The 63,232-nt window shown below is 52.4% G+C and overlaps 4 protein-coding genes and 1 pseudogene across 10 annotated transcripts; 3 read left to right on the top strand and 2 right to left on the bottom strand.

Annotated features, from left to right (window-relative positions):
• Positions 1–6,687: 6,687 nt before the first annotated feature.
• Positions 6,688–14,686, top strand: CA7 (carbonic anhydrase 7). The gene is made up of 7 exons (XM_061173402.1): positions 6,688–6,727; positions 9,271–9,468; positions 12,275–12,393; positions 13,119–13,214; positions 13,316–13,378; positions 13,906–14,061; positions 14,564–14,686. The coding sequence occupies exons 1-7, from the start codon at positions 6,688–6,690 to the stop codon at positions 14,684–14,686; spliced, it is 795 nt and encodes a 264-aa protein (XP_061029385.1).
• Positions 14,687–21,192: 6,506 nt separating this feature from the next.
• LOC133078310 (small ribosomal subunit protein eS17-like) lies at positions 21,193–21,667 on the top strand. Its single transcript, XM_061173312.1, has one exon. The coding sequence runs from the start codon at positions 21,209–21,211 to the stop codon at positions 21,614–21,616; it is 408 nt and encodes a 135-aa protein (XP_061029295.1). The 5' UTR covers positions 21,193–21,208; the 3' UTR covers positions 21,617–21,667.
• Positions 21,668–31,576: 9,909 nt separating this feature from the next.
• Positions 31,577–38,599, top strand: PDP2 (pyruvate dehydrogenase phosphatase catalytic subunit 2). Of its 5 annotated transcripts, none has more exons than XM_061173686.1 (2): positions 31,577–31,603; positions 33,676–38,599. In XM_061173686.1, exon 2 carries the CDS (start codon positions 33,730–33,732, stop codon positions 35,320–35,322), a length of 1,593 nt encoding a protein of 530 aa, XP_061029669.1. In that variant the 5' UTR covers positions 31,577–31,603; positions 33,676–33,729; the 3' UTR covers positions 35,323–38,599. The 5 variants fall into 5 exon arrangements, with proteins under 5 accessions (XP_061029669.1, XP_061029672.1, XP_061029671.1 ...); XM_061173689.1 differs by having other exon boundaries at positions 31,582–31,603; positions 33,703–38,599; XM_061173688.1 differs by having other exon boundaries at positions 31,586–31,685.
• LOC133078319 (large ribosomal subunit protein eL30-like) lies at positions 32,982–33,421 on the bottom strand (annotated as a pseudogene).
• Positions 38,600–52,067: 13,468 nt separating the features above from the next.
• CDH16 (cadherin 16) lies at positions 52,068–61,783 on the bottom strand. Of its 3 annotated transcripts, none has more exons than XM_061174265.1 (18): positions 61,637–61,782; positions 60,679–60,736; positions 60,310–60,393; positions 59,727–59,882; positions 59,518–59,656; positions 59,000–59,158; positions 58,012–58,208; positions 57,252–57,374; positions 56,907–57,057; positions 56,441–56,668; positions 56,282–56,358; positions 56,019–56,207; positions 55,676–55,917; positions 54,988–55,121; positions 53,925–54,167; positions 53,687–53,794; positions 53,244–53,360; positions 52,068–52,451 (listed from the first exon to the last, which is right to left on the bottom strand). In XM_061174265.1, exons 2-18 carry the CDS (start codon positions 60,721–60,723, stop codon positions 52,354–52,356), a joined length of 2,490 nt encoding a protein of 829 aa, XP_061030248.1. In that variant the 5' UTR covers positions 60,724–60,736; positions 61,637–61,782; the 3' UTR covers positions 52,068–52,353. The 3 variants fall into 3 exon arrangements, with proteins under 3 accessions (XP_061030248.1, XP_061030249.1, XP_061030250.1); XM_061174266.1 differs by lacking the exon at positions 61,637–61,782 and adding an exon at positions 61,554–61,578; XM_061174267.1 differs by lacking the exon at positions 53,687–53,794 and having other exon boundaries at positions 61,637–61,783.
• Between the last annotated feature and the right edge of the window lie 1,449 nt (positions 61,784–63,232).

The raw sequence follows: 63,232 nt of genomic DNA, 5'->3' as shown, positions 1-63,232 counted from the left end.
ATTTTAACCACTTACTGGTTGTGAGATCTGCTCTTTACCGCTCATATCCTCAGTTTGTTCCTCTGTGCAATGGGGATAAATGAGCCTCCTTCACAGAGTTCTATTAGTCTTAAATGAGATTTTGAATACACAGAACAAGACTCACAAAAAATCATGTCTGAATAATAACTTTCATTATTATGATCATTATTTTTCACCCATCTCTTCCATCCTGTCATTCAACAAGCTCACACTAGGGCAGGTTTCCAATCACAAAGCTAGCTGCTCCTGGATGCAGATGCAAAGAGGAATAAGTCCCGGGCTCTGTTCTAGGGGAGTTCATTGTCCCAAGACAGGAGAGGGACAGTAAACGAGTACTCACTAGACAATGTGAAGCTGGGGAGCTGAGAGGTGGGCAGAGGAACCCCACCCACTCCCCCTCTCCAGGAATGTTTCACGTGGTGTGGGCAAGGTAGAATGTTTTAAGCAGAAGGAATAGCAGGTGTCATCCCTGGGAGGCAGAGAAGGCATGACAGGCTGAGGCACTAAAGTTTGGTGTGGTGTGGAGTTAGGTGAAGGGTAGGGAGTGGTCAGGGGAAGTTTGAGGGACAGCAGGGGCCAGGTCACGAAGACTGAGAACATAAAAGCAAGGTGGAATTTAAAGCCCTCCACTTCCTGAAAAGAAACATCCCTTTGGGGATGGGTGCCAAGGAAGGGGATTACCCCATGAGGAAGGGGGGGAGAGAGAGGAGACTGGAGGGACATGAGGATTCCTTCCTCTCTATCTCCCAGACTCTACAGGCATCTTCAGGTTAATAATTACCTGAAATAAGGGGAAAATGGGCACAGATCTCCACCCCAACCCACCCTGGAATGGGAACAGGGAAGGGGCACAGTTTGAGAGTAATGATGCAGCGATGATGGATGTAATTCCCCCTAGGTGCTGTCTCCAGGATCAGGTGGGGGCACACCCACTCATGACTTCCCTGACCCCTACATAGCACCCATGGAACACAACTGATGGGAAACAGAGGCATGAGACTTTCCCAGTTTGTCATGTGCTTATGCTGTCACAAGTCCTCCAATTGGACAGGTGAAATATAAGGGATAATAAAATACACCCACGGAATGTGGGACGGTCAAAAGGTGACAGGTGCGAGTTCAGTGCAATCATGGACTGCATGAATGAAAACATCCCCAAATTTGGCAGAGGGGAGTCATACTGCCTATGAAGAAATATAAGATTTTGAAAAAGGTTTGTGTTGGTGGTGTCCCATAAAAAAGATACTTCAGTGTATTATTTTCCTAAAGCGGCTGTAACAAAGTACCACAGACTGGTACAAACTACAGAAATTCATTGTCTCACAGTTCTGAAAGCTGGAAGTCCAAAATTAAAGTGTGCGCAGTATGCTCCCTCTGAAGCTTAAAGGGAAGAATCTGTCCTGGCCTTCCTAGCTTCTGGTGGTTTGCTAGTAATCCTTGGTTTACAGCTGTATGTAGCACTTCAGTCTCTGCCTGCATCATCATAGATATTCTCCCCTCATGTCTCTGTATTTCTTCTCTTCTTATAAGTCACATTGGATCAGGGCCTGCCCTAATGACCTCATCTTAACTTGATTATATCTACAAAAACCGTATTTCCAAATAAGATTACATTCGAAGGTCCTGGGGGTTAGGACTTCAACAACTTCTGGGGGATCTAATTCAACCCATAACGGCATGTAAAGGTGCCTGTGATGGAGCCGTGGCGGTTGACCAGACACAAACCCTGCCATGTGGGAACTCAGGGCACCTCACAAGTTCTTCCTATTATAGAAGACAGGGAATCAAAGGTATCAGACCAGGAAACAAAGGCTGCATTCATTTAGACCATTGGTTTTCTAAGTGAGGTCCTGGACCAGAAGCATCAACATCACCTGGGAACTTGTTAGAAGTGCACATTCTCAGGCCCCATTCCAGACCTGCTGAATCAGAAACTCTGGAGTGAGGCCTGGGAAACTTTTAAGAAGCCCTCCTGGTGATTCTGATGCATGCTCAAGTTTGAGAACCACCAACCTAGGCCAATCTCCCACTGAACAGGTGGGAAAACTGAGCTCCCAAATCCCTATACTACCCCTGTTTACTGAGTACTCATATGCCAGGCAGGCCCTTGATATGCATCACCATTTTGTGCTCATTGTACTCACCCAATGCAATAGATACTACTGCTTACCCCATTTTATACCCAAGAGAGCAGAGACTTGGAGAGGTGAGTAAAATTCCAAATTCTCACAGCTATTAAAAGGTGGCACAGGGATTAGAAACAAACACAGCTACAGATCTAGCCAGACCCAGCTTAGGTCTATTATTTTACCCATCCTGGTTGGTCTCAGCTGGAGGAGACAGGATACTTGGGCTTCCAGGAAGTTTGGGGCTACCTCTGCCCTGGAAGAGGCTATAATCTGTGGGAAACCAGCCAGGAAGAATGAATCACAACCTAGGACACACTCCCAGGCCTTAGCCACTAGTCCTCCCTACCTGACCTTACCTATCCCAGCCCTTCTTATCCTAGTGCTCATTGGCCAATCTCTTGCCTCTTTCCCCCACCCCTCGCCTGAGAAAACTGTGGGTCTGTAATGTTCACAATTGTATCACCCATGCCTGGCTCAGCCCTTCGCATCTAATAAGTCTTCAACAAATGCTTTGAACGAAAGAATAAATTTCTAAAACTATTTCCACCATACCTTCTACATTTTAAAATGCCTTACCCACAATGTGTACCTCATCTTATTCGGTTATACCACTTTCCCAGGGAAATCATCAGACACATACACAAAGATTTATAAATAAGGATGTCCACTGCAGTGCATTTACAATAGTGAAAACTGGAAATAATCCACATACTAGAGCACTGTGCAATTATTAAGTGTCAAGTTCTCCAAGACTGATGACACAGGGAAATGCTTATCATAGGGCATGAAGTGAAAAAAAAAAAAAAACTGGTCACAAAGCTCCACATATGATTCCGATTGTCTTTTAAGTACTACTAATACATATTGAAAAAGCCTGGCAGTATGGTCACTACAATGTTAACAGTGGTGATTCTTGGGTGGTAATATGACCAGTGATTTTAATTTTCTTTACTATGCTTTTCTGATTCTCCCAAATTTTCTACAATAAATAGGTGCCACTACTGTAACTGGAAAAGGAATGTTTGGTTTAAATGTGCCCAAACAAGCTAAGGAGAAGGGGAAAGAACAGAGGTCAGAGAGTACCTACTTGGTTCCAGGACTCTCACAGATATCACCTCACCTGACCATCCTATTAGCCCTCTCGATTCTCTATTCCCATCTGATAGATCGGAAAACAGGCTCAGGACTTCCCTGGTGGTGCAGTGGTTGAGAATCCGCCTGCCAATGCAGGGGACACGGATTTGATCCCTAGTCCCGGAAGATCCCACATGCCGCGGAACAACTAAGCCTGTGCGCCACACACAACTACTGAGCCTGTGCTCTAGAGCCTGCGAGCCACAACTACTGAAGCCCGCGCACCTAGAGCCCGTGCTCCACAACAAGAGAAGCCACCGCAATGCGAAGCCCGTGCACCCCAATGAAGAGTAGCCCCTGCTCTCCACAGCTAGAGAAAGCCCACACGCAGCAATGAAGACCCAATGCAGCCAAAAATAAATTAATTAATTAATTAAAAAAAAAAACCCACAATAAGCTGTAATTTTGATCTTAGAGTCTCTAGGTCTTCGGTCTGGCCCGTTGGCCCTGTGCACAACACACAGTGAAGAGCAGGCATGATTCTGCCTGTTGGTGCAGCACTGGACAACTGTTGTCTCAACCAATGTTCACAGGGATCCCATGAGGTGGTCAGGGCTGGGATGATGCCCTAATCACCTCATTGTTATAGAGAAGAGAGACTTGTAACTTTGAGAGGGGAAGTGAGATCTGGTCAAGGTCGCATTGAATGAGGTGTGGCTGTGCAATCTGCTCCTGCCCTCCTTCCCCAGCCCTTCCTCATAGCTCACACATCCCTACCCTCCCTCTCCGCCAGAAACAGCAAAATCCAGGAGGCCACTGATGCCAGTGAGACCAAAGAGTAAACTCCAGAACAGTGAAATCAATTCAGCTTTAAAGACAGCACGTAATTGAGACAGGAGGTGCCTGAATGGGGGCACAGTCTTTCCCAAGTTGACCTGAGTGGGCTGCAGGGAAACTGGAGCTTCACCTGAGACAGGCAGACTCCATCGGCTCCTCTTACCTACCTGAGTTCCCAGTTTTCCAGCACCCAGAGAAAATTGCCAAAGACAGGATATAGGAAGGAAAGAACTGGATCAACTTTTATTTGGTTGTTAAAGAGGCAATACTTTAATTCTTTCAAAAGGAGTAGGCAGTAAAGAGTGTCCCTCCCACCCCCATTCCGCACCCTCCCCCACCCTTCCGGGCTCCCAGTCTCCACCCTGGAGGCAAACACTCTCCCTAGCTTCTCTTAAGTCATTGTGAAGAGAGTCTTGCATATATACACAAATGACAATCAAATTTAAAATCCACTTCCTCCCCTCTCCTGGTGATTTTAGACATGCTGAATAAGGGACTCAGCAGCCCTGGGTTTTCATTCTTGCTCAGTTGCTCACTGTACAGCCTAACTCAACTTCTCTGAGCCTTGCTTTCCTCATCTGTAAAGTGGGGTTGCTGTGTGGATGAAACTGGATTCAAAACTAAGTAATTCCAACTTTTTTAGCACTATAAATAAACATGGAAGTGTCTTCTGGGTCACAGTGAGGGGGAAGTAGGTCAATGAAGTAGACACATTTGGGCCCATCCCCAGGCCCTGAAAGTGTTGCAACTCCGCCAGGAGAAGAGTGGCTGGCTCTTCTGGGAGATGAACAGAGGCTGCAGTCCTCACTCTGAAGCTAGTCTTTGTCTTCTTGGTCTAAAGATGACATTTCTGGTTTGGAGACCTGGGACCTTGACAAGGTTGCATTCCCTGTCACATGCCAGTCTTGGGGGCCACCCCCTACATGTTTATTATGATGCCCTGCCCCACTGCCCTAGGGTCAGATTTCTATTAAGGGCCCCTTCCAGCTCTTGGGTCAGGGAGGAGCATCTAGGCAGTGCTGGGAAGTCACTGACTGACCTTGGCCCAGCCAACCAGTTGTCCCTTGATCTCCACAACTCTACTTGGGGACCTGAGGGGTTCAGGGCCTGGGAGAGGGAAACCAAGACAGCCACACAGATATAGGGGAGCCTGGCAGACAAGATGGCAGATTCCTTCACAAGGTCAGCCAACAACAGGGCCTGAAATAGTCTCCTCTGGTAGAGGTCAGACCAGCAGACAGTCCACAAATGGCCCTTCAACTCTGGTTGGGTACAAGCCCCTGGGTGGGATCAGTTGTCTATCCTTCTATCCACTCATCTGTTTGTCTTCCCAAAACTGCCTGCTGCGGCCTAGCCAGAGACAAGCCCTATCCTTGGCATAAGGCCACATCCTCAGATGAGTCGGATTGGGCCGGCTGGAGCCAGTGGGTGGAAGACAGAGGACGTCCCAGGTGGAGGGCACAGCAAGGACCAGGCCTTGTGGGTGGGAAAATGTTGGGCCAAGGCAGATACTGAGATTGAGTGCAGGGTGGAGGCCCTGAGCTCCCAGCAGGTGTGCCAAAGGTCATGGAGAGGCAAGGAAAGGCGGGACAAACAGCGGGCTGTAGAGGAATAGGCAAAGAGACCCGGACAGAGGAGGAAGCCAGGAAGAGAAGGAGAGGGTGGAGGCAAGGCCTCAGACTTAGTTCCATGGGAAAGCCAGCTGGTGTCTGTGGGTCTGTCTGTCTTAATGCCCAGTGGTTAAAGCCCAAACTCCCCACTCCCCCTTTGAGGCTCTGGTTCTGCCTGAGGCCTCCTCCTAGCCCAGAGCTCCCAAATCCCCACAACCACAGGACCCCTTTGCCCCCAGCACCAAGGGGAAGTAGTAAAGAGCACAAGAGCCTAGGAGTGAGACAAACTAAGAGTAAATCCCTCACTCTCTGGCTAGATGACCTCGGGCAAGTCACTTCACCTCTCTGGGCCTCAGTCTCCTGTTCTGTGAAATAGGGCTAATGGAAGGACCACCCTTTGTTGTAGGGAAGCTGAGAGGGTTAGATGACAGGAAGGACCCAAAGCTTAGCCCAGAACCTGCCAGTGTCTGGCAAACAGGGGAAGCTCCAGTTCTGGACACCTGAGGGTCAGTGCAATCTGCAGTTTAAAAGGGTCCCAGTCCAAGAGGACTCAGGGCCCAGAGCCCAGGTCTCCGGTGGTGGGATTTACTGCCCAGTGACAAGCCTGGGGAATAGACGGGACGTGGAGAAACAGAGGCCGCCCTCAGCATTGGCCGTTTCTCCTGCCCCAGAGCCTGTACACGTGCTGGAGGGAAGGAGGGAGAGTGCTCCGGCCAGGGCCAGGGTGGGGATGGGGCTGGGGTTTAGGTCCCCTTGACCGCCCCCCACCCACCCCCCGCATCTCGCATCTCAACTCGGGGCTCAACTGGCCTGAGGGCGGGTGGGCGAGGGCGGGGCAGGGCCGGCCCCTCTCGCCCTGCTGGGGGGGTGGGGGGCGGGTCGCCTGGGAACTGCTCCTCCCGCCTGCCGCCGCTTTAAGAGGCTGCTCCGCGGTAGCGAGCGGGGCCGGAGCCGCAGTCCGAGCGAGCAGAACTGAGCCGAGCCGGCAGGTGCACGGCTGCGGGGACTGCAACAGCATGACCGGCCACCACGGCTGGGGCTACGGCCACAACGACGGTAGGCGCAGACCCCGGCCGGCCCCCACCCGCTGGGACTCGCTCCTGACCCTCGCGCCCAGCCGGGTTTGCGGGACCCTCACGCCCCCTATCCTCTAGGCGGACCGGGATCCCTCTCCCATCCGTCCCCCAGAACCCGGCCCACCCGCCCGGCCCGAGCCCTGGCTCCCCCCGCACCTGGCGCAAAGTCCGCGCTGCACCCCGGCCGGCCCCGCCGCCAGCGAGCCACCCCGCGGCCGAGCGCGTCCAGCCGCCTCCTCCGCGCAGCCCCTGACGGCCCCGCTCACTCTGACCCGGGCCGGGACACTCACTCATCGCCGGAGTGCGCAGCGGGTGAAGGTAGCCCAGGGCAGCGGGGGGCGGTCCCGGCGGAGCGCTGTGCGCGGTGTCTGTGCGGGGAGCGCGCACGCGTGTGTGCCGGGACCTCCGGCGAGCTGGGCTCCCCGTGGGCAAGGGCGCGGTGTCCTGCGCAGAGTTTCCCCGTCGAAGCGCCCGAGCTTTCGAGTCGGCAGGTATGTGAAGGAAGGGAGCATCTGGGGGCTCACGGATGTGTCTGGGTGTCTGCCTTGGGCAGGGTGTTTGAGCAGGTCCAGGTGTGAGGCATGGGAGCCCGTGGCCCACACCAGCCTCCTGGTATGACCGGGAGAATAGCTCCTCGGTCCTAACTCAGTTTCCTTAAGATGCAGAGGAAGGGAGAAGAGGCAGACGGTGAGAGCCAGAAGGCTTGAGTGTGGGACTGGGGCAAGTCAGTTCCTGTTGGGCTATTTCTTACCAAACTGGGGTCGGGGTGTGGGATAAGGGTTTCTTGCTTTTCCCGAGATGAACAATGAGGAGCCAAGATCCAGGCTGCCAAAACGAAACCCAGGCAAGGCAGGTGGGGGTGGGGAGAAGGGGAAGTTCTGGTGGGAGGAGCACCCCCGTTCCCACTCATCTGAGGAGAGACAGGCACTCTGTGAGGGTGGGCGGGGGTCCTAGGCTACAAAGTCTGGGGGTTTGGAGGTTACAATGGGCCAGAAAGAGTTAGGGAGGTGCTGTGGTGTCTCTGGCCCCTCTGGGACCCCAAGCACACAGGAGAATATTTTGGAGGGGAGAACCCCAAATCTGGACATGCAAAAGCTAGAAAGAGACTTTCAGAAAAAGGCAACAGAGATCAGCAGAGATGTAGAGAGGCAGAGAAGGGGCAGGTTGACACGACCCATAGAAGATCCTCTTCCCCCAGAGCACCTGCTCCCAACCAGCTTCAGGGTGATTGCCCCTGACTCCAGCCTTCTTGCTGGTCCTGCCCACCAGCACTGTGTCCAGTATCCCAATAGGCCTGCCCCATAGCTGGCCACCCTGAAGCTGCTGCCCCTCGCCCAGTCCTGGGCCATCCAGTCTAGGTGCAATTAGGGAGGGAAAGACAGAGGATGGAGGTGCCGGCATGCAGCATGCTCACAGGACTTCAAAAATAACCCAGTGGGTCTGGGCCACGATTCTGAGTCATCCACTGGGGACACAGCTTTGTCAGCACCTGCTGCTGTTTTCTCAGGAAAACTTAAGAAGCCAAAAACGGGGAGAAGCACCAGCCGGCAATAGCTCTAAAAATAGGCTGCATCTCAGGATGTTCCCCGGGGAGATGCCGAGCCTCTCGGCTGCAGATGGAGTCTCTGGGAGGCAGGTGGTGGGTGCTCGTGGGTGTGCATGCAGGTGTGTGTGCGTGTGCACGAGCATGTGTTTTGCTGTAGTCTCTTAGTGCAGACCTGGGTTTGCAACAGGGGATGGCTGTGTGTGAGGGTGCATATGTGTGTATCAGAGGTAGTTGGCAGGGCTATGTGTTTGTACACATGTGTTACTGGGCCTGATGGCTCTGGGTGCAGTGAGCTCAGGTCACTGTGCATATATGTGTGCGCACGTGAAAATCTCTCCGGACCTGCACATGCCTGGGGAGGGCAGCTGGGGGCAATGCATGCACACACTGTGTATTTATACCAGTGCCCAAGTGTGTGCGCGCACATGTGCGAGTGGCCCTCAGTTCCTTCATCTGTGAAATGGGGATCATGCTCGTTTCTACTTCACGAGGCTGGTATGAGGAGCGAATTCATGTCACAGAGCCAAAGCGAGGTTGATGTGAACTTTTGTTATCATTATCACAAACACCAACTCGAACTTGGCCAAAGTGCAGGAAGAGGCCAGATACCTGGTAGGGTCAGGTCAGGGAGTTTGGGAGCCCGGGGACCTCTCTAAGCAATACTGCCTGTTGGGGAGGACCCACTACCCCAAACTGCCCCTGAGCCTGTAGCTTTTTTGTGCTCCCTTCCATGCATTACCTCTCTGGGCCTCCTATCAGCTCTGGGTGGAGAGTTTTAGTGAGGCCATTTCGCAGACAAGGAAATGGAGGCTGAGAGGGGAAGTGACAGAGCTGGGATTGGAGCTCCAGACTTCATGGCTCCAAAGCAGGGGCTAATCTCTGAAAGGATAGCATGGAGACCATCCCCTACAGGTGCCCTCAGTCTGCAGCCCAGAGATTCAGGCTGGCCTGAGTCCTTGCCCTCTCCCCGTCTGCAGGCCCCTCACACTGGCACAAGCTGTATCCCATTGCCCAGGGAGACCGCCAGTCACCAATCAATATTGTATCCAGCCAGGCTGTGTACTCGCCCAGCCTGAAGCCACTGGAGCTTTCCTATGAGTCCTGCACGTCCCTCAGCATCGCCAACAATGGCCACTCTGTCCAAGTGGACTTCAATGACAGTGATGACCGAACTGGTAAGTGGCCCTTCCGGACCCTGGTACCCTTCCCCCTGGGATCCTAACCTGTTTTGGGCAGGCTCAGGAGGGGCAGCATGCTGTGGTAGGGAAGGAAGGCTCCACTTCTCATCAGCTGTGAAGCCTTAGGCTGAGCCTCAGTCTCCTGATGCATATGATGGGAGCATTAAGACCCTATTTTCCTCCCTAGGGTCATAGAGAGGAGAAATGAAAAACTGAAGTGATGTTTGTAGTGCTGGCATATAGCAGATGCTCAAGAAATGCTAATTCTCTTTCTTCTCTTTCAGTTAGTGCTTTAGGTCAGGTTTGTTTTCACTCCCTGCCCCATCACTGAGCTGCTGTGTGGCCTAAGGCCAAACCCTCCTCTCTGGGTGATCTGGCCAAGCCCAGCAGAGAGAGAACGGAGCTAAAATGTTCTGCGTGCCAGACCCCTTGCTAAGGTCACAGGCAGTTCTTTCATTCTTCTCAAGAACCTACCTCTAAGATGGGCAAGTAGAGACTCACGGAGCTGGGGAGGGCCAGAACCAGCCTGGTCCCACTCCAAAGGTCTTTTCTCCAACCCACCTACAGCCTCAAGATCCCAACCATCCTGGGCCAAAGAGAGGCCAGTGGGAACTTGTAGCAGCTCCTTCCAAGGTCTCTTTGCCCTGGGATTAGAGTTCGGGTTCCTTCATGTTAAATTCTTGGACAGAAGCCTCGGGAGTGCTCCTTAGTAAAGGGATTTTTGTCCTTATGACCAGGCCTGTGAGGGATGAAGTGGGGTAAGGAGGGAACCTGCTAAAGTTTCTTATGTAAGGAAGTGACTGGTACTTTGCCCCTCTGTCGCCTCCCCCAACCCCCCATACGCACAATGAAAGCACTCAGGGAAACTTAAGTTTCAAATAGAAAATCAAAGGGCAGAGAAGAGGAGGAAAGCCAGATAGGAATGATCTTAGTTGCTTAACTCTGAGTTCCCTGGTAGGCTAGGGAAAAAGGGAAAGAGGATCAGTTATAGTTCTTGTTGCAGAAGGTAGGAAATCCAACAAATCCTCAGAAGCGAGACACAGCATTCTTGGTACTGAATTCTAAGAAAAGCCTCCCACCCAGAACTTTGGGGAGGGACATGGAGCTCTTGATGACCTTAGATCACAGTTTATGAAGGAGCAGTTTTCAAATGGTTGGATCTTCTAAACAGCCTTCAGAGGGCACTGAGGGCTCAATTCAGACATCAGTAGCTCAGTGAAGGCCACTCTTGGCAGGGAAAGGCCCAGGGGAACATTCCTCTGGACCACTGATCCAGGGGCTCACTTTCCGGCCTGGTTTGGGTTCCCTCCCCTATCAGAATGCCCAGGCCTGAGGGGTAGGGGACCAGTGGGAAGAAAGTAGGCTTGGGAGTGAGACAGTTGGGTCTCTGCCACTCCCCAGCTGTGACCTGGGGCAGGATACCTACCTTTCTGAGCCTCAGTCCCACGTCTGGCCAAGGGGGTAACAATGTGTCCCCCTCTAGGTCACTGTGGGGATTAATGTCTGCAGACTGCTGAACACATAGGAAGTACACAGTGAATGGCAGTGTGTTCTATGGTCAGGATGGAGAGAGGAGGCTAAGGGAGCCAAGCTCAAGGGTTAGGGAGGCAGTTCACTCCCTAAGAGACTGCACTGTGGAGTCCCAGGTGGGTCATGCTCAGAAGAGTGGGCCCTCCCAGCCCATATCAGGGAGCTCAGGCTGCAGGCCTGGCTACTCCTGCCTCCCCAGGATGGAGCAGCCTGACTGGGCCCTGGCCTACAGCCATCACCCCCAGGCTCAGTCAACCACCCAGCATTGCCATGGACAGGCCCTGCTTCTCAGATGAGGCAGGACAGCAAGAAGGGGCCTCTGGGCTGTCCCATGGTCCTCCTCCTTGAAGGGCCCACAGGGGGCAAGGCCCTGCCCTGGTTACCGGTCCTGGAGGGGCCTAGTGGAACTCTGAGCCTAGGGCCGTCACCTGATCCAGGAGCTCACATTCTGGCCTGGCTGGGGCTCCCTCCACTGCCAGATCTCTTTCAGCTGGAAATTCAATCAGTCCCAGGAGGCCTTGTGTGTGGCCCCAGCTTTCCAGGTATCAGAGTGGGAAATTCACAAAACCAGCATAAGTGGGGCCTGCTAAAGAGGGCATGAAGGAGGGACATTGGAGGTACCTGGGCCTGACCATCAGAGTGGGGACCCTTAGGAGCTAGCCTCAGACATCAGGTCCTGGGGAGCCTCCAGGTTCTGGGGAGGCAGCACGGCCTGGTGATTAGGGCTTTGGGCTCTGGACTTATATGAAGTAGATGCAGGCTTATATCCTAGCTCAGTGCCTTGCTGTGTGACCTTGGGCAAATGCCTTGCCCTCTCTGTGCCTCAGTTCCTCCTTTATAAAATAGAAATAATAATAGGTTTTGTCTTTCATGAGCTACTATGAGGACTAAAGAAAAGAATCTTTCTGACCCAGCTCTGGGTCAGGGCTCCTCCAGACATGGGAGGTCTATTGATAGTGATAATCGGGGCCTGAGAGGCAAAGTCCCAGCTTCCACTCGAAACTGGGCAAGAGTGGGGAGGATCCAGATGGAGAGATATACCCACTCCGTACCAGACTCCTCTGTCACATACAGGGCTCCAGGATTTCTGCTCTGGCCCAGCTAAGGGCATAGGGAACTGGGCGGGGACTGATCCAAGTCCACTTAGCGCAAGGAATGTTGCAAATGAAAAGTTTATCCCTCTCCTGAGCACTGCCCTGATATTGGCGCTGCTGCCTGCGGGCGGTGTGGGCTCTCTCACAGCAATTACTACACACCCCCCTTCTCCCCGCAGTGGTGACTGGGGGCCCCCTGGATGGGCCCTACCGGCTCAAGCAGCTCCATTTCCACTGGGGCAAGAAGCACAGTGAGGGCTCAGAGCACACGGTGGATGGCAAGTCATTCCCCAGCGAAGTAAGACCCTCCTCTACCTGAATCCCTTTACCACTTGGGGAAGGAGTTGGGGACTGGGGAGTCAGGGTCTTGACAGGTGCCTGGTGTGAGGCACTGGAGAGAGTGAGGTCACTCAGGGACCTTTGGGAGAGACGCCCTTCACCTGAAGTTCAGGTCTTCCACCTGAACTCTGCCTACTGTTGTCCCGATCTGTGTGTCCAGAAGGAATTTTATGACGGCCAAATCCAGTCCCACCACAGCCTTACTAACAACCCTTCAAGGATTAAGCCTGGCATTCAAGGCCCTGCATGAACTGGCCTTGCCTGGCCTCATCTCCCTTGACCTCTTCCCATACTGACCTGCATGTGATGAATCCCCTGCCCACACCTGGCTCTGTCAGATCTCCAGGCTGCTGTTCTCTCTGCCTGGAATACCTTGCCCCAAGAGTTCCATCCGATAACCCCCTTCTTATTCTTTGGACTCAGCTGCAGGCTTCACTTCCTCAGGGAGGTGTCACACCGGATAGTCATTTTCTGTTTCACAGTTCACGGAGGGCAGGGCCTGATCTCTTTGGTCCCTTGGGGCTCAGGAAAGGGTCAGGCCCAGAACAGGGTAAATGCTATCTGTGGCCCGCCCCTCCTGCAGAGGGGCCAGGAGTCCGGTGGGAGTGAGGGAAGCCTGGCTCTGAGCTCCCATGGCCCCTGGGAGGCACTAAGCACTGGCCTGGCCTGTCGTTGCCCCTGTAGCTGCACCTGGTTCATTGGAATGCCAAGAAATACAGCACCTTTGGGGAGGCGGCCTCAGCACCCGATGGCCTGGCTGTGGTTGGTGTCTTCCTGGAGGTGAGGGGGTTACCTGGGTCCAGAAGGCCGTGGGAGGCCTGGTACCACCCCTAGTTCCAGAACACAGTGAGATCTGGGCTCACACTACTTCTCCCTGACAGACGGGGGATGAGCACCCCAGCATGAACCGTCTGACAGATGCACTCTACATGGTTCGGTTTAAGGTGAGACCAGGGGTCCATGCTCTTGATCCACAGCAGCCTGGTGGGGAGGAAGGAAGAGGCTAGGTTCTGGAGTGGGCCCATCCACTCCTCCATCCTGGCAGCAAACCCTGGCAGAGGTGAAGGGTGCAGGTCAGCACCTGTGGTGCCCTGCAACTGACTCCTCGTCATCAGGGTCCATGGCCCCACTGAATGCCCAGCGTGAAGTCTGGTTGGGCATAGGATTGATAAGATGCCTGTCACATTAATGGTACTCTGACCAGCAGCGCCATTAAGTTCTGTTGAAGGCAAGGGAGAGAACATGGTGCCCAAAGAGCTTTAGGAACCACAACTTTTACATACAAGGGAATGGGTGGAGAGGGCCGGCCAGGCTGGAAAATAGCTTCTGGGATCACAGACATTTGGCCACAATTTGCATCAGTGGGCCAAGGAGAAGCCTAAATCCTATTGACAGAAATGGGTGGGGAGGGTGTTGGTCTCATCCTGTTGGGAGGTCTTTGCTGACTCCTGGGTCCCCCACCCTGCCCCAGGGCACCAAGGCCCAGTTCAGCTGCTTCAACCCCAAGTACCTCCTGCCTGCCAGCCAGCACTACTGGACCTACCCCGGCTCCCTGACAACACCCCCACTGAGCGAGAGCGTCACCTGGATTGTGCTCCGGGAGCCCATCAGCATCTCTGAGAGGCAGGTGAGTCCTCCCAGAGTACCAGATGGAAGGATGCAGCACTCAGGCACACCCGGGCGGTGTGACTCTCCCAACCAGCAGCCCACAGCCGGTGGTCCCACCATCAAGGCTCCCATCCCCTGCTAATAAATGTTTAGATTCTTGGGTGGGAGTCAGCTTGGTTGTTAGTTATTAGGACCTGGACACAGACTAGAAGGGGAGCCCCCTGGATCCTGGGACCACCCCTAGCGTGCTAGAATCTGAATGCTGCATTTGCTGATGATTCTTAGCTAGGCAGGAACTGGAACTAGGTGGAGCAGGGTCCAGGTTCAGAGGCTCTTTCGTGAGTAAGTAACTGAGGTTGGGTTCCCAAAGAGGAAATGAGCGGGGAGAAGTAGGGACAAGCCCTAGGGGCAAGAGGAGAGGGGGGCAGAACTGGCTGGGCAGGGTATGCCAGATGTTGTGTCTGGGATCAGAGAGGACCACAGCGCCCCCATTCTGCCCTGAGTATCTCTTCTGCCTTAAGATGGAGAAATTCCGGAGCCTGCTTTTCACCGCAGAGGATGATGAGAGGATCCATATGGTGAACAACTTCCGGCCGCCACAGCCACTGAAGGGCCGTGTGGTCAAGGCCTCCTTCAGGGCCTGAGCTGCCTACCTGCCCAGCCGGCCACCGAAGCACCATCTTCCCGAGGGCTTCCATGTCAGCAGACACCAAACCATCCAAGGCTCCCTGCCTAGGGCTGCTGTGGACCCCACTTCAGCTGGCTTGCTCCTTGGCCACCTGGAGGCTTCTCGATGGGACCCTCAAGTCGGGGGACACCTTTCAGCTGCCCTGGGGACAGGAAGGACAGGAGCTGAGCACGGTCCGAGCCTAAGGCTGCCTCTGCTCTCCAAGACCCAAAGGCCCCTGGGAACCTCCTCTTGTCTCCCCCACTGGCAATGGCAGCAGCCCCACCCTGAGCTCACACTGTGATGGATGAGACCAAACTCTCCAGGGCAGGCAGCTGGTGTTGCCAGAAAGACTCAAGCAATAATTAGAAGTGGGCAGAGCTGCCCTCTTGGTGTTACCTCTTCTGCAGGCCTCCGCCATGCACGCACCTCACTGCCAGGCCATTAAAGTCAGGACCCAGCCTGCTGGAGGTGACATGGCCTTCTCCCTCCAGCCACCTGCTGCCATAGGCAGGCACTGGCTACAGCTTATGTAGTATCTCCCTTCATCCCCACCCAGCCACCAAAGCCACCTACATGACAATCCATCCATGCACTGATTAATAAATTCATTCATTCATGCAACAAATACCCGTTGAGTGCCTGTGTTCTGTCGAGTGCTGTTCCAGGCATCGGGGAGGCCATGGTGATAAGTCAAGCACAGGATGTTGAGAGGGCCATGGGCACCGAACAGGTGAGGGTGATACAGAGGGCGGGGCAGGGGCTGTGGAGGCAGAGAAAAGGGGGAGCCTACTTCCCCCACCCTGAGCTCACACTGTGATGTCTTCATCTGGTGAAGAAATTAAATTCCAACCAGTATTCCAAGGCAGAGAGAAGGGAGCAGCATGTTTGAGCTCAGGGAAGAGCAGGTGTGCCAGCTCCCAGGTGAGAGCCCAGGGTGTTTGTGGAACAGAGAAGAACGAGTGGGGCTGGAGCCCTGGGGGAGGGCCTGGGACTCTCTCCCAAGGCTAATGGGAGTCAGGAAGGATCTGGAGTAGAGGAGGGGCAGGGGCAGATGTGCAAAGGCTGGGAGATCCCTGTGGAGTGTGAGTGGGCAGGCAGGACTGGCAGCAGGAGAAGGTCGTGGCCAGCGGCCAGGAGAAAGAATACAGGGTGGTGGAGGCCGGAAGCAGGGGGCTGGATGAGAGAGATTTAGGAGGTGGAGCCCAAAGATAGCATTTGGCTATCTGTGAGGGTGGAGGGGAGTGCAGGATGTGTCCCTGGGCAGAGAGAGAGGACAGGAAAGCCTGGGCAGCAGCAGACCAGGATGGACACACAGCGTATGTGGGGCCCTGAGGGGAGTGCTAGGAAGCGCTGGGGTGTTGGGGTCTGAGCCGAGGAGAGAGGTGGAGGGTAGAGGGGGCTGCTTTGGAGCATCTTCACTCAAGGTGGTGGGTGAGGCCGAGGGGAGGGAGCGGGAGGGTGCTCAGTGAGAGAAGGGGCCCAGGATCTAGCACAGAACCAGCGCACAACCCTGAGGAGGGGATGCTGAGAGGGAAAGCCACAGAGTGGGGTCCGAGATACCTAGGTGAGAGAGTTTGGAAAGGGGCATTGGGGGCTGCTGAGGAGTCTGAGGCAGGGCTGGGGCTGGGGTGAGGCAAGTGATCTCTCAGGGGCAAAATTTAAGGAGGCACACACCCTCAGGCCCCGAGCCTGCACTTGTATGACGCTGAGAGTGCGTGTCTCCTTAAATGTGCACCGTAAGTGCCTCGCTGGACTCACCCTAGTCCCAGCCCAAGTCCAGAAGGTTTAGAGACCCAGCCATCACTGTGCCCCATGAGCCAGGACAGGGGCAGATGGTGGACAGTGAGGGGGCTGAGGAGTGAGGGGAAGTGAAACCGGGACAGCAAATGTATACGTGTGGTTGTGAAGGGGAAGAAAGTGATAGGTGAGGGGGGCACAGGGTCGAGGCTTTTGGAAAGATGGGCCGGTGGCGTGTCTGAACATCCTTGGGAAGGAGGCCAAGCTGCAGGTACCAGCGGGGCTGGGGGCGCATCAGTCTACTCACTTTGGCCACAGCTCCTGTCATTGTCACTATACCAGAAGGGCACTCCAGGGTCATGGGATACTTCTGGGTTTTGGGTGAGGCCATGAGGAGAGGGTAGAATTAGTCCTTAGACTTCTAGCTTCGAGACCAGGGAGGCAGGTAAGGGAGAGGCTTGCTCTGTTGACTCCCCCCTTCCATTCTCATGCTCAGGGCAAACCTGTCCCCAGAGTGTGTTGGGGCACAGGAGGGGCATGGCCCCTCATCAAGTGCTGCTCCAGCACAGGGCCAGACACAGTTTCAGCCCGGCTGGCACTCCTGGCCCAATCTGGGGGCCATTTTCTCTCTCCATGTTTCAGGAGATGGTGAAAAGGATAGCGTCTGGAGGACAGTGTTTGCTCAGCCTGGGGGCAGGTGGCCGCAGGGAAGTAACGCTAGTAATGCTGCCCCTGACGGCAGGTAAAGGGCCTGGGGCAGATGTCTGACTCTCTCCCTATGATCTAAGAACTGTCATCACCCCCATGTTACAGATGAGGAAGATGAGGCTAGGGGAGGTTAAATAGGCAAATGGCCAAGCAAAATTTGAAGCTGGATCTGTCTGCTAACTCTCCTGCTCTACGCCAGAGCACTGAGCATAGTGGTGACCAAATAGGCCTAATATTACTGGCCCTGCCAGGGATCTTAGCACCCCACCGCCACCTCCCAGGGATGGTGACACCACAGTCCTGGTGCTGCAAAGGACTTGAGAGATGGGAGCTGATTTTAAAATAATTATCCCAAGGCTGCCAAGATTCCTCATTCCTTACATCCTTCCACTTAATTCATTTATTATTATTTTTTTTAATTTTATTTATTTATTTATTTATTATCTTTGGCTGCCTTGGGTCTTCCTTGCTACGCATGGGCTTTCTCTAGTTGCAGCGAGTGGGGGCCACTCTTCGCTGCAGTGTGCGGGCCTCTCGTTGCGGTGGCTTCTCCTCTTGTGGAGCACGGGCCCCAGGTGCGTGGGCTTCATTAGTTGTGGCACATGGGCTCAGTAGTTGTGGCTCAGGGGCTTAGTTGCTCCGCGGCATGTGGGATCTTCCTGGCCCAGGGAACGAACCTGTGTCCCCTGCATTGGCAGGCGGATTCTTAACCACTGCGCCACCAGGGAAGCCCCATTTTTTAAAATTTAAAACTATTTTAAAACCAAAGTGGCCTCCTTCTCTTATAATTACAGTGCAAGGTTTGACCCTATTACATCCAATAGGGATGGCCAACCTCAAGGGACCCAGTACTGGGTCCTGAATCCTCATCCATGGCAAGATTGCTTCCTGGAGCCAATGCTGGGCACATTTGGGGTACCCAAGACAAGGTGGGCTCTGCTTGCTCCCAAGATCCCAGAGAGGCCCTCCCAGGGCAGCCAGGTGACCCTCTAAGAGATCTGGACTGGAGGGCCCAGGGGAAGGGGTGGCGGAGGAAAGTAATAGATGTGGGAGATCAAGAGGTACAAAGTTCCAGTTGCAAAATAAATGAATCACAGGTACGAGATGTACAATGTGAAGAACATAGTCAAGAATTATGTAATATCTTTGTATGGTGACAGATTGTAACTAGACTTAGAGCAGTGATCATTTTGAAATGTATAGAGATATCGAATCATTATGTTGTGTGCCAGAAACTAACATAGTGATGTAGGTCACTCATACTTCAAAAATAAACAAACAAGCTCATAGAAAAAGAAATCAAATTTGTAGTTACCAGAGGCGGGGGTGTGTGGGTAGGGGGGATTGGATGAAGGCAGTCAAAAGGCACAAACCAGTTATAAGATAAATTAGTACTAGGGATGTAATGTACAACATGATAAATATAATGAACACTGCTGTCAGTTATACATGAAAGTTGTTAAGGGGTAAATCCTAAGAGTTCTCGTCACAAGGAAAATTTTTCTATTTCTTTAATTTCTTATCCATACGAGATGATGGCTGCTCACTAGACTTATTGTGACAATCATTTCATGATGTATGTAAGTCAACTCATTATGCTGTACCCCTTAAATTTATACAGTGCTGTATGTCAATTATAGCTCAATAAAACTGGAAGAAAAAAACAAAAATAAAATTTAAAAATAATAAAAATTTTATATAAAAGAAAAAAGTATATTTCTTTTGAAGAATACATTTTAGTTGACTCAATTATATCCAAAATATCTTACCATTTTAACATATCATCAATATGAAAAATTAATGAGATATTTTACATTATCTTGGGGGCTAAATTTTTGAAATCCAGTGAGTATTTCACACTCACTACACATCTCAACTCAAATTAGCCACATTTCAAGTGCCCAAGAACACATGTGGCCAGTGGCTACCATATTGGACAGCATAGCCCAAAATGGATGTCACTCTTTGCAAGGCCATCTGCTAGCGAGGGGTCCAAGCAGGCCCTCTGGCTGGGCCCAGAGCCAGACAACGCGATGGCAGGAATGAGTCAGATCTGCTTCAAGCCTCTGTCCTCGACAAGGGCAGTCTCAGAACATTTGATACCAACTTGGCTCCCTCTGTCAGGGCCTCCCTCCTCCAGGAAACCTCCCTAACTCCCCACCTTCCTCCAGCCTGGCTGGCCCTGTCCCAGGCCACCCTGCAGGACCTTTCCTGTTCCACTGGGAAAAAGGCCAAGACCCTCAGGAAGGAACTGATCGCAAGAGACTGTCAAGAGTGGGGGGAGGTGGTAGTGTCCCTGAGAAGGATCCTGGCTTGGTTGAGGAGACTTGACTAATCTGGGAGGTCTTCCTGGAAGAGAGGCCCAGAGCAAAGTCGTTGGCATCCCAGCAGAGGCACAAAAGCCTCAGCAGCAGTGAACATTTACCAGACAGAGAGGAGGGAGGCCTGGCTCTTGCTCAGCATGTATCAACAAAGAGGAGATGTGTGGCTGGGGACACAGGGGTCCCCAGGCCCTGGAGGCCTCAAATGCCAGGCAGGAGTTTGCCCGTACATCCAGGGACCATGAGGAGCCACTGGAGGACTAGAGCAGGGGCTAAAAGCCTCCCAGATTGGAGGAAGAACACTCTCCCTGAGGCTCAGAAAGCGCTGGGCATCTTGGCCTGAATTCACCTTCTAACTCAGGGCTCAAGTGCAAATTTTGGCAGGTGCAGTTCATAAGCTCCTCCTGCTGCCCCTCCCTGGCCCCGCTGAATGGACTCATGCCCGTGCCCTGGCAGTTCCTGGTTTGGCAGTCTGTGAGTCTAATCTAAATCCCTCCAGCTGCAACCCAAATGCTGTCTTCAGGGGCATGTGAGGGTGAGCTGGTGGCTCTTTACTCCCACTGAGCTGCCCTCCTGGGACAGGCATTGCAGGGAAGGCATGGGGACACAGGCGCCCTGGGCCTGTGGGCCCAGAGCAAAGTCTGGTGGCGCAGTGGTTAAGAATCCACCTGCCAATGCAGGGGACACAGGTTCGTTCCCTGGGCGAGGAAGATCCCACATGCCACGGAGCAACTAAGCCCGTGCACCACAACTACTGAGCCTGTGCTCTAGAGCCTGCGAGCCACCACTACTGAGCCCGTGTGCCACAACTACTGAAGCCCACGCACCTAGAGCCCGTGCTCCACAACAAGAGAAGCCACCACAATGAGAAGCCCGCACACCACAACGAAAAGTAGGCCCCGCTTGCTGCAACTAGAGAAAGCTGCATGCAGCAATGAAGACACAACGCAGCCAAAAATAAAAATAAATAAATTTAAAAAAACAAAACAAAACAAAAAAACCCTGCAGGGACAGATGACCAGAACAGCCTCCCATGACCCCCAGGACCTTGCCCATCAATGTGACGGGAGAATACCTGGGATGAATTTCCTCCCAGCCCAATGTAATGGGGGCTCAGAGCTAGATTCAACTGATTTACAGAAAATGAAGGCATTTAATATGTTTACCCAAGTCCATGAACTATGACCCCTGCAACACAAGGTCTGTACTTTAGGAGAACTCAGTGTTTGGAAATGGTCTCTCCTAGGAGAGAAGAGCTCAAATGGCATAATTTCAGGCAGAGGCAGGTGAACTGAAAAGATATTTTGGGGGCAGCCAAGCCTTCAAAGCCTTGGCCCCAGCACTAAATCCAGAAGCCTGTGGTTTCTGGGGGCAGCAGAGGGGACTGGGGGGGCACTTACCCCGTGCAGCTCAGATCAGCCAGGTACAGAGTTGCTCACATGCGTCCTTTGACCCTGGGCTGGGGGTGCAATGCTGAGCACCAAACTGGCTGCTTTAGCTGGCACCAGTGGCAGTTCCGGCAACTCTGGGAGCCGGGGTCAGGACACAGCAGCCAGCTCTACAGTCTTTGCGGCACCTGCCTTGATCCCAGTGCCGCCTGAGGTCAGAGGTCATGCTGAGGAAAGAAAGTCAGGTGTCAGGCAGCTGGCAAGAGCTACCAACCCCAGCCAACTTCACTAAGCCTTGCTGTAAGTTAAGACGCTTAGCTCTTTTACCAAGAACCCGCCGACATGGGCCGCGTTCGCACCAAAACCGTGAAGAAGGTGGCCCAGGTCATCATTGAGAAGTACTACACGCGCCTGGGCAACGACTTCCACACCAACAAGCGCGTGTGCGAGGAGATCGCCATCATTCCCAGCAAGAAGCTCCGCAACAAGATCGCAGGCTGTGTCACACATCTGATGAAGTGGATTCAGAGAGGCCCAGTGAGAGGTATCTCCATCAAGCTGCAGGAGGAGGAGAGAGAGAGGAGAGATAATTACGTGCCTGAGGCCTCAGCCCTGGATCAGGAAATCATTGAAGTAGATCCCGACACTAAGGAAATGCTGAAGCTCTTGGTCTTTGGCAGTGTGTCCAACCTGCAGGTCACTCAGCCTACAGTTGGGATGAATTTCAAAACACCACGTGGAGCCGTTTGAATCTTTCTGCTGTGCTGTAATATTTTCAATAAACCTCGGACAAAAAAAAAAGACGCTTAGAGATGGGCCCTCAGTGCCCACACAAAACCTCACCACCATGTCAGGAAATGCCAGGCTTTACTTCCTTCTTCTTCTGTCCCTCTTCACACTGACACCCAGGAGAACTGGGGTTGTGGCCGTGGGAACAGAAAAAGGAAGAGCCAACGTTTAGGGTTCCACTATCAGACCTGGAGCCCCTAAATCCCAACGTTTTACTATAGCATATTTTAAGATTTATGGAAAAGTTGAAAAAATACAATGAATACCCATAGACTGGCCACCCAGGCTCCCCATTTTATCACTTTTGCTCTCTTCCACTCTCTTTCTTCATATATACATTTTTTTTAACTCTTTGAGAATAAGTTGCAGCCATGATACCCTTTCACCTCTCAATACTTTAGTGGTTTTTCCTAAAAACAAAGACATTCTCTTACATAACCACAGTACAAGACTCAAAATCAGGAAATTAACGTTGTTACATTGCTATTATCTAATCAATGTACCTTATTCAGATGTTGCTTACTGTCCCCATAATGTCTTTGTAAACCCCCAAAATTCCCAGACCATGCATTGCATTCACTTGTCCAGTCCCTTAAGTCTCCTTTTCTCCGGACAGTTCCTCAGTGTGTCTTTGTCTTTCACAGCCTTGATATGGTTGGAGAGCACAGGCCAGTGATGTAGTAGGATGTCCCTCAATTGGGTTGGTCAGGTGTTTTCTCATGAAGAGACTCAGGTTATGTACTTTTTGTGGGAATATCACAAAACAATCCCATGTTGTCTTCAGCACATGATATTGATTTGCCCCATTACTGGTGATGTTAACTTTGTTTTTTGTTGTTGTTTTTAAATGGAAGCATAACATATATACAGAAAAGTACATATAGCCAATGAACTTTCACAATCTGAACCCACATGAGCAACCAGCACCCAGATCACCAAAAGCATGTTTCCAGCACTCCATACCCCCCAAGTCCTCATTACGTTCCTACCTCCCCAAAGTAACCACTGACCTGACTTTTAATAGCATAAATTACATTTGTCTGGTTTCGAACTTCAACTAAATGAAAGTATTTATTTCAGAAACATCCTTGGTTTCTGGATTTTTTGCTCATAGTATGTTTGTGAGATTCTCAGAGCCTCCTTTTTATAATAATAAACGCCATACCTCCCATTATGAGCCTACAATGAAAATTGAAGAAAATATAACTTATCTCGACACATAATTTCAAAAAATCAGTGTAACACTTCAGTTGTAATATAAAGGACAGTCATTTATAATGCAAAATAAGGTATATTTATATATACAAATAATGTAATTTTCAATAAAGTGATATGTGTGGCAGTATGTAAATGCTGGGGCACAAGGACGTAATGAAGTCTTCCTGTGTTTGCGCCCATACTCAGAAGTCCCATAACACGGCAGCTACGAATGCATTCCAGGCAGAGGAGCACGAGTATTGTTGCCATCATGGTGAGACTTTCCTATTTGGTGAACAACTCTTGGTAAAATTCCAAATGACACAAAGTATGATAACTTGCTACATACTAAACCTGTGCAGGCATTACTTTGTGCTTCCAAATAAAATGGAACAAGGTTGTAGACTCCAATGGAGATAAACAGATTCTTCACCTGTCTGAATATCCAGGTGAGATGTTTGAAGGTGGGGCAGGACTCAGACAATACTTTGTTGTGTGAATCTATCCTGTAGGACTCCTAGCACCCTGACCACCCCAAATGCCAGGGTCTCCTCAGCCATGTGACAACTGACCCCAGATTCTCCAAATGCTTTCTGAGGTGGTACCACAAGTCTAGGGGACAAATGGGGAGGTCATCTGGGGGTCAGAGAACCAGAGGGGGGGCACCTGGGGGGGCGTAGGGTAGAAGGTTGGGCATGACCTGAAGGAGGAGGGGGCGTGGATGAGAGCACTGATGGGGTTTCTAAGGTGGGGCCTCCCCATGGCCAGCTCCTGGGTAGCAGGCTGGTCTCTGGGCCTGGAGGATTGGGGACCCTATGTGGACCTTGTTACCCATCCCCCAACTCCTCCCTCAGAGGATGCCACCAGGACCTACTTTCCTGGGCCCTGCATGGACATCTGCTCAACTGCTCTGGATCTCTCAGGAAGTGCACCCCCCAACAGACATAGGGGGCCCCATCATCTGTAGCTCCTCTGGGGACCTCTCTGGGCTGAAAAGCCAGTCAAGCCAAACACCAAAAGGATTATAGGACCCTCACCTGTGTAATCAGATATAAAAACAATACAATATGATACTAAACTGACAGGTAACTATAAAGAAGTTAAACGTAGTTCTGATTTCTCCCATTATGCTTTTATTTTAATAAAATATTAAATAAAAAATTATTTTAAAGCACCTTCCTTTGGTGACCCTGAGAACGTGCTCCATGAGCCTGCGGTATGATCAACCAGTGAACACAATCCATGGACTGACTCATTTAATTAAACCCAATACCTTTTGAGGTGCGCACCATTCTTATTCCCATTTGGCAGATGAGATATTGAGGATAAGATTGGTTAAGACACTTGCTCTGGGTCACAGAGCGGGAATTGCTGGGACCAGCATTAGATAACATTCAGAGCCAAGACTGAGCCACCACTCTCTAAGCCCCTTAAAAGGCATTCAGCCTCTCCACCACTGACTGTCAGTTCCTGGCACTAAGCACTGTGGAGGGATGTACACACACACACACACACACACACACACACACACACACACACTCTCAGGTGCTTCCCGCAGTGTGTTTACGCCCCCTGGTGGCCATGTGTAGCTTGGTCTTTGCTCCATCCCAGCCAGTGATCACTAGCGGGGGCCCAGCCCAGCTGTGCTGGGAAACAACCTTGCCCAGCAGGTTACTACTTGTCAAAATATTTAAAATATTTTTTGCTGTTGTTTGTGCTTCTGCTTCACTAGCATCCTAAGCTCTTGCTTCCTCTGCTGCCCAGGGGGTCCAGCCCTGGGTGGAGTAGGCAGCTGGTCAGTGCCACCGAGACCACTGGGCTACTGGGGAGAGGGCATGCATGAAAGTCTGAGACAGTGGCCCCACTGTTCCCCAAAGGTATGGAGGATAGAGGAGGGCATTCCAGGCAGGGGAACAATAGAGACAAAGGCCTGGAGGTAGTTACATGGAACTGAAGGTGAGCATGGAAAAAAGCTGAATTAAATTTGACCCAGTCTCCAGCAGAGTCTGGGGGCGGGGGTGCCCTGATTACAGTGACAGGTCCTAGTTCTTTAGACAGAAATATTTCCGGAGCCAAGAAAAGGAGGACAGCTCTGCTTCAACACCCCGCCATACTGTCCCCTGCCCCCATTCTGTAGTCACAACACACCTGGGGGGGTCACCCCGACAACATACATGGGAATGGCTGCCCCCATTCAGCAGATGGCTGAGCCTCTAAACAGAGGCTCTAAATTCACCCGAGGCCGCTTACCCAAGTCATGTACCCAGTCAATGGCAGAGCTGGGGTTCTCGTGTCTGCCCAACCCTAGGCCCAGCCTCTGAAACCACATTACACAGGGTGCCCTTTCAGAGGCAAAAGAGGCTCTTGTCTTCTGGGAAGGCAGGTGTAAAAAGTACTGAGGGGCTTGGCACTTCATAAATGAGTCCCAAGGCCACAGTGCCACACTGGTCCTCAGCAGGGAAGAAAAAATACCCAGTCCACGGCACTGTTGGTAAGTGAGTAATGTAAGTTGGTGCAGCCACTATGGAAGACAGTATGGAGGTTCCTCAGAAAACTAAAAATAGAATTACCATATGATCCAGCAATCCCACTCCTGGGCATGTATCCAGACAAAACTCTAATTCAAAAAGATACAATATGATCCAGCAATCCCACTACTGGGCATACACCCAGAGAAAACCGTAATTCAAAAAGACACATGTACCCCAATGTTCACTGCAGCACTATTTACAATAGCCAGGTCATGGAAGCAACCTAAATGTCCATCAACAGACAAATGGTTAAAGAAGATGTGGTATATATGTACAATGGAATATTACTCAGCCATAAAAAGGAACGAAATTGGGTCATTTGTAGAGACGTGGATGGACCTAGAGACTGTCATACAGAGTGAAGTAAGTCAGAAAGAGAAGAACAAATACCGTATATTAACGCATATATGTGGAACCTAGAAAAATAGTGCAGATGAACCAATTTGCAGGGCAGAAATAGAGACCCAGATGTAGAGAACAAACGTATGGACACCAAGGGGAGAAAGTGGCAGGGGGGTGGTGGTGGTGGTGGGATGAATTGGGAGATTGGGACTGACATGTATACACTAATATGTATAAAATAGATAACTAATAAGAACCTGCTGTATAAAAAATAAATAAAATTAAATTTTAAAATTTTTTCAAAAAAAGATACATGCACCCCATTCACAATAGCCAAGACATGGAAACAACCTAAATGTCCATCAATAAGTGAATGGATAAAGAAGATGCGGTACAGATATACAATGGAATACTACTCAACCATAAAAAAGAACAAAATAATGCCATTTGCAGCAACATGGATGCAACTAGAGATTATCATACTAAGTGAAGTCAGTCAGAAAGAGAAAGACAAATACCATATGATATCATTTATATGTGTAATTTAAAATATGACACAAATGAACCTATCTACAAAACAGAAACAGACTCATGGACATAGAGAACAGACCTGTGGTTGCCAAGGGGGAGAGGGTTGGAGGAGGGATGGAGTGGGAGGTTGAGGTTAGCAGATGTAACTATTATATATATAAATGGATAAACAACAAGGTCCTACTGTATAGCACAGAGAACTAAATATATTCAATACCCTATGATAAACCATAATAGAAAAGAATATTAAAAAAGAATGGATATATATGTATAACTGAATCACTTTGCTTTACAGCAGAAATTAACACAACATGGTAAATCAACTATTCTTCAATTTTTAAAAAATCCTATAGGAAAAAAAAAAAACCCAGTCCACAGACTCCCAGCCTTCTACAAGAAGTGGGGTGTTCAGATAGAGGCTTCAATTGTCGCTATTGCCTGATTAAAGTATATTTGATTTTTCATGAGTGTGATTGAAATGCACCAGCCCTGCATTGCCCACTGGAGGACCAGGTTCAGAAAAGACGCATACATTGTTAGCATCCATGAAGATGAAGTTCCTATTAAGTTATAGTCTTTACCTAAAGATGGCTAAACAAAAACACAGCATGGTGAGAGGATACCCTGTACAGTGTACAGGGGCTCTCCCTCTGGCTTTGGAGAAGCCTAAACTGGTCCCTCAGGCTATCAAATATAGATAAGAAGCTTCTAGGAATGTGGCTTGGCTGAGAGTCCAGAGAGCAAGGCCCAGACTCCTCTTAGCCACAAGCTTAAAGGAGAACCTGGGGAAGTCAGTTCAGGTCTTCGGACTCTATTTTGCTTTTCCAAGAATGGATATACGGGCATCTCACAAAGTATATGGGTTCTGCCAGACGTGACTAGATTTTACAGCAAAAAGGAGGGTCATGGTGAACTGTTTTGAATTGCTGCTATGAAGTTGGATGAATTACTTTTACTGCACAATTTTTCAGCGCCTTGACTAAGCCATTGTTCATTGTGAATCTCTTCCAGTGCAGGGTAGTATGGATGTGGTCCTTTTCTCTCAGAATATTTTCTGGGATTATGTTCCATGGAGCACACTTTAGGAAAGCATGGGTGAGATGCTCCTTCAAGTTCTTCCCAGCCCTGGCCAAAGGGGTGGAGATGAGACAGGAAGCCCTGGCCATAAAATTCAAGCCCTTCCCTTGGTTGGCAAGGCCAGGACCTTTGTCCCTGCTATTTTCTCTCCATCAAATGCTTTCTCCCAGATACTGCCAGGCTCACTCCTTAACTTCCTTCAGATGTCTGTCCAAAGCTTATCTTATCAGATAAACCTTCCTAATTCCCCATCTAAAACATCAGACTCCTCCAGGACCCTGTCCTATCCCCAGCTGCCTCTCTCGCCCCTGAACAGTCCCTACCCAGCCTGTGCTGTGCCTTCTTCCTTCCCACTCCCATGTGTAATTATCTAGGATAGACATTATTGGGGTTTTTCTGATTATTAAATACATGCTGCCTGTTAAAAACATTTTTTAAAAAGGAAATAAAGAAATAAATGGACTGGCAAAGAATGTGAAAGTTCCTACAGAGATAAGCATTGTTAACTGCTGGCATGTGTCCTACTAAACTTTTCTTTGCCCGCAAAGGCATGTGCAAAGAGAAAGCGGGGGTGGGGAGAGATGCAGAAATAATTGCTGTTATTATCAAATGCCTTCTCTTCTTTGTTGTAATCTGGTTTTTCCATCTGAATTCTGTCCTGGTCAATAGCTCCTTCCTGGACTTTCCAACCTGACTCTTGGCTTCCTGTTGGGCGCTGGGGGCGTGCTCAGGCCAAGGTGCTGACATTCCACCTCTGACCCTGCCTGAAAGGGGCACCCTGGGAGCTCAGGGCGTGGCCTCCACAGGAGGGGCGAGAGAGCATTCAAAGTTGCCGGGAGGACTATTGTTTCACAGGGTAGCAAAGCTGCAAGGGAAAGAACAGGAAGTGTGCTTCTGGGGGGCTCCAGGTCGTCTTCCAACTTCCTCTTGCTTCCTCTTCTCCACACTAGGCCCCTATTGCTATTCTTCCACTCCTCTCCAGATTTACTTTCAAGAAGGGATACGTCATTGGCAACCTAGAGTACAAATGACAACTCCAAGGGCCGCACAACTGCCCTCTCCAAGTAGCTCTACAGAGACTCCAAGAGAGGAAATGACTGGCCCAGGATCACATAGCAAGTAGGTGGCAGAGCTGAGCCTCAGGCTTGGGACTCCAGGGTGATGGAAAACTCTGAGCTTGCCAGTTAATATGGCCTGAGTGAGAATGGGTGTGGGATGATGGTGGCAAAGGGAATGATTAGTTGAGTGTCACAGAAGAAGCTGCCCCCTGGCCTAGGTCATCACAGCCCTGGCTGCAGCTGTTCTATCAGGCAGCTGAAAAAGATTGACTTGTGTTTGGAGAAGCCTTAAAGAGACAGAAACACAGGTCGTATTTCCCCTCAAAGGCTCTGCCCATCTTCTACTGAAGGGCAATCTTAGCTTGCCTCTAGAAGCTAGGAGCTTAACATAACCATTTTGAGGCCTCCTGGTAACCTGGCAAGTCTGTCAGTGCTCTTGCTTCAGAACAGGTTTAAGAGGGCTGAGGCAGGACTTGTATTTTTCAAAAATTCCCAAGCCTTCGTCACGAGCATCCTCAAGACTTGCTAAATATGTCCCTGAGTTTGCTGCTCTGCAGGGATTGGTAACCATTCCCTCTAAAGGAAAGGGAGGTGGGGTGTGTGTGTGTGTGTGTGTGTATGTGTGTACGTGCCCGTGTGTGATCAGTTTGGGAGAGGACAGTGCCGGGGAAAGCCACCTGCTTGGTTAAAAGGTGGTGAGGTTAAATCACTTGATTTAGGATGGCACTGGTCTCTGGGACAATTGTCTCAGAGCACAAATGTGCTCAGATCAGCAAGAAGGCTTTTCTGGGCTTATTCAGCTACCTTGGGCAGCAATGATGCCACAGAAACATTGCAAGGGCAAGCTCATGTTGGCAAAGAAGACATCTGAGGTTTTTTATAAACTCTCCCAGATATCAGGCCAGATATGGTTTTGACAGTTAGACAAAAACCTTCTGCCATCATCTCAATTCCTCCTGACACAAGATCATGCTCAAATCCAGCTTTCCTAACATTCCATAGATGGTCCTATCTGCATTGCTAAGGAATCAGGGGACTTGGCCAGAATCATCTAAGAGATCTATCTCCCTACCCCCGCCACTCCTCTGTTTTTAAAATGCAGTTTTGCTCCTTTTTTTTTTTTCTGATTATACAAGATATTATACAGATGGGGTAATGTGTATTTATTGTAGAAAATTTGTAAGGTTTGCCTTTGACTGCCTCTGTAGGATAAATTAGAAGAAGTAGAATTAGTGGGTCAAAGATCTGTCCATTGGACAGCCTCAAATTACACTCCCACCTGCCAAGATGGCAATGCCCACTCACCAACATTAGGTATTAATCATGTTTTAATGTTTGTCAGGTTGACTGACAAAAATCAGTATCTCATTTTAATTCACATTTGCTTGGTTTTGAGTGAGAGTATTTTTACATATTTTCTTGGAAAATGACAGCTGAGTTGCTTTCCCTTTCTCAAGGCAGAGATAAGTCCTTTTCCTTCATTTTTTTTCTAATAAGACCTTGTGACAAGGAAGCCTTGAGAGACTGGATAGGGTTCTTGGGCTAGCCATCATGTATAGGGTAACTGAGCTGGTTATAGCCTTTAAACAAAAGTTCCAGTGCACACAAAATCCTCAAGGGTGCATTTTTACTTTGGAAGTGGTGTGTGTGTGGTAACTTAGAAACTCAGCGGTTTCAGACAGCAGAGTGATGTAATATTCTCAGGAAAGTGTGGTGAGGGCAGCCATCTGTGTGTCCCCTGTAGTCGGCCCAGGGCCTGACATATCGTAGGCACCCATAAGCTGTGCTGCCTCTGTCCTGAAGGATAACCCTCTATAACCCCAAATGGACTATCTATACAAAATAATAATAATTGTACCCATTTATTTAGAATCCCTTGGAGTTATTTTTAGTTTAAGTCCGAAACAACCGTCTTAATATCCAGGAAGAGAGATATTACAAATTCTGACTTACTGGTAGAACTTCCGGAAAGGGCCAAGGGTGAGTGGTGGTATGAATATCATATCAGAGGCAAGTCTGACAGGAGCTGTTTTATGGCAGCCACATCCTTGGATCCAGGTGGGCTGGCCAGGCTCCCCAGGTAAGCCAGTGTGTCTTCCTTCCAGAACACCACCTTTTCAGGGCTCTAAGTGGCCTTTTCTGGTCATCTCCTATTTTTCTCTGCCTCCAGGGAAGACTGCCCTTGACTTATCAGAGGTAATAGACGAGTTCTATTACAGCAATTCCAGCAGGCCATAACTGGAATTCCACAATGGAAGGGACTGAGGAAATATCTGGTGTCCTGGTTCTCAGCCTTTCTCAACCTACCAACCACTAACTATTGTGGTAACCATCAGTGGCCATGCCAATGTAATTGTCAGTCCAAGGCCCAGTGGTTGGTGGGGAGCCAATGAAGACTTTACAGCAGCAATTTGAGCTGTAGAAGGGTCACCCTACCTGATCTGTAGAAGCAGAGCAACTAGGGCTAAGTTGAAGTCACAGGTGGGGAGACCAGATGAGAAGGTTGCAGTGGAGTGGGAGGGTAGCTGGAGGCAAATATTTGGATTGGAGAGATATTTAGGAGGTGAGATGAACAGGATTAGATAACTGACAGGAGACGGGTCTGGGTGAGGGAAGAGGAGTCAAAATGACTCCCAGGCTTGGGGCTTGGGTCTCTGAGCAGATGATGGGGCCGTTACTGGGTTAGGGGAGGAGAGGAAGAGCAGGTCTGGCAGAAAGATGAGTTCCAGACAAGCTATGTTTAACGTGTACATAGGGCCTCCAGAGGGAGGCGTCCAAGTGGACATAGAAGGGTGTGGCACCTGGGAGAGGGGTCTGAACTGGTCAGCACAGAAATGGAGAGGAAGCCGTGGGGTATTATTAACAACAGTGAGGAATGGGAGAGGTTGCTCGGTTTGGGGTGCGCAGAAAAGGTAGGGGGGGGTGTCACGTGCTGGGGGTGCTCAGCCGCAAGACTGCCTGGTCCCGAAGCCCGGCGCCGAGCCTACCCAAGGTCAGAGCATGAGGGAGGTGGGGGTAAAGGTTGGGTAGGATGGGCGGGGGAGGGGGAGGAACCGGATTGGGCCCCTCTGGATCCCGCCCTCTCGCCCTCCTCAGCCATTGGGCAATTACGCTGTCCGTCAGAGGCCCGCCTCCACAGATGAACCAATAAAGGGTGGCGAGAGGCTACTTCCTTCTCTAGCTGGATCAGCACAAGAGGTGCCTTCAGGGAGGTGAGTCCGGGGTTGGGGCAGCCGCGGCACCGTAGGCTGGCGCAGAATTGACTGACGGACCCGGCGGCTTTGGCGCAAGCGGGTGAGAGGAGGACCAGGGTGCGATGTAGGTAAGGGGGTGAGCCCGGGATGTGAAAGCCTCTAACCTCGCCGGGTCCGCTCCGGCCCGCAGCATCGGCTAACGTGATGGGGCGGAGAGTGGAGGTGAGGTGAGGGGGCGGGCCCGCGGCGGACGGGGAAGAGCCTTGGTCACAGCTACTGTCACCCCTCTCGCGCGCACGGGCCACGTGGGCTCGCGGCCTTGCGCAGGGCCTTTGGCTGCGTACCGGGACTTCCGCAGTAGCTGTTTTAGCCCTCGGAGTACCCTCTGTGAGCTCAGCATCTCAACTGAATTCCCTTTTTTTATAGACCCGGAAGCTGGGGCTCAGGGACGTGGCCGCGCCAGGGTTTGAGGGAGATAGGGCTTGTTGGACTTCGGAGGCCGCGCTCTTTCTTATCTGTGAGGCTTGACTTTGGGATCTGTTTTCTTTAGATACGCGAAATTGTTTGGGTCCGGTCTGCGGCAGATCGCCTTGCGTCGGGCACCGCCGCCTGGCTTCTCTGCAGGGCTTGGGGTGGGGATGGGGGGCGCGGGGAGGCGCCCTCTGTGCGCCCTGCCCGACCGTTCCAGTCCGTAGTTCGGCGGGGTGGGCTGGGGAGAGGGGGCGGTCCTCAAGTGTGGGCGCTCTGCACACCCCAACAGACAAACTTGAGGAGGGCAGGATTCATAAACGAAATCTGAAAACACGTGGAAACTCTCCTCCCGGGTCACCAGAGAAAATAGAAAATAGAGCAGCTTTTTTTTTGTCTGAGGAAAAATACCACCAGAGGCTGTTGAAAGTGCTAGGAAACTGCTTCCTTCATGCCCTTGTGGAGGCAGATGTGAACCTTTTGGAACTCAGTTTGGCAATATGAGTCTACACCCTTTGACCTACTGATGCCAGCCTTGGGAAATAAGTAGGTTAAAACCTAAGGAGGGGAAAGGTTGAGGTGTTAGGCATTGCAGTTTGGTATCTTATCAGTAGAGAGACAGTGGAAACAACCTCTAATCCCCAATGATACACCTAATGATAAAAGTAATAATACCTTTTTTGGAGCCGAAGGGTTATATTTCTTTAAACTGTCACAAAGCCTTATGAAACTAGTATTCCCATTCCACGGATGGACAACTGGAACTCAGGCAAGTGAAGTAGTGTGTCTGCTGCTAGACAGCTAGTATCATACCTAGTGTGCTTTTGGGCCTCTGAAATTGCCATGTTTAGCCAATGTTTGAGGCATTCATTTACATACATGTAGAACAAGCTCTGGCCAGTTTTATTAAAGAAAAATTTTGCATGATTTACTTTTCACCAGTTTCTTCTGGCTTGCTTCTAATCATCACCTGGATCAGTGTGCATACTCTGTAGTATTTTCCTCACGCTGTGCCCAATTCAATATTATTGCCGCTGTAGTGACGGACACCAGTTTTGGCCAACATGGTGTAGTACTCTAGTTCAGATTTCCTCAAGGCTGGGCCGTTGTTGGCGAGGAGGACCAGGTTCACTTTGCCTTGTCTGATCATCTTCAGAGTCTGCTTGTACCCCAGCACATGCTTTCCACTTACCATAGCCAGCTGGAGCCTAGAATTGATCTGACTCCGGCGACTTTTCCGTCTTCTTTGCTGCCACCATCTTCCTGGTTTAGGTGCTGGATGGCGTCCAACAGAGAGCAGCCACCAAGATAGCTGGGGAGCAAGAAAGAGCTTATATTTAAATGAACGCTTAAAGCCTGCTGGGGAGAGTGAACATGGGAGCTGTGCACTGGGCCCTGGCAAGGGAAAGGATTTGGGAAGGAGGAAAAGGTGGCCCCTTGGGGTAGCCTTCAGTGACTCTTTAAGATCAGAGAGTGTTTAAAAACCCATTTTCTGAAATGTGATTATGTATTATAATGGGAGGTATGGAGACTTGCTTAAGTATTTTGAGATTAAGTGTTTTCAGAAGTCATTATTTTTAAAAAATTAAATTTAAAACTTTCTTAAACTCTTAAATTTTCAGGTTTAAAAAAAACCCTTTTTGCTGCAGGAACACATTCGCTCATACAGTTTCAGAATGTCAAGTACTGTGTCCTACTGGATTTTCAATTCTGCAAGAAACAGCATTGCCACGTTACAAGGGGGACAACGTTTATATTCAAGGTATGCCTCAAATAGGATTAAATCAAAATGGAGGCTCTTTCCCCAGGGGCCAGTCACCCTAAAAAACAATGCCTCATGTGGTGGCATTGCTCTGCAGAAAGCCTATAGACACACATCAACAGAGGAAGATGATTTCCACTTGCCACTCAGCCCTGAGCAGGTAAATGAAGTGCTGCGAGCCGGTGAGTCGGCCCACAAGATTCTTGACCTTGTCAGTGGAGTCCCAAGTTCGGTGTTGCGGTTTGAGAGCAACCAGCTGGCTGCCAATTTCCCAGTGGAGGACCGGGGAGGTGTAGCCGCCTGCCTGCAGACCAATGGGCTGATGTTTGGCGTCTTCGATGGACATGGTGGCCACGCATGTGCTCAAGCAGTGAGCGAGAGGCTCTTCTACTATGTGGCAGTGTCACTGATGTCCCAGCAGACGCTGGAGCAGATGGAGGGGGCGATGGAAAGCATGAAGCCCCTGCTGCCCATTCTGCAGTGGCTCAAGCACCCAGGGGACAGTATCTACAAGGATGTCACGTCAGTGCACCTTGATCACCTCCGTGTCTACTGGCAGGAGCTGCTGAACCTGCACATGGAAATGGGGCTGAACATTGAGGAAGCATTAATGTACTCCTTCCAGAGGCTGGATTCTGACATCTCGCTAGAGATCCAGGCCGCCCTGGAAGATGAGATGACCAGGAACCTTTCACTCCAGGTTGCTTTCTCAGGGGCAACAGCTTGCATGGCCCATGTCGATGGAGTTCACTTGCATGTGGCAAACGCTGGTGACTGCCGGGCCATCCTTGGTGTCCAGGAGGACAATGGCATGTGGTCTTGTCTGCCCCTCACCCGGGACCACAATGCCTGGAACCCAACCGAGCTGTCACGGCTAAAGAGGGAGCATCCTGAGTCAGAGCACAGGACAGTCATCATGGACAACAGGCTGCTGGGTGTCCTCATGCCCTGCAGGGCCTTCGGGGACGTCCAGCTGAAGTGGAGTAAAGAGCTGCAGCGCAGTGTCCTGGAGCGGGGCTTTGACACCGAGGCCCTCAACATTTACCAGTTCACCCCCCCACACTACTACACTCCACCTTACCTGACGGCCAGGCCTGAGGTCACATACCACAGGCTGAGGCCCCAGGATAAGTTCCTTGTGCTGGCCTCTGACGGCCTGTGGGATGTGCTGGGCAATGAGGATGTGGTGAGGCTGGTGGTGGAGCATCTGGCTGAAGTGTGTCGGCACAAGCCAGACCTGGCCCAGAGACCCGCCAACCTGGGACTCATGCAGAGCCTGCTGCTGCACAGGAAGGCCCAGGGGCTCCACGCCACCGACCAAAACGCAGCCACACGTCTGATCAGATACGCCATAGGGAACAACGAGTATGGGGAGATGGAGCCCGAGCGGCTGTCGGCGATGCTGACGTTGCCGGAGGACTTGGCAAGGATGTACAGGGATGATATCTCTGTCACTGTGGTGTATTTTAACTCAGACTCGATTGGTGCATCTTACAAGGGGAGTTAAGAGTCTCCCATCCTGTTGCCAAGGTTAACTTAAATGCTCTTCTAAGACATTTTCACTTACTCTTAAACTGACTATTTAGACCTTGTTGTTAAAGGGCAGACAGATGTAGCTTGCTTAATAATAGACTAACGTGAGAGAAAAAACAGCCTAGGATTAAAAACAATAGTAGTGATTTTATGTCCCTGCATGTTTTGGTCACCTCTTCTACGCAGAAAGGGTGGAACACAGAGACCGTAGACTTGGCTGGGGCTCGTGTAACCCAAGTCCTTCTATAAAGACACTGTTGTTAAACTGTGTCAGCCTGAACCTGCGAAGGGTAAAATTAATCATGATTCTAAGAATATGAAGAAGTTCAGGATCTTCTGAGGTCTTGATAAAAAATCTGCAAAATTGGTAATTCTCAATTCGTAATCATGGCCTTCTAGACTATGAAGGGAGGTTTTGTTTGTTTTTTATTTTGAAGTTCCTAAAGACCTAGGTTTACAAAGCATATTACAGGACACTTTTCTATGCAATAGTCTAACTTTTTTGTGTGTGTGATTTTACTTGTGAAAACATTTTGTAATGCTGCATTCTAGTTCCGATTTAGTTTATTTTAAAATTGAGTCCTCAAACTTGCAAACAGGCCTGCCCTAAGTGAGCATGCTTGGAATGAGTTTTCTTGGTTTTCAGCTGAGGGTGAAGGTGGCCAGGCCTCTGGACCAGCTGAATTTATTTGTGCAGCTTTCGGGCCTTTCTACTGAGTCCCACCCCCTGAACCTTTGAGCCATGCTAGGAGGTTACTTCTGTCTGAGCCTTAACTCCTTTCCTGCATTAATAAAATTTCCTCCAGGGTTTAGTAAATCTCTGCAGATTTACTCATAGCACTTTTCCTTTCTATTATACCTCTCAAACATTCTTCTAATTCCACCTAATGTTCCTTCCCCCTCTGCTATGCTGAACTCCCTCACCCTGCTGCTGACTGTGCAATCCTGTCTAGAAGGAATGCTCCCACTTCACATGGTTGCAGGGAAGGAGAAAATTCAAGATTGCATGCGGTAATTGTGACAGACAGTTTAGGCAGGACTGCTTATACAGTGGATTCTAGACTTAAAATTCAGCCTGAATCTGAAGAGGTAAAAACATGAAGGACCTGAGAACAGTCACTAAGTCTCCCTAGCTGCATCCCGAGGGGCAGTGGGGAAGAGGGAGGAGTGAGATTTTTCAGATGGGACACTTGCCCATAGACCGTGGGATAAATGGCCATTGCTACTCCTCAGGAACTAGGCCTTATTTAGTATAGGAGTTGGGGCAAAAACATATGTAATCTGTACTGGCTTCTGTGGGCTGCACAGTTTGTGTTTATTTGAAAATTAAACCATGTGGATCCTTTCTGGGGGGATGAATTTCATGTTCTGAATTGCTGTAGCATTTAAACAACAGGAAATGTGTCCCTAAATGGAAACACAAATATAATCCCACAAAACTGACACTTTTTATGTTCCTGCACTATCTTCATTGATCACTTTTCTCACCCCCTTTCGTACTGAAAGGAAAGCAAATAGCTAGGTTTGACTTCCACATTTTTGTTCACATTCAGGACATTCAAGTGTTGAGAAACTTCTAGCCTGCGGATATTTCCCTGTATGCTTACTGATATGGCTTCATCTAAGAAATTCTCCTTTGAGTGCTTAAGCCTTGGTCCTTTTATTCTGAAACTATTAATATTCCTTCTGATCTCCTAGATCTTAACTCAGAAATAAAATGTGAATCCCTGTCATTCAGCTTGCATGACGGTTTGTTACTAGAGCCGAAGACTGCTTGTCTGACATCCTTGTTCTTTATGCCAGCTAAACCCTGGTGCACTCTCTCATTTACCTGGATTACAGTGTCTGAATCCTGTTTTGGAGCCTACCTTGGGTCATAAATATATCTGATTAAGTAACCTGTGGGACAGCTGAGAGAATACAGACTTCCCACCTGTTCCTTCAAGGGTATCTGTGTTTTTTCTCAGCCTAATAGATTTCCTGCTTTCTAATTGGTATACTGAGAGAGAGGAAAGGCTGGTTTCTTGTCTGCCTTTTTCCATTGTGGACTCTGTCTGCTCTTGCCATGAATGCTCCAAGGAGCACCTCCTGGTTAAACCCCAGCATGTCTGATTCCCTGACCACAGTTCTGCTGTCACTGACCTTCCTGAGGCACATGGGCTACCACTTGAGGACACTGGGATTTGAGAGGGGGTTGGTGGCACTTGTCAGGTCTTCCGAAACACTTATCATTCCTTTTATGTAAAGATTCTGATATTGAGACTTCTGAAATGAACTAAAAAAATGAGATTGAATCTTTAATGTTTAGGATGTCACTTTTGAATAAAGTATGCTTTGGTGCTTTAAACAGCATATTTACTGTTTTAGGTAAGAAATGGTAATATTGGCATATTTTAGATATTGTTTTATATGTAAATAATACAGTTCTGCTGATTCTGGAGATTGGTCAAAATGGATAGAGAAGTTCTAAATTCAAGTTAGTATGCTAGGTCAAGTTACTTATTCAGTTTTCTGAGATGTTATTTGTAACATTAAAGCTAATTTATTATAACGAAAGTGTAAACTTTGAGGTATGTTAATATATAAACATATTTTTCCCAGAAGTACGATTGGCCTAAAAGATCGAGTGGGTTAAGACTTAGGTTAGACACAACTGAGCTGACACCTTTTATATGAGGGAAATAGAAACAGCTCAAACTTGAATTAAAGAATAGAATAGTTAATTGTATAGAACACGACAATGTATTCAGAATGAGTCTAGCTTGACTCTTTCATCCATCAGCCCCTAGTGACCTATTTTTCGTTTGACAATTTTGGGGAAACCTTAACTTCCCAGGTTAAATCAGGATATCCTGGAACTGAGCTATCCTAGTTTCATTGTTAGTGGTTCATTTGTCTCTGAACATGACTCCCATAGCAGAGAACGCCCTGGTGTGGCTTTGAGGCTGGGGAATAAAGGCTGGTGGCACCGCTTTTTCCTGTGAGTTGCCACGTGTGTTAACAAGTGGAAAACACACAGGGACTGCAGTGCGACCGTCTCCTGAGCAGGCTGAGGCTCTGTTGCCGATGCCTTGGGCACCTGACGTTTAGTTTAACTGGCCTCCTGGAAAATATTTATCAAACATTTACTTGGAAAAATTATTAACCATGTTCTTTAATATTTACTGACATTTGTATTGTAAACTGTATACCAATGTTTTTTTGACATTGATTTTCTAACCATGAGAGATATTTAAATGAAACTTGTAAATAAAAGAGGAAAAATGAGATTTGGTTTCTTTTGTTTTTGAATATTCATATTTTTAAGGTCCTTTGTGTACTAGATTAGGCCAGCCTTTGTTTCACCACCTTTATCTGGTCTGTTCAATAGTCCACCCAAAAGAGAAATTTTCTTTGCAAATTTTCGGTGACTGCTGAGCACACAGGAAGTCCTTGCTTAATGTTAACAGTGTGTGGGAAGCTGAAAAGAATGAAAAGGAAGTGTGAAGACTTTTGTTGTGAGGGTCTCCACACACTCAAGGCCAAGGCCTGCTGGGATTTCACATTATTTAACTGGCCTTGTAAAACCAGCTTCTTTGTTCATCTTAAATTCAGAGTCAGCTTTGGGGAAAACGTCTAGGCAGCTACCTAGATAGAGTTGAAGACCCCACTCCATCCCACCCCCACTGACTGAGTTTTATCTCATTGCCTCTGAGTGATACCCCTCATAAGGACAGCTCCAATGGGTGCTTCTTAAAATGCAAATACAACTATTAAGTTATTAAATTTAGTATGGGCTAGGGTGGTTAAACTGGGCCTTGAGGAGGAGCAGATTTGGGGGAGAGAAAGGTGGAAAAGGGACTGTCTGAGGTGTGCTAAGGGTAATGGAGGAGCTGTTTCCTTCTTTATAACATGATAAAAGCAGGCCCAGAGGCTTGAAAACTTGCCCCTGACACTGTAGTAGGGCAGGAATTTGAACCAAGTCCACTGTGCTGTGCACATGTCCCAATACTGGGCTTTCAGAAAGGGATAATAATGCAGGAAAAATCCCATGGCCCACTTTTGGCACAGGGTGGGTGGGTGGAGAAGTAGGGCGTGCTGACAAGAAGCTAGATGGATAACCCATGCATTCCAATATCCCATCATTTGGAACTTCATAAAAATAGAGGGGAAACAGGGAGAATTAAATTTTAAACATTGAGCTCTTTAACTAGAGGGGGAAGTCAATTTATACTGTTCTTTTCACCTCTAGAGTTTTTGCTTTCATTTTACTTGATGCTACTAAATGGCCTTAAGTAGTTCCCAGGCTAGTGACCCTCTGTATCGTGGGTAGCTGGCACTCCAAGCAGCTCCCTCTGGGATGGATGGGTGAACCTCTACTGGACCTCCATGGGTCATAGTGTCTTTGTTCCATTGACCCCTGACCTTACCTACTCCTGGCTGGGAGGAGCAAGCGGGGATTAAGGGGGCCAGAGTTCCACTTCCGACTTTCACTGGCGAGGGAATAAGTGAAACCGAACAGGACCCCGTGGGGCCCTCCTGGATACAAAAGCTGCCCCCCCTCCCGTCTCCTGTTTTTTATTTGTAGAAAAGGTCCTACGCTTTCCCAGAGTTCCCAAGAGCGGGCACAAGAGTTACTAATTAGGGAAGTGAGGGAATTCAGAAACAAAGGAAAAGCAGTTAAACAAGAAAAGTAATGACAATAGCTCATGGATAAAACAGTTCCTCCTCAAGGGGAATGCATAAAAATCTGACACTTAGCTTTGAGTTGCTCTGAAGGAACTAAACCCCACCCCCCAACCCCAGGTGGAGGACGGTGACTGCGTGCTGACCACAAGCACTGTGGACCTCAGACTGGTTGGAACCAGACCCAACGCAGCCAAAAATAAATAATAAATAATAAATAAATAATAAATAAAATAAAATAAATTAAAAAAAACAAAACCCAAAAAACTAACCACCCCATATTTCGGGGCCCCCTCACCTCTGCCTATGGAAATGTGTATCTCTGCTTTCACTTTACTATGGCTCGCTAGCTCTTGAATTCTCTCCCGCATGAAGCCAAGGACCCTCACTTGGCAGCCCGTCCCAGGAACTCGACAGAGACCTGGGACGTGACCATCCTCTCAGGCCCCATTTTCCTGCAACCTCTTTACAAAGGATATTAATAAATTTACTTCTTACCTGTCACTTTGCCTCTTGCTGAATTACTTCTGCGCCGAGACATAAAGAACCTGAGTTTCATTAAGTCCTGAGACGAGTTGTGCGTTTTCAGTTGGAAGATTGTGGGAGCGAGTCCCATCTGAGGTGTGCGGCTTCACAGCGCCATTCTCCTTGCAGCAGATGAATAGAAGGAATGTCTGCCATGAGCTGCTGCTCTGTCCAATCCACCTGCAAACACCTTGTGTGGCTCCGGGGCCAGGCATGCGGAGCTGTCCAGGGATTGGCTCGTGACTCTGGGCACAGTGGGGACGGGGAAGGGCCAGTCCGGGGGTCTGGGACGGGCTCTGGGGATATTGTGGAAGTAGGGGCAAGAGTTGTAGTGAAGGTTGAGGGGGAGCTGGCCAAAAGTGGTATCTCTGGGGATGGGGAAGTGGACAAGGCCACGCAGCGACCTCAGAGAGGACATGGCTTGCTCTTCATCAGCACGGAGTGGGGTGGGGGCAACGCAGAAAGTCTCACCTCAATTCCCCCACTTTCCGTGCGGTGTTACCACCAGGTGCTGCTGGGCATTTGTCCTTGTTTTTCTCCTCCCCACTCATCCCTGTAATGTCAGGCTTAGCCCCCTGTCCTACTGATTGTACAATGAATAAGGAGGGATGGGGGGCAGATGGGTGGATGGATGGGTGGATGGATGGATGGATGGATGGATGGATGGATGACTGGATGGATGGATGAATGGATGATCAAGGGAGGAGCAGATAAAGAGGAACCAGCAAAAGAGAGACCAGAGAAGTAGGAGGAAAACTATGAGTGGGTGGCATGGAAGTGAGGAGAGGTGGGTGAGGAGTGTCCAGACCCAGAAAAGACCGTGGGCGTGGATGGATGAAAATGAACAATTAGCTAAAAAGATCACTAAGGAAAGATGAGGGCCATTGGGTATTCTCACGTGGGACTCAGGACACAAGATGGGCCTAGACAGTGAGGTAGAGATGAGAAGTTGGCTTTGTGAGAGCTGAGCTGCTGGGATGACCCTTCCTCTGAAACAAAGCAGAGCAGTGGGTGGGGGGACAGGGGAATGTCATCAATAAGCCAAGATGCTCCTTGGTTGTGGAAGGGGAGGGTGTCCACGGGCTGACTTGGGGTTCCAGGGGCCCTGCTGACCACACACTGGGCTTTGGCAGGGAAGGGTGGAGGAGCTGGACCTCTTCAGAGCTCTGCCTGGTGGCTTGGTCTCTAAATCTGAGGATGGTATCACAGGAACACCAATGTGGAGCCCTGGTGGCACAGGCCTTTGCTGCGGGATGCTGTGGTCAAGCAACATGAGGCGGGTGGCTGCCTCTAGATGTCACCATCGAGCCATGTTGGTGTCAGCTGCAGCAGGAGTGGGAGGAAAGTGTTCCAGAGAAAACGAGGCCCTGAGGCTCACACCCAGGTGGAGCAGGGTCTCCGGGGACTGCAGCCTGGAACACCCTTCCAGGAACCTCACCTGACCCTGGATGTCCTTGGGGCTTGAACGAGTGGGTGGTAGGAGGGGAAGGACCCTGGCCTGCGGTCACTCAACCGTGCCTTGTGGGGAAGGGGCTGTAGGGATCCCAAGAGAGGTGAGGGGGTGGCTGCCACCTTTTCTGGTCTCCCCCAGTGTGGGTGCTCCTTTCTGAGGACTGCCCCACACCTCTGAACCCTTCCCACCTCCACACTCCGCTCCCTGCAGCCAGTCCCACAGCCCCCCCCAGCAGCTCTGGGGTTCACTCCCTCCTGCCCACCACCTGTCCCAGCCCCAAGAATGGTCCAAACCACCTTTACCCTCCTCCACCCCCAAACAATAGATGCCCCCTCTGGTCAACTCCTCCCAGCATACAGCTATCAGAGCCGTCTTGGTCAGACTCAAATCTGACCGTGTCACTCCTCTGCTCCAAACCATCACCCTTGGGGGAAAGCTCAGAATCCTCCTCCCCAGGTGTGCGGGCACGACAGTCACACACAGAGGAAGGACTGAGAAAAGAGAAAGCGGTCTTTGTCTTACCCCACAAGCTGGAGTCACCTCTTCTAAGGGTCAGGCCAGCGCCCTGTCACCTCTGGGATATAGCCTGGAACCCTCCACCTCTTATTCCTGGCTGTGGTTTAAGGTAAGGGTTTTAAGGCCCACATCTGTGAGGGTGTTTCCAGAAGAGATTAGCATTTTAATCAGTAGACTGAGTAAAGAAGTGGGTAGACATCATCTAATTCATTGAGGGCTGGGATAGAACAAAAACGTGGAAGGAAGAGGAAAGTTGCTCTCTGTTGAGCTGGGACATCCATCTTCTGATCTCGGACATCTCAGGCCTTTGGACTCTGACTGGGACTTATATCCTTGGCTCCTCTGGTTCGTAGGCCTTTGGATTTGGACTGGAACCACACCACTGGCTTTCCTGAGCCTCCAGCTTGCACAGCAGATGGTGGGACTTAACCTCCATAATCACAAGAGCCAATCCCTTGTCCTCGCAACCATATGAAGCAAGTATTATGAACCCATTTTACAGATGACAAAACTGAACCTGGAGGGGTAAAATTATGTGCCCGAGGTCATAAAACTAGTAAATGCAGAGCTGAGTTTCAAACCCTGGTGCTTGTCTCCAAAGCCTCCTTGTAGCTTTCATGCAATTGCTAAGAGATCATGCAATTCTGTTGAATATCTACTCATCTGATTTTTTTAAAAATGCCCTGTCTGCTCCCCAAAAGCCTGGCAGGATGGAGTAAGCTCTTGGTCCATGGAAGCATTCTAGCAGAAGCTGCGGGGAGTACTTGGCAAGAGGAGAACTGGATGGACTGTGGGGTCCTCTTGTGCCTGGGGTGGGACTATGTGAATACAACACAGGACAGACCTCGTATATGGCCTTTCCCTGCGTCCCCAGTCAGTCCAGCCTATGGGGTTGGGAAGGCAAGAGCAGGTGGAAGCTAGGGGTGGAGGCTGGCCTTGAGCAGCAGGAGGGACCAGCAGACCACAGCCTGCCCTGTTCCCCTGACCCCGTGGCCCTGGACTGGTCTCAGATCCCCTCCCTGCCCTGGGCCTGGCACCTCTGGCTTAGGGGAGGGCTCAGAACTCATCAGTCATACAGTGAAGCCTGTTCTCTCACGCAGCACCTGTTAGAATTTATCCGAAAAAGAGAGACAGACAGACAGAGAGGGAGGGAGGGAGGGAGGGATAGAGGGAGGGAGGATCAGGCAACTGTACAAAGGGGTGTGAACAAAAATGGTCATAACACTGGTATTTGTAAGAAAGAGAAACTGGACACCGCTGACATGTCCTTTCTCTACATACTGGACAAAGAGATTCTAGCACATCCATCCTGGTGGACTTTAAAAGTGATAGTGAAAAAATACAGTGATGATGGAAGATCTTTATTATTTGACAGGAAAACTACTAAATGTAAATTCTGTAAATGAGGAGGTAAGAAATCAGATTGCAAAACAGAATGTACAGTACAACCCCAAGTTGAAATCCCTCCCCCCAGAACTCACACACACACACACACACACACACACACACACACACACACACACGCCGTCTGTCCCTCCACCAGCTCCCTCGTGACTAACTGCACTGGCCAGGGGCTGGTCCATGGGGGAGGGGACTGCGGCTATATTGGGAAGGGGATGAGATCACCCAAAGACTGGCTGATTTAGAACCGGCTAACTTTTTCCACCCTTGTGGCTCTCAGCGTCTTTTGTGCTGGATCATAAACCTTGGCGCCAGCCTACAGGGTGGAGGGGGGCCGTGTTCCCCGTCCCGTCCTGTCCCGAGGGGCGGAGCGGTGGCCGAAGCTGCATACGGCACAGGTGCTGGGCTGAAGTTGCGATAAAATGGCAGAATGGGTCTAGGGGTCCATGAGGCCCAGCTGGGACCCTACAAGAGCTTTGCTCCCAGCAGATCTGAGTGTCCTGTCACTCCACAGGGACCTTTGTGGGCAGAAAGTGCATTTTGTGGGTGCAGGAATATCCTAGAGGGAGGAATATCCCTTGTGGTGAGCTGAGCTGCGTCCCCTTAGGCCCAGCTCTAACGCCCTGTTATGTCTTGAGATTCCTACTTGCCGGTTTGGCCTTCCCCTGAGAGGACTCCCCCCGTTTCTCGCCAAACCCAGGGAAAACCCTCGTGCGGGTAGCTGTGGAGGGGAGAGGCCTGGACTGGGAAGGGGACTGGGGTCCAGTTCCAGCTCAGTAAATAAATGAGTTCAGTTCAGCTCCCACCTGGACCTCAATGCCCACGAGACTCCCTCAAACCCATTCTCCTTCACGGAAACATGCTTCACGGAAACATCCCAGTAAGTCTTAACCCTCTGAGCCTCTGCCCAGGCAGCTGTCCCAAACTGGCTACACTTCCCCACTCGAGCTGCCTGGGTCACCTCCACCCCTGAGCTGGGTCAGGTGCCATCTGTCCTCCAGGTCAGTGTCCATCGTATTGGCTTGTCCGTGTTCATCGGGGGTGACCCCGAGGTCAGGGGCTGGCTCCATGGAAACGCTAAGACGTGTTGGATGAAGGAAAGGGAGGACCCCAGGAAGGGGTGGGGGGTCAGGAGAGGACCAGTTGCATGCCCAGCACTGTTCTGTGTCAGGGCTCCAAGGGGGACCTCAGAACCTCAGGCCCCTCACACTCCAGAGCCAACAGCAAGAGAATACAGTGTGGGACACCCTGATCTGGGCTTTGCAGGCGAGGAGCAGGAACTGGGCAGAACTGGAATGAGCCAGAGCATCCCCTCCTTAGCCTGAGCCCTGGGCAGCAGGGCCAGAAATGGAATTCTCCAGCTGGATGGAGTTGTTCCTGGAAAATCCCCACTGGCCCTTCCAGAAACGTGCTTTTGTGCCTGACTCTGGTTCCTTCAGATTGGCGGGGAAGGGGCATTTTGGTGGCGGAGCTACACAGGCAAGGCCCTTGTCTTCTCTGGATTCTTTTTTTTTTTTTTTTTAGCCGCGCCACGCGGCATGTGGGATCTTAGTTCCCCGCCCAGGGATCGAACTCATGCCCCCTGCAGTAGAAGTGCGGAGTCCTAACCACCGGACCGTCAGGGAAGTCCCGTCTCTGGATTCTAGGACAGCTGAAGTGGAGATTCATGCATTTATTGAGCACCATCTGTCAGCTTCACAGGGTTCTCTCAACCACCCTGAGAAGTAGGGATCAAGGTCCCCATCGTTTGACGAGGAAGCCGATGCTGGGAGATACCAAGTGGCTTGCCCAAGGTCACATGGCCAAGTCAGAATTCTATCTAGGCCCACCTATTGAGGGTCGGCCTGCTTATGGCTCCAGTCCCCCCACCCCATTCAGGATTCCCAAAATGGCAGGGACAGCCTGCAGGCTGAGGATGCCACTTCCAGCTCAGTCCCACTTGACCGAGCCTGGGCTGGCCCTGTGCCTGCCACTCTCAGAGTAACCTTGGTGGTTCTGGGCATGGATCACTGACCATCACCTGGGATCTATTTTTGTCCTTCGGGTAACAAGGAAGTCTCACCTTGTGCAGTAACCCCTTGGGGTGAGGATAAAACGTATGACTCCCCAGTCCCGGCTGACCTTGCTCCCTGCTGGGAAATGACCCCAGTGGGGAAGGCGGAGGCCTGGCTCAGCCACGCTCCCTTTCTTGCCCTGCCCAGCCACGTTCCAGAATCTGGCTTCCTACCCCCATCCCTTCTTCCTGGCAGCCCACACCCTTCCCCGACCCCGACAAAGACTAGGAAACTGACAAATGGATCATTTGTCCTCATGATCCATTGCTTAATCTTATGCACCTGAACAGCCAGAAAATTCTTTCTCACATCTATCTGTGGAAACAAGCCCCATTTCCCTAGGTGTTAGCCAGAGAGTTCTAGAATCCAGGTGCAGGAGCCATCTGGGAAAACAGCTCCTAAACTCAGCTTTCAGATTCTGGAGCCCTGGAATCCTATGGGGCAGTGGTTGATGACATTTGAGGAGATGACAGAAGCTGTGGGCATACCATAGACACCCTGGAAGGTCAAGTACAGTCTTAGGGGTCATGGACCCCAAAGGCTATTTATAGAGGGGTGATCCCTGGGAGTGGGGCCCAGAGATGCAGAGAGAGGTACCCCAGCAGACTTAAGGGCTCCTTTCTGCTGAAATCAAGTGTGTGGAGGGGGGAGGAGTTTTGTGACCTGAACTCAGTGACATAAGATAAATGCACAGAAAAAAGACTAGAAGGAAACCTGATAAAAATGTTACTGTGACAACAAAACCAAGAAAGACTGTAGCTGTGATGACAATAATAATACTAGCTATTCCCATTTTTTGAGGGCCAATTATGTGTCAGCCCCTGTGCTAAGTAAGGGTTTTGCTTGTGTTATCTCAGTTAATCCCCACAACGTGCTCTTCTCTCGGGGGCCACGGCCAGTGGCCTGTGGGGTGAGCGCCATAAATGAGGATGGTTTTTGCCAGGTCTGCAGCTTCCCTGCAGGTGGACTACTGAGCCCTCAGGCCCAATACACAGGGGATGCTGTGCTCTCCTTGTCAGCAGTGCTGGGCCTGAGAGGGTATGGCTGGCCCCCTCGGGGATGCCTTCGGGGAGCCAGCCAGACCCACTGAGCTGACCCCAGCCCTCACTTGGCCCTACTCCTTCAGGCGTTGGAGCTCAAAATAGCGGCCGCTCGAGAGCTGACAATCAAAGGGCAGCTAAAAAAAGTCCCCTCAGTCTGGGCTCTGTCGCATACTGCTCGTAGGGACTATTTTGGGGAGAGGGTGCCGACATGCCAATGGAAAATCCATGGGGCGGGAGTCTCCAAGGTGGTGAACCCACGTGTCTCCCTCTCCCCATCCTGGCCGTGTGCAGAGACACACACGTATTTGCAGCCCTCAGTCCACCTTCCTGACTGTTGGACTTTGTCATCCCTACCACAGCCCCGGAAATGGTAAGGAAACAGAAGCTCAGAGAAGGGAAGTGACTTACCCAAGGTCACACAGCTAGAAAGTGGGCAGGACAGCGGTCAGCCTGGGCCCCTGTGGCTCACAGTACAGTGCTCTCCCTGTAAATGTGGCCCCTGCCTACAGCCTCGCTGGGGAAACCAACACCTTACCTTCTCGGGCATTGAAAGCTCAGAGGTGGTCCATTCTGGGGTGGACTGGGTAGGAAGCTAAGGATGACTTGAGGGTCTTAATGACCACATGGGAAGAAATTCCACTGGAAACCCCTGGCCAGTTCTGATGGGAACTTGCCTAGCTGTAGGAGAGACAGCTGAGCTGGCACAGGGCCTTGTTCCTAGTGAGCCCATCCCCCCACCCTGTCCCTGTGACCACCTCACCCGCCCTGCCCAGGCTCCCAGAGCCTGGCAGCCCCTGCCAAGTTTCCAGGGAATGTGTCCGATAAGGGACTGGTGCTCATGACTCGCTCCCACCTAGCCACTATCTCTGACCCTGCTGCCACCACCAAGTGGGTAAGAATAGCAACAGCCCTGCTGAGTGGGCATGTACACAGGGACAACACAGCAACAGCTTCAGGCAGGCAGCTCTGGCCCTCAGATTGAGGACAAGTCTCCAGGTCCCTCTTCCCATCAGACTCATTTGCCACCTCCCACCCATTGTCCTTAAGTCCCACCACACCTTATGATAAAGCACCAAGCCTCATCCTCTTCCCCTGCTGCCTCAGTGGAAGGGATATGGAGGGAAGCACACTGCCTCGTGGATCCTGGCCTGGGGCCCGAGACCTGCCCTCCACTGACGAGCTGTGTGACCTGGAGCCGGACACTGTCCCTCTCTGGGCCGATAAGCAGGGTAAGGTAGCACAGCAGCCCCCTGAAGCATGGAAAATGGCCAGCAAGGCCTCTCCACATGCTAGGGGCCCTTGTTGTCCTGGTACCTGCTGCCTGGCGTCTCCTGAGTGCCCATGTGAACTCTGACCCTTTGACTTCCTGGTCAGTGGGGATGTGGATGGGGTAAGGGTATGGAAGTCCCTGGGATATGGCACATGTTGTGGCTGAGTCCCCTCTATGAGTCTCCCTGTGACACTCCTGTGTGTGCTCCACTGCGTCACATGGGTGTGCAAGGGTGGCTGCATCACTCTGAGGGAAGAGGCTGTTGTCATGGAACCCAGGATGAGCGTCACCACGACATCTGAAGCAGGGAGATCTAAGGAGGCTTGCACCTAAGTTCCTGAGTCACTGTGACACCTGGGGGTAATTAAGGGAGATGAGGCTGAGTTCTCCAGTCCCCAGATCAGTGGTCCCTGAAGCTCTCACAGCCTGACTCACTGCATGGCTCAGACCTGGACCCAGCTCCTCCCCCAGACTCCTCACCCCTCCCAGCATGCTTGCTCTCCTCATCTTCCCTGTTCTCTTCTCCTTGGCCCTCGAGCTTACTTCCTGCCCGCCCCCCCATGTCCCCCACTGACCCAAGGAGTCCCAGGGGGAAGGGGCCAGGGATGCTAGGGAGGGGGAAGAAGGAAGGGGCTGGGATGGGTTCCTCGCATGCTTACACCACGCAGACTAGAGTTTAACGCACACTTACACACCCATAGACACATGCGTGTGCACACAGGCACACACGCACACCTGATGGAGTGACAGGGCTGCCATGGGGTCTCCAGGCTCAGTCTCTTAGCACTAGCTCTCAGGTAGGCCCCCAAAACCCCTCAACCCTTTGGGTCCTCACATGTCCCCAAGGCCCCCTCATTAGAAACACGTTACCCCGCAGCAGCAGGACGTCTGGAGGTGAGATCAGAGGAAGAACTCCTGCCCTGAGGCCCAAGCTAGAGTCTTAGGAGGGGTATTGGTGGATGTGAGTGGGGTGGGGGTCTCTGAGGTCCCAAGACTGTTTCTTCCTTTGTGAGCAAGGGCCGGACTGACCTCTGGGCCTCTTGCTTCAAGAGCCCTAATCTCTGGAGCTGGAAAAAGTTTAAAAATATCCTCATGTTTACATTCTTTCCAAGCCCGCCTCCCAATCCTCAGTGCTGGGTCCCTTTGATCTGGCCCTGTGCCTCTGGAAGGAGTCTGGGAGAGGGAGACCATGAGCTCCCCACCGGGGGAGCCTCCAGACCAGTCTGAACCCCATGAGAAACCTCAGCGTCATCCAGAGAGAGCCTTGGAGCTGGCAAGGAGCCAAGGCTGGAGGCAGATGTCTTGTCCAGGGCCGTGTGAGAGCTGGAGTTGGGGCCCCTCTCCACACTCCACTCCGCAAAAGCCTGGGCCCATGGGGCCCATGGGGAGTGTGTGAGAGCCTGTGGCTATAGGCATCTGAGGTAAGTCCTCCCCACAGTCCATGGACCAGGGAAAGCCATGTTGATTGAGCTCCTGCTGTGTGCCCGGCATTGTGCTACACATTTTTGGGGGATTATCTCGCGTAGTCCTCTCAACAACTCCATCTGAGCCAGGCCCATTTTATCAACAAGTAAACCGAGGCTCAGAGAGGTAAAGAGACTCACCTGGGAACACACAGCAAGGATGAGGCAGAGCATGAATCACGTGTTCTTCTGCCCACACTGAGCCACTAGTTATCCCCCACTTTGCCCTCGCAGGGTCCGGGCCCCCGCCGCCTGCAGAGTGAGGCCCGCCTCACTAGCGCGAATCTGAACAAGCACTTGCTGACCTACCGCCAAGCCCACAAACAAGCACCAGCTTCTTGTTTCTCTCCCTCTGAGACCCAGGAGAAGCCACGCCCCTCTATGACCCTCACTTTCCTCTATAGAAGGGGCTGAGGATTGCAGGAGAGGCTTATGTCCACAAATGCTCAGGAAAACTGGGGATTGTGGACCCTGTTGTCAGCCCCACAAGCAGAAAGTATTTTGAGGTCTGGAGGCTTAAGAAAGGAACCCTCAAATTGGGACAGATGCCTTAATATGCCCTGGTATCCTGTGATCCATCCTTTCCTTGGCTGGGGTTCCACCTACCTGCTTACCAACCCATACATCCATCCACTTACCCCCCCGCACCTATCCATCCATCTACCCATCTACCCATCTACCCATCCATCATCCACCAACCCACCCATCCATCCATGCATCCACTCACCCACCTATCAGCCTATCTATCTATCCAGAACAAGGACCCAGAAAGCAGGTGATGCCAGGGTTCCAGCTCAGGTGCTGCATCCCACTGGCTGGATGAACTTGGGAAGGTCTCCCCACCTCTTTGTGATTTACTTTTCCAACTTGATTAGAAGTTGCTGGCCTGGGTGATCTCTAAGGCCCTTCTGGGGGATCTCGTGGGAGCAGAGCCCAGCTGAAGGCTGTGGACACTGCTGGAGAGGTAAGATAAACCTTGACCAGACAGTCTCACCTTGTGCCCTGCTTCTAAGACTCCCAGCTGCAGCCCTTAATCTCCCTGACCTTCAAGATCCTTCACGGGAAAATGAGGCCAATAAGCCTGCCCTCGTAGGTTGACGGAAAGATTAGATGAGATCTGCTTTCGAAGAACTTTGCACCCTGAAGACTTCTGAGTGGGTACAGGCCAAGCAGAGGATCCTAGGAGAGGGGCAGGAAGCTCTGCTTGGACCACAGTAGTCAGCAGAGCCTCCCGTGGCGGATGGGGGTGTGGGTGGGGAGAGGGGACCTGGGCCCAGAGTGGCTGGGATCAGCCTCAGGGTCTCTCCCTGGGCTGGGGATCCAGGATGAGTTTCCCACGCTCCCCCAGGCCAGCCAGGATGCCTGCCCCATCTCTCTTGGCTGGGCTTGGCCTCCATCCCACAGAATCTGCCAGGAGTGAAGAGATTATCTCCTAAAAATAGGGCCTGGGCCCCAGTGAGGTTGTTTTTCTCCCTTCCCCGTGATTTACCATCATCAGCTCAGGGTGCCTGGGACAACAAGTCCCACCCCAGCTCCCCAGAGACCGTTGGGATGAAGGCATGGGGGATCAGCATGTGTCTGGGGTCAGTCAAGGGTCAGGGATTAGAGGTCAGTCTGGAGATGTGGTCAGGGCTTAGCACCAGGGCCATGGCTTAATCTTCGGCCAGGGGAAGGGGTTCACCTGGGGCAGGGGCAGGGTGAGCCACGAGGGTTCCTATTCCACCCCAGTGGTGTCCATCTGAATAATTCCCCCTTCTCTTTTTGCAGACTCCCCATGCACTCACCAGCCTGTGTGTAAAACCCAGAGGTGCCTTGGGGCCAGCATGGGGACAGAGAGACCGATCCCCAGCCTCACCTCTCCTGTTCCAGCCCCAGGGGGCCCTGACGATTCCTACCCAGGCCCTCACGATTCCTACCCAGACCCCTCCTGAGACTGAGGGACCTCTGCCCACCCCTGTGTGCAGGTGACCCATATACAGGGACACAAGTATGCTCACACATGAGTACAGGACATGGACTCACAAGGTGCACCCCCCAGAGCAAAGATGATATCCAGGCAAACACAGAAATGACACTCTCAGGGACACCCTCCTCAACCATCACCTGGACAGTTAACCCATGCAGGGCCTGCAGCCAGTGGTCTCCGAATGCCCACAGAAATGACCCACCTTGCTCTAGCCTCAAGATCTCACCAAGAGCCCATATGATGCCCCTGTGTCTTTCCCCGCAGGGGACCCCAGGCTCATCCCTCAAGCCCCCACACCCTTTCTGTGCAGCGGGAGATGCGGAAGAGATGAAAGGGCAGGTGGACATGAATACTGCACACACGCACGTGGACACCTGGACATGGGCCCACAGTCCTTTAGGACCCATGCCCAGTTCTCCGAGGCTTTATTATTGGACAAACATGAGCCATTTGAAGTGCTCCCATGGGTAGCCCATTTAGTCAGTGTGCAGGCTCTGCAGATATGTCTGGTGATGTTGCCTCCCCCCTAGGGCAGGTGAAGGGGCTTCTGCCCTGTCCTGGCCCTTGTGGATCTGGAGTGCTGGGCCATCTCCCAGTGGATTCAGATGGAGCCAGAGGCCAAGTTCCCAGCAGGGGCTGCCTGGACCATTTAAACCGCCGCCTTCAGGGGCACACTGTCTACAGGCTGATCTAGGTCCTTCTTCCTCGCCAGGGTCAAGTGGGTGAAGATGAGGATGAGGAAGATGCCTGAGGGGCCGGAGAGGGATAGATCAGCCCTCCGAAAGGGCCATAGGACTTGTCTATCACTAGGGACTCCTTGCTATTGGTATTGATTTAATAAGGAAGCAAAGTTTCCTAGACAGCATCCCCAAGGCTGGGCTGGGTATGACTCTGTGGTTCTGGTACCTGAAGGAGCCTGACTGCTTGGCCTGCTCAGCCCTCACCAGGCCCAGAACACCCCAGCCTCCAAGGTCCCTTTCCCTGGGGAACAGTTTGGGTGGGGATCATCTGGGAGCCAGTGAGTTGTTCCCATGGACCTCTGAGAGAAAGGCACACTGTAGCAATGTGCTAGAACCAGCAAAGAAAACCAGCCAGAAAAAAATTTAGGGGGCTAAAGAAACAAAGGGGATAGAGAGGGAGGCTTGGACTGAAAGAGTTAGGCTGGAAAGAGCTGGGCTCTGCCACACCCTGGCTGTGTAACCTCAGACAAATCATTTAACCTCTCTGAGCATCAGTGACCTCATCTGGAAAATGGGGAAATGCCAGCACCACAGGGTTGTAGGGAGGATTCAACGCAATAATCCTATGCTTGGCATAAGGCCTGATACGCAGTTAATGCGTAGCAGTAACAGTAAATGCTGTTATCAATGAGGATGATCTTGACTATGATAACAGGAGGCAACAGCATAATGACTAGAAGAGTTGGGGGGCTCCTTCTCCATCCCTGTGGGGACACCATGGGACGGGGCACTGTTTATCCGGAGGCTGTGGCTCCAGCCACCATTGCCCTCCCCCACACAGGAGCCCAACCTCTGTTACCTATTGCTATCAGGGTGCCCACGAGGATGCCCACCGCTGACAGCTTCGTGGGCATGCCCTTCATGCGGCCCACCTTGCGCATGCACTGCCCCTCCACATTGCAGCGACACACGATCACTGGGGAGAGGCAGGGGAGGAAGGTAAGGGCAGTGGGGGCGGGCTCCCCAGCTCCTCAGAGCCCTCAGCCCAGCCCAGCTGGCCAGTATGTGGGTTTTGGTGCATATGCTGTGTTCATGGGTGTGGCAGGGGGATGCAAGCTCCTCTGTGCACGTGCCTGCGTGCACTGCAGTCTGTGCGCCCAGCCACACATATGCAGGTGTGCACAGGCATATGCTGTCCTTATGAGCCCGTAGACGTGTTGCCCAGCTCCTCCCCCTGCATTCCAGGGGTTCCCTCAGGAACTACAGGCCCCTGACCTTGGCTGCATCCCAGCCCGGCCTCACCTCGGACCTGGATCTGCCACACCAGGTCATGGTGGCTGACAACTATGGGGACTACGTGTTCGCGTGGCTCCACCCAATGCAGGCCCAGGGTGAGGTAGGCATGGGACCCTGTTGGGACCATAAGCAGCGATCAGAGTCACTAGCCCGCTCCCCGAGGCCCAGCCCCACGGCATCTCACTTCCAAGCGCCACCCACTCCCCACCTTGGCCACAGCCTCCCTGCTTCCCCCACTACACACCATTGAGAGCCCGGAGGCGCCAATCCCGCTGCGCCGTGGGGTTGGGACCAAGGGCAAAGCTGTAGGGACCGTGTCCGCCGGCCAGGTCAGGGTCCCCTCTGGGTCCACCGACAACCACGCCACGGTCCTGGCGGGGTGTGCAGAGGTGTCGGGAGGGCACAGGAGCCAGAGTCGGGGTTGGGGCAGAAGGGGCCTTCAGGAAGTGGATCACGAGGGTCGCAGAGGTGCTCAGCGTTGGCTCATCTGTAGAGGAGGTAGTGCTGAGCTGGCCTGGGCCCATCTGAGGGTGGGGTGAATTCAGAGTCCCTGGCCTGGTCCCCTTCCCCACAGCCCATCAGTCTCACCCTGTGAGTCCCCTTCCACGCCCCTTCCCTCCCCTCCCCTCAACCCCCTCCTCTCCATCCCCTCTCTCTTCCTCACAATGCACTTCACCCCCTTCACTATCCAAACAGCTGCCAGGCCTTTCTGTGCCGTTCTGGATGCCAAGCTGGTTCTCACTGTCCCCCCACCCCACCCTGGCCCCTGGTGCCAGGGCCCAACAATGTGGAAATGCCCTGACTACAGATGAGCTCACCCCTGCTCACCCCTGTCACAGGACAGCCCAGCTCAGAGCTGAAACCTGCCTTCCTGACGTACCCGCCCTTGGGCCAGCTCCTCATCTTGTCAAAATGGCATTCAGAGTCCTCCCCACCTGGCCTCGGCTTCCCATCCAGGCTCACTTCCTGGCACGCCTGCCCCAGGAGAGCCACTGGCCCTCCCTCCCCCTGCCCAGGCCCACACCCTCTGCTCCCAGCCTGTGTCTGAAGCTGACACCCTGAGAGGCCCTCCGGGGCTGAGGTTGGGGGGTGGCAGGTGTCTGGAGGGAAGGGTGGTCTGAGAGGGGAGTCAGAGGCCAGGCCTTCTCAGAGAAGGATACTGGCCGCAGCCCCTTGCCCACCCCTCCTGCCTGGAGCAGAGCGGATGCCAGCAAGGGCGCTGGGGAGGAAGCTTGGCCCTGCCTGTCTGTCTATCTGTCTTAGGTTTTCTCACCTTCCCAGAGGCCCCCACCACAGCCTGGCCATACCTGCATCCTGGGCCTCCACGAGCACTGTGTACATGTCCCCAGGCTGGGCGCCCTGCAGGGGCCGGGCTATGTGCACCTCCCCGGAGACCTCCTCGATGCAGAGCCAGCCCTCTGAGTCGTTGACCAGGGAGAAACTGAGGGCCAAAGAAGATGGGGCAGGGAGGCAGGGACCACATATGGGGTCTTGCCCAGAGAACTTCTGGGTCATGTGATCTGCCCAAGTTCCACATGCCCTTTGTGACTTGAGGGCAGCAGCTGTGCCCGTGATCTCTCTCCAGCTTAAGGGACTCGTTGAGGGGCAGGGCTTAAACCTCAGATACTGTGGCTGAGGGAGGGACTCTCAGAGCCTGGGGGGCCTGACTCAATTCCACTATTCCCAGGTCAGCCCACAAAGGGGCCGGATAGAGCCAGAGCCTGGGAACAGCACCCAGTGTTGCAGTCTGGGTGGGCGGCTGGAAGAGGGCCTGGTCCAGGACAGTACAGGGAAGCAACATCTGAGCTCTCACGGGGTCCAAACACCCCTCTCCATCCAGCCCTGATCCCCGCCAGGAGTCACAGCCTTCACATTAACCATGGTTTGAGGAACACTGCAGGCTGTAGATAATGTGAGTTCCCTCTGAGGCCCTGGGATCATCCCGAGGAAGCAGGGGTGGTCCAGCCCAGCTAAGGGGCTGGGCTTCTGGCTCACCTGAGGGGACTGCTCTTGGGGTCTGAGGGCCGGATGGTCAGCAGGAGGGAGCCAGCAGGGGTGCTGACTGGGACACTGGCCTCGTAGCTCTCCTGGTCCAACTGAGGGGGTGGCACCACCCTTTCCACCAGCACAGTCACGGTGACTGTGGCTCCAGGGCCTGGGTCTGGCCCCACCGGCTCTGCCACGCTCCGCACCACCACCACCAACTTGTGACTTGGAGCTGCCTCATAGCTGAGGTTCTGGAACCAGTGGGGCCCGGGTCACTGTGTGGGCCACGGCTTGGCACCCTGTGCATGAATGTGTGTATGTGTGCGCCAATCCCCCACCCCTAGCCCCTTACCTTGAGGAGTCGCAGCTGGACACGACCAGAGTCTGGCTCCCAATCCAGGCCGAAGGATCCCTCCACATCCCCTGCCTCAATGGCAAAGTCCATGAGGCGGAAGGCAGGCTCAAGGTCGGCGTCAGTGGCCATGAGTGTGGTCACCAGAGTCCCAGGCTCTGTGTCCTCAGGGAGGCTTAGGGGCTCAATCTGGAGAGATGGGGAGGGGCCGTGAGCCCCCCCATTAGCACCTTCTCAAGGTGTCCTCCCCTGTTCCTGCTTACCTGGGAAGTGGTGAACTCAGGGGCATGGTCATTGATGTCCGTGATTGTGACTGCAATCTCACAGGTGCTGCTGAGGCCTGAGGCAGGGGAGGGCATGTTGGGGAGGCCAGGGTGGGAACAGAGGGGTCAGGGAACCCTGGTCACCTTCAGGGCACTTACCGCCCTCTGCTCCTCCCAGGTCAGTGACCAGCACCTGAAGCAAGATGTTCTGGCCAGCTTGGAGGGGGGCAGCCCCCAGTGTCACACTGCCCGAGGTGGAGTCCAGCTCGAAAGCTCTCCCCTCTGCCCCCTCCTCGGGCTCAAGGCTCAGCAGCTGATACACAATGTGGGAATTGGGGGAACCGGGGGCATCTGCATCCTCTACCGAAAGCTTAGCCACCTTGGTACCTGCAAAGACAGCACCCACATGGATGGGATCACAGCCAGGCCTCGAGGCCTTACCTCACCCACTCTTCTTTGTGTGTGTGTGTGTGTGTGTGCGTGTGTGTGTGTGTGTGTGTGTGTGTTGGGGGTGAGACATAGATATAGGGACCTGAGGCTGTTCCCATCCCAGAGGAGAGCAAGATGGGATAGTTCACAGGGACTTCACCCCTCCCCCACCCCCCTGACAAGGCCCATAGCCCACCTGGGGGGCTGAGCTCAGGAATGCTGATTGTGGGGCCTCGTGGGGGGCAGACAGGCATGTTGTCATTCTCATCCATCACCACCACATGCAGCTCCAGAGGTTCGGCGTAGTCCTCACCACGGGTATTCTGAGCCCGCACCCGGAGCAGGTACTATAGTGGGCAGTGGAGGGCTTCAGATGAAGACCAGGGGCAGCTCCAGCCTGGTCTGGGTCTGGGTTCCCTTCTGGTGGCCAGCTCCAGCTCTTCTGCCTCAGTGCCTGTGGGGGATGTGACACCCCCAGAAGCCCACTGGACGGGGACCAAGCACCCCTCAACCTGTCCTCCTGGCTTCCCCCTCACCTCACCTCAGCCTGGGCTTCTCGGTCCAGCTCCCTGGTCACGTAGAGTTTCCCCTCCTTGTCCACATCAAAGGGTCCAAGGGGCTGGCTCTCCAGGTGATAATGTACATCCCCCCCACTCCAATGTACCTGGGAGGGGGACACAGAATGAGGGCCTCCAGGACGAGGGGCAGGAAGAGCCCATGTCAGCCCTTATATTCCAACTGTTCCTGGGTAGGGAGCCTGGGCCCCAACTGTTTTGTGACCCCAGGCAAGTTGCTGCCCTCTCTGGAGTCCAGGTAGGGTCCTTTTCTTTCGGGGCACTTGTGACAACTCCACAGTGGCCTTGCCCTGGTCCAAGCCTAGATCTTGCCCAAAGTGCCTGAATGACCAGGTTGTTTTATTCTCTGCCCTCTCAGGCTGGGCCTGACCCCAGGGCATTCCTCGAGGAGCCTGAGACATTCCTGGCCTGGGTGACAATCCCCATGGCAGCAAGGAGGTGGCAGCTGTTCTGCTGAGGAAGCCTGGGGTCAGCTCAGGAGGTCAGAGCTCAGAGCCACGCCTGCCAGAGGATAGCAGGTGAGGAGCTAAGGGCCTGGTCCCAGGGCCTTATACGCTCACTCCATCTTGAGAACTGATGGGGACAGTGGAGGGAGGAGCATAGGTAGGGGAGGAACAGGGGTCACGTTGAGCCCCAGACCCACCCCACCCCCCAAATCTCCACGAGACTCAGGCCCAGCTGCACCATCCATGGGGTTATTTCAGCTGCTAACAGCCACTTACTCACCTGGGCAATGTGGTGTGGGTACGGAACTTGGAGATTCTCTGCCAGGTGGACAGGATCTAGGGGCACCCAGGTGTTTTCCACTATGGAGACATCTATGGTGGCTGTGGCCTGGTGGCCCGAGGCCTGGTCACCCATGTCCTTGACCTGTACCAACAGCTGGTATGGCCCCTCCAGAGCCTGATCTAGGCTGGTGCTCCCTAAAAGGGGCAGGGTGGTCAGCTGAGCAGGGGGCCAGGGCATCCTGGTACCAAACACAAAGCCAAGCATATGTCAGGTGTTCAGGATACTCTCTTGGCCAATGGATGAGAGGGAACTTTAGCACTATTGTGAGCATCCAACCAGGACTTGACGGTTTGCAAAATCACTTCCACATCTGTTCACACAATGAATGGTTGATGGACTGGATAGGTGGATGACCAGGATGGGGGGCGGTAAACGGGTGGATAGATAGATGAGTGAATGACCAGTTGGATAAATGGACAGTTGACTAGGTGGATGGATGGGGGTTTGAGAGGGGAGAAAGATGGGGATTTGGGCATGTGGATGGATGGTTGGATAGATGGACTGTATGTATGTTTTCGTGGTAGATGGATGAATGGGTGGCTGGCTGAGTGGGTGTGTGATTGGCTTTTCTTTCCTTCCCCAACCTGTGCCTCTGGTCTGAACTCCCAGGTCCAGATCTCTCCTGCCATCAGTCCCAAGGTCTCCCAGCAGTGTCCTGGGCCACAACCCCTCAGGTCTCTCCTATCCTTGTCTCTTAGGCTGAAGTCTGCAGAATGTAGGGTTGAGGCACTTCCATCCACACCATTCCTTAACTCTCCATGCATGGTCCTGCCTCCCCCCATGTTTTTGCCTTGCTGCTCTCTCCAGCTGGAATACATTTTCCTCCTGCTTTATCTCCCAAGCTCCAACCCATCCTACAGCTCAGATGCAACCTTCCCCAGCTTTTCCCAACCCTCCCCGCTCTTCACACCCAGCTCAGGCTCACCCTCGGGGCTGAGAGCCAGAGCCCCCAGCTGAGGCTCCAGCTGGAACATATCTGTGGAAGGCTGGGATGGGGCCTGGTTCAGGATGTGGAATCGAAGATCCGAGTTGGCTGTGCCTGGAGCATCCCCGTCCGAAGCCTCAAGGAAGAAGAAGGGGACACCTGGTGTGTGTGGAGAGGGTTCACCATTAGGGGTGAAAGGGTGGGGAGAGTCTGCCAAGCTTCCTTTATCTCTTCCTGGGTCTTCCTTCTGTATTCATCATCATATCAGGATTCTGAAGGTGAGCCGTGGCTCTTCACTCCACTTCATAGATGAGCAAACTGAGGCCAAGAGTAGATGGAACTCACCTGTGGACCCTCAGTGTGGTGGGGGGGGTGCAGGATGGGACAGAAATGGGAGGGGGCGACTTGGACCCTGACTGCCCTGTCCCTATGCCAACTCTATGGCCATCTCTTTACTCTCTGTTCTCCCATCAGTGGCCACCTGACCTTGCTGTGAGCTGGCTGCTTTGGGCACTCACCAGGTCTGGTGCCCTGGCTCAGCTGAACTTTGTAGATGGCCTGGGAGAAATGGGGCACCTGGTCATTCTCATCCTTCACATGCACAAGCACATGCTGCGGGCCCCACAAGACACGTCCATCCTCTGTCTCCAGGGTGACCTGGCAGGGAAGGGTAGTCAGTGTCCCACCTTGCCTTGGTGGCTTTCTCCTACCCCTGGCCCAGCTGTACCTGTAGCTGGTACTCTGCCTGTTCCTCCCGGTCCAGGGCCCTGGTCACCAGCAGGAAGCCAGACTCTGGATCCACAGCAAAGGGGCCCTCAGCTGCCACGCCTGAGTCTCCTGACAGAACAATCTGGCCCTCAGTCTCCTTACGGGGCAGCGGTAGCTGGCGAGGAGAGAACAGAGGTGAAGGGAGTGGGGGCCGGGCCTGGAAGATGCCCCCTCCATCCTATGGCCCCATTTTATATGTGGGGAAACTGAGGCTTAGAGAGGGTTGGCACTTGCCTGAGGTCACAAAGCCAGTAAGGAACAGGGTGGAAATTCAAAGCCAGAGCTCTTTCCTCTGTGCCTGATGCTCCCTATACTCCGTGCCCTACTTTCTAAAGCTTGAAACCCCCCCTCCATCACTTCACCCTTAAACTTAAAGCTCTACTTTCTTCTGGGATTAAAATCTTATTAGTCATTCACGCTATACCACATACTCTCTAGAAAGCAGGGTTGAAAGAAAGCCAGAGCAAGAAAGAGAAAGGAGTGCTGGAGGTAGGGGAAGCAGGACTTGGGGGGAGGGCAGCCCACGCAGCTCTCAGGCTCACCTTGGTCAAGTACAAAGGGAAATTTCCACCGTAGTTTTCCGGGACGTCCACATACACCTCTGCAGGCTGGGCCCCGGGGAAAGCCTGTGGGAGGATTCTCACCACGTCAGCAAGCTGTACCTTCCTGCCATGGGTGCCAGAACCTGACAGGGAAGGGGAATTCTGCCCCTTCCCTGGGCCTGGCCATACCTTAGCCCATGCACCCCCTGGCCTTTGACCTCCTGACCCCACAACAGGCCTGTAGCCAGCTCTCATCACCATCCCCCAAACACTACCATCCATAGTCAGTGCCACTGGTCCAGGTAGAGTAGGGGGCGAGGGTACCAACCAAAGCCAGGATCTGAGGGTGAGGAGCAGGGCCCAACTCACCTGGGGGATGAAGAGGCAAAGCAGACACAGCCGGGCAGGGACCATGGTCAGGATGGGCCTGAGGGACATGGCAGTAAGGATCCAGCCCAGATCGGTGGGCAAGAGGGTTCCTCTCTCTAGAAAGTATTCCTCCCCTCATTCCCCCTCAGCCCCGGGGCCATGGCTTCCCCAGGCCCCATGGGGTACAACGGTCCCTCCTTTTTCAGCTGGACCAGCAACTCTCAGAGCTGCCCCTCCCCCTCCCACCCACTTGGACACTGCCCCCGCCCTTGTCCCCTGCCGGAGCCCACTGCATACACATAGCCAGAGAGACCTCACGACAGACTGGCCTCCTCGTCCTCCCCTTTTAAGGGCTGCTGCTCCCCATTGCCTGCAGGGTAGTATCCAGCTCCTTGGCCAGGCCCATCAAGACCCGCAGGCCCAGCTGCCCTGCATTTCTTCATTCGTGTGCCCACAAGGGTCTCCATGGGAGTTTCACCTCCAGACCTTTGTCTCCTTCCCCCCATGGCCTCCCCAGCTCGTAGATCCCAAAGTGGTCATTTCCCAGAAGCACCCCAAGTCACAAAAGTTTGAAGCTCGAAAGACCCTGACGACTCTGAGGGCCACTTCCTGTGGTCGCCTCACGTTGCAGGCCTGAAGGGCAGAGGCTGACCAAGGTCACAGAAGACTTGACCACAGGAGAACTCCTCCTGGAACAGAGGACTCGTGGTTCAGGGTCTGCAGGACTGTTCTACCGCCCACTGCCATCCTTCAGCCATGGGGGAGTCCCCGCGGGGCAGGAGCCCTGCCCTCGTCTCAGCATTTTCCAGCACTTAGCGCGGAGCTGGGCGCACAGAGCACAGACAGCCACGCCAACCACTCCCGGGAATTCTTACCTGGACGACAGGGCAGTGCTTCTCCTTCCCCCACCACCAACACCAGCCTCAGCCCTGCCCACCCTCCCCTCCCAGACCCTCACCCGCCGGTGCCTGAGGTTGGCTTCCTTGGTCCAGCCGCCAGGTGAGAGAACTCTTTCTACAGGGACTGCTGGCCAGGCCGGACCGGGTGGAACAGGGCAGGGCGGACACTTGAGCAGGTAGGCGGGCCAGCCATGCTCGCTCAGGAGTGGAAAACACCACTGGGCCCACAGCAGCAGGCCTGGCCCTGCCCAGCCCCCCAAGTTACTCATTGACTTTGGAAAGCTGGGGGCTGCTCAGCATCCATGACCGCCGGCCCCAGGGGGTGGGGAGATCATCGACCTGGCACTTGTCCCACCCCTACACGGCCCAGTGGGTACTTCTCAGCCCTCTGGGTTTGGACACGGCTTTTTTTTCCGTGGCTCCAGACTCGCTCCCACTTCTCCCCCTGTGCACCAGCACCTGCAGCTCTGCCTTGGCCCACTCTGTTCCTTTTGTCTGGAATGCCCTTCCCACCTCTTCTTCATCTGTCTGCTAAGCACTTGCTCTGGCTTCAGTTCTCAGCTCAAATATCCCCCTCTCCCAGGAACTCTTCCCTGGGCTCCCAGGCTTGTTCAGCGTTCTCCTGCAGGAATATCTGGCCCCCACCCACGCCCCCATGACAAGTGCTATCTCTATCAACACAGAGAGGACACCAGGTTGTCATTGGCTGTCTCTTCCATCAGACTGGGAGGCCCTCCAGAGCAAGAATCAGGGACCCAGTAATGATCTGGCCCTTGCCCGGCCCTGGCAGCTCCCAACTGGCTTGTGGAACTAAGATAAGGAGCTAGAGGTGGCACGTGCAGGATAGGGGAGCAGTGCATTACCTGAACTGGATACTTAGGGCTCCACACCACCCACCAGTGGGACCAGGGGGTGGGGTGGGGGGACAGCAGCTGTGAGATCCCCTGAGCCTCCCTAAGTGCTCACACTAGCCCCTGGACACCGACAGGGCTGGGAAAATGTACTGTCTTGTGCCTCTGAGAAGGAGAGAAAAGACTAAGCCAGCTCAGGTGACCTTGAGGGAATTGCAGGGCTGACCAGGGGCCCTGCCCCCAATGAGGGCAGCCAAGTAGAGTCAGGAGAAGCTTCTGGGCCTGGGAGTCTGCGATGACGGGGGGAGGGTGGGAAAGGTCAGGGACCCTGGTCTCCAGTCTCTCCCATGGTTTCCCCCAAGTCCTTCCCACTGCATATCTGGTTAGATTCTCTCAGGCCGCAAGGCTGGATCAGGACTCCTCAGCTCACCCCAGCTTTGTCTGTCACAAGCTGAGTGCCTGCCTCAGTGTCACTTGGGCACCCCAGCCTGGAGCGGTGCAGCATGCAGATATTGAAGGGGTCCCACATGAGTTAAGCTCCTACTATGTGCCTGGCACTGCTCTAAGCACATACCTTCATTATTCCACCCACTCCATTCTGAAGAAGGCATCATCCCCATGTCACACACTGAGGCACAGAGAGGTTGAGTGGCTTGCCCAGTGTCAACAGCCAATCAGTGGCAGAGCTAGGAAGGTCTGTACTCTTTTTCAGGCCTCAGAACCTTCACCTACTCTGAGAAAACCATGCCTGCCACATGCCTCGAAGTATGCTGGGATTGGGAGTGGGGAGCGGCAGCAGCTCTG

The sequence above is a fragment of the Eubalaena glacialis genome, chromosome 18, assembly GCF_028564815.1.
Source record: "Eubalaena glacialis isolate mEubGla1 chromosome 18, mEubGla1.1.hap2.+ XY, whole genome shotgun sequence".
NCBI lineage: Eukaryota > Metazoa > Chordata > Mammalia > Artiodactyla > Balaenidae > Eubalaena > Eubalaena glacialis.
The sequence above is the reverse complement of the archived record's forward strand: the minus strand, read 5'-3'. Positions and strand labels throughout refer to the sequence as shown.

What these genes read in the sequence shown, in the direction of transcription:
- LOC133078310 (XM_061173312.1), top strand. Translation starts at nt 21,209, where the DNA reads ATGGGCCGCGTTCGCACCAAAACCGTGAAGAAGGTGGCCCAGGTCATC.
- CA7 (XM_061173402.1), top strand. Translation starts at nt 6,688, where the DNA reads ATGACCGGCCACCACGGCTGGGGCTACGGCCACAACGACG. An exon ending in GGGCTACGGCCACAACGACG is followed by an intron (nt 6,728 to 9,270) that starts GTAGGCGCAGAC and finishes CCCCGTCTGCAG; the next exon opens with GCCCCTCACACTGGCACAAG. An exon ending in TGACAGTGATGACCGAACTG is followed by an intron (nt 9,469 to 12,274) that starts GTAAGTGGCCCT and finishes TTCTCCCCGCAG; the next exon opens with TGGTGACTGGGGGCCCCCTG.
- PDP2 (XM_061173686.1), top strand. Translation starts at nt 33,730, where the DNA reads ATGTCAAGTACTGTGTCCTACTGGATTTTCAATTCTGCAAGAAACAGC.
- CDH16 (XM_061174265.1), bottom strand. Translation starts at nt 60,723, where the DNA reads ATGGTCCCTGCCCGGCTGTGTCTGCTTTGCCTCTTCATCCCCCAG. An exon ending in GAGCCAGGGCACCAGACCTG is followed by an intron (nt 59,159 to 59,517) that starts GTGAGTGCCCAA and finishes CACACACACCAG; the next exon opens with GTGTCCCCTTCTTCTTCCTT. An exon ending in GGGCACCCTGATAGCAATAG is followed by an intron (nt 52,452 to 53,243) that starts GTAACAGAGGTT and finishes CCGGCCCCTCAG; the next exon opens with GCATCTTCCTCATCCTCATC.